Here is a 71,795-nt window from a genome sequence, read left to right as displayed (position 1 = left end):
ATGTTGGATGAAAGGCAGACAGAAGTGTGGTGTGCATTTTGGTCAAGGAGGATCTGTAGCAGAACTGCAGTAAAAGTCATCAGATCCTCACAGACGGTTTTGTTTTTGCACAGGTTATGCAAATGAGGCAACTTTGACTCACTTTCTCGTTATAACATTAATTAACACAGTGCTACCTTGCTCAATATTTGGTAACAGAGCCACTGTCTGCGGATGTAAAAATTTACAAGATTCCAGTTTTTAATGAGGCAGCTGAGCACAGGTGTGCTAATGAAGAAGCAGTCTCATTTGAATAAAATCACCCTGTTTAGAGGAAAATTAATTAGCAATGCCGGAGTAAATGATGACACCTTGGAAGAGAAAACCTGAAATATGCCACAATGCAAATTTCACTTTTATGCTTTTCAGTATGTTCCTTGTTTGTCAGTCTTTCGGCCTATTGTTTCAATTTTAAAATGTTGTTTATTTTTATTTTTTTATTGTTTTCGTTTTTTTTCCAGGAATTTAGCATTTACTTGACGTAAAACTCAAATGATCACCCTGTCCTGAAGAATTATGAAAATAATTCCAGAGACATGCAAATAGCAGCACTTCGGGTGTTCCTTATTACACCAACTTATAGACTATAATTTATACGAGTTAAGACATAGGAGAGACAGCTATAATTTAGCACCACCCTGCTTCACAATTACTTCATTTTTACTTCACTGATTACAATATTTATGTGTTCATTCTCAAAGAAGTGTAATGATAAAGTGGTGATAAATGACACGACGTGGAATTCAGAATACATTGATGGCCGAGCAGATCAGAAAAAGGGAAATGCCAGGATTTTTCTTCTTGGAATGTAGTGGAATTCAGACTTCACCTCAGGTCTGAAATTAAAGAGAGCTCTGCCACATAAAGCAGCAATTAGGGAGTGTTGTGAAACAAGTGTTAGATAGTAAAAACTCTCACACAACATCCTTCAGCTTTACATGCTGAATACCCACTTAGGGCAAATGCTTTCTCACCAACAAATTGTTCCATACCTAAGAATGTTTTTTTTCAGTCCCATAATTGTTTTTTTATTATTATTTATTGAGAAAGATCCAAAATGTCTCCCTTTTTTATCTCATTCATACCACCTATTAACACCAACGATGTATTCCAGACCCAGCGAGACAGCTGTGCTGTGAGATTGTGCCTCCAGCAATAAACAAGTTGGTGTGGTGCACTGCTGTGGGATGAATTAATGACAGAGAACCTCCCCCTGTCTCTTAACCTCATCATGGCTCAAAACATCTCTTGCGCCTGCAGCCAAACAGCCATGAACCCATCAGATACGCTACATGGTGGGAGGCTAGGCATGGACTGGAGCTGGGATGGCAGAAGTGTTTGCTTTTTGTTTCCCTTCTCTTTTTACCACAACCAGAGGCAAACATTACAGAGAATGAAGGGAAATTACAGTTGAGAACTGATGATCAAATTCAATTTCCCCTGCTGTCTCAGTTCTCTCATCACAATTAGCCAATCATACATTCATGTACAGAACATTTGTGAGTGTATTTGCAAATGTGCATTGCTCCTTTCCTGCCTCCTCCAGACTCTGACCTGTTTGAAATTGGGGACCTCTGGAAGTTCCCCCTTTCTCCTGCCAGGCACATATGCTGGTTTAAGGAAGCATTGATCTTGTGAGTGAAGTGCCCCTGAGAGCATGGACAAGTTGCACAATACTGTTATATATAACCAAATTATTTCTCTGTTTTTATTTAATAATGAAAGAACACCTGCAGTTGCGTCCGCGGGCTGACCTGATCAAAAAGAGGAGACCAGGGCTGTCATGAGCCGGAGGGGAAACGAGCAAACAGCCGGGCCATTTTGAACATTAGTGAAATAGAAGAGGGAAAGGAGGAACGCGTGATCGCATTGAAGGGAGCCTGCTGTTGAGTGTTGATTCTCACTGTCTGCGAAGTGCCAATGGGAGAAACGCGTCAGTCTTACAACAGGGTCTGGAGGAGAGGCGTTGGCAGCGGAAAGAAAGCCTCTCATCAGTGTTTATTAATCATCAGTCAGATATGATACTGTAATAGCCACGGTATTTTTACACCAACGAAACCGCACAAAGCGGCTTGGCTACAATCAAGGCTTGACTTAATTAGTCACACGTCTGTGCGTAAAAGCCACGCAAAACTGCTGTCGTTATAAACACAAGGGGAAGTCGTCAATCCATCAAAATCATAAACGTGGGTCATCAGAGTTGTCTATCTTTGCTGCAAGTGCAGGCAGGCAGTTTATAGGCTGTATCAGCGTCTGTGTGTCCTGACATTTCAGTTAGGAATGAGCGTTTACCTCTTCATACCTACATCTCTTCGACTAATGGCAATGAGCAACAATCACCATTTTCTAACTAATTGTTGGTTTTAGCTTCAAGATGCATCTCGGTGCACTGGCATGACCTTCCCTTTACTCTGACAGATCTGAGCCTCACTGGGGAGCACACAGTGAAGTCACTGTCCTGCTCTCACATTCACAACCCATGGTGGGAAATCAACTTTCTTCTCACGCCACACATTTAATGCTACGCTGTTTTGAATGACCTGACTTTCTCCAGATTTAACTGTAATATTTCACCAAAAAATATTATAATCAGAATATTACTGTGAAATCAATGCAGGCTAGGTAATATTACAGCACAATACAGTGAAATTGCAATTGAACTGGACAGCACAGCATTATGAGATATAGCGGCTGTGGTTGAAAGTGGCCCTGACGGCAAAATTGGAGTTGACTGCCAGACAGATATGATTAGTATTAAGCAGTATTAAGTTTTATTTTCTATTTTTTTTCTATTGACAAAATTCTGGTTTATTAAAGCCATAAAGGGTGACTTTCCCTTTATGGCTGTAATACAGTGTAAAAAGTTTTCTTCTGGCCATTATTTGGCTATTGAATGATTGCTCTGCCTCTAACTTTTCTGCCACATTCAGATTGCCTCAGCTTTTAAAGCTTTAAGCTGACGCTTTGTGCTTTCTTCGAGAGGCCTATGGCAGACTGTAGATATGTGTTATGAGAAAGCAATGTCATGCTGTACAGTTAGCATTGCACTGAATACCAGTATCCACAGGAGTTAAAGGGGCATTTTCCTCAGTCAAGGTGAAATACATGCTTTAAAATATATGATACAAGATACATTTTTTTAAAACTCACAAATACAAAAAGCCACTCAATTTGCTGTCGCCTTTTCCCAATGTGCTACAACAGGGTAATTTACAATCACATCATCTGTAGCACTCCCCCTTTTCAGGTTTCACCACATTCTTCCTCACCAAAATGTTTGCCAGTAATTTTAATAGCTTTAATTACATCCATGTGTGTTGCATGCAAGCACATTATTTTTGTTTTAATCTGTTAACTGACAGAGGTGAATTTTGGTAAGTTGAACTTTCCCATCCCTTTTACTTTTTTCCACACATGAAACATTCCTGAATCACACTATTCCCTTGCTTGTTTAAATTAAAAATAAATAAATGCATGCTATAAATGAATGTGTTCAAAAGGAACTTAGCTTCAGAATGAATAGTAAGCCTTCTTTATGTAATATGCATTCCAAAGAAGGTTTCATGTTGAAGTGTGTTAATGTGTAAATATGGGCCCACATTTAGTGATTATTGGGTGGTTATTGTTAATTAATTTATTTTTTCCTTCACATGTTTAAATTTGCACTGACAGTTACTGTTACTGAGTGCAGCACTTCAAGAGTTTGTTAAACAGTTCCCACCCCATTAGTGCTTTTTGCAGTTTTTTTTTTCCTGTATTCATAGACACATTCAGGTAAAGCACAGAGAGATATGAATATACAATGCTTTCTATAACTATTTATACTTTGATACAGATGAGTAAAGAAGATCATATAAAATTGATATTACTTGTGTAACTAAGTATTTTTCCCTGTATTCATTTCCCATTTCAGCATATGATATACTTCATTATCTGTATTGTTAATTTTATACAGTCTTTTTTGCACATTTTTATCAGGAGTGTGTGTATCATTGAGGGGCACTATACAACAAGGAAATTACATCATACAATTTGTATTTTCCTAGACATTGTCATGCTAATATGCAATAAGTTGTTTACGTGTGCGCACACATGCACATACACACACACACACACACACACAGTGTCCTGCAAAATTATTAACACCCTTGTATTAAAACACAATACAAGTGCTGAGCTATATTTTATTTTGCAAAATATTTTACTTAAAGGCTTATTATGCAGTACTTTTTGCCTTGCTGTGGTCCTGTTTACAATCTAGTGTTTACAATCAAAGAAGGCTCCTCCTCTGTCTTCAACCCTACCCACTCACCACTGAGTTTCTGACCAAGTCACATATGCGATATGCAAATTAATGAGAAACTACCGGTAAATTTCTCCCATCACTTATTCAGGTGATGTTACTTGCAGGTCCAATAGAAAACAAGGCAACTCCACATCACTTTTCATCCCCATGGCAAACTGACGCCACTGAGGGAGAGCAATTCGCTCTTGTTCTTGAGCAAGCCCTGTTGGCTTGTCAAAACAGAAGACATTTGGAGGACTTGCAAGAAATTAGTCTGAGTGAATATTTATGAGGAGGACAGAGAAAACAGCTTTGACTCCGCATCAGAAAGCATGTTCAATGAAGGACTTGATCCCACTTTATATCAGTGACCATGTAAATGCATTCTCAAAATATTTTTATTATTATTCAGCACTCTTATATATTAGGTAGACATACTGTTCAATGCTAATCTTTTAGGTGAGAAAATCCCCCTCTTCTACTGGGTTGGAGCTCATGTTACTTTGTTCAGTAATATTTAGAGTAATTCTGAAGGGTTACCTTTCAGAAGAGACCAAGATTATGCCTGTAGTCAAAATGGTTCAAGAATAACAACCATTTTATTTTAGGTACTGTATGTCATTTTCATGCTGGTGTTAAAAAGGGGGTGCTACAGAAGGGGTTAAACATCTTGCTTATTGATCTTAATTAGAAAGTTGTATTGTTAGTTTTTTATTTGCTTCTGAATATCCCTTGACTCGTAAAGGTCAACGCTTTGTCTTTTTTCTTCTGCGTGTTTGCCTTTCCCCATGGTAATGGATGTCACATGGATTTACATTTATTATCGATTTTTTTTTTTAACCCAGTGAAACAAGAAGCTGCGAGAGGACACAATAAAAGATTAACTTGGTGTAGTAGCATGCTAAATGCAGATTTAGAATTTTAGTTGAAGTCATTTTAATGAATAGAGGTAATTGTGATGTATCTTTTTGGGAAAATAGAATCAATTGTTAAACAATATATGTTTCTGACCATTTGTATTCACAAGAAATAATACAATTTCCCCATTTTTGAGAAAACAACACGGCTAATTACTTATATTGAATATTTTTAACCTCATCACAACCTCCATTGCCGATTCAGGAGAAGGCAGACCAGCACACCCTCTCCAAAGCATGTGATGTCATTGAGGCTTTTTTTTTTCATTCATGCCGTGATCAGCAAGTCGGCCTCACACAAGCATGAGTCAGAGGAAGAAACTTTATGTTCAGCTCAATAGGTGATCTGCGAGCATCTGATCAACATGCGGGGGTTGCTGGTACATGATGAGACACTGTAATCCCAGCCAACTCAAATTCTCCCTCCCTTGGTGACACCAGTGCCTGCAGGCTATTGGTAATGGCTGGCATTGGTCTGGATTTATGACCAGACTGTTGAGCCCATTCATGCACTGTAACAGCTCCGTAACGCAATGAGCCACCCAACAGCCTCCATTTTCAGTGTTTTTAGTTGTAAGATTCAGATTTTTTTTTTTGTACTTGTAGTTATGTTACCAAGTTACTTGCCACATGTATAACGATTAGAATGGGAGCAAAGCATGCTTTTGATTATTTAAAATATCAATATTAATTTAACTTTAATTAGAGCCCTTTTCTAAATCACCAAATCAATGAGGTACAATCTTGGGTTTGAATGTCAGTACTCTATAATTTGGCAACTGCTTGCTTTTCTTCAACCAACCCCCAGCCAATCAGCATAGACCAAACAGGTGGCAGCAAAGGAAACAAGCTCTTCCAGTCTATAAAAAAGGGTAACTAGCAACTGATGTCTGCCAGCCAGCAATTATCCCATCATTTGTGTTGTAAATCACTCTGGTTCTTGTCATGGTGTCATCAGACACACAGTAATTATGTGCTGCAAATCTACCAGGTAATTTCTTAAGCAAAGCTGGACAGGTAATGTGGCACAAAACTATAAAGGGATTATTGGTGTCACACTTCTGAAGATCTCAGTGCTAACTAACAAGGAAGTGGACAATGAGAAAACGCCATAAGCAAAACACTTTCCACTGGAACCTGCTTTAAAGAAAGGAAGACAAAGCCTGCAAAAAAGCCTGCATAATTTTGGTATACATGACTTGTTTTAATCCCAAATATACATAAGCATATCCTACCCTAAACTCTCCATATTATTTGTTCATATTCTTATTATTAGACCTTTTGGCAAAAATTAAGATAGCTAAGAGCAGTCAAGAGCAGAGACGTGTTGTAATGAATCTCATCTTGCAGTAAAAAAAAATAACTGGAGTTTTTTTTTTTTTTTAGTTTATAGTGTGCAAAGGTACACAGTGTACATAGGCTACCCCCTATTTACCGTTTTACAAAAGACAACTCAGTCACTGATGATTAAGGCGACTTGTGTGATAAAACCTGTCAATCATCAGTTGGGAGAGCCACATCCTTTACTGGGGCTGTGAGAACTGCATGGATGAAAGGCTTCCATTATGTACAGGTCTGTTTCCCAACATGATTAATGATATGGTCCACCTTTTCTGGAACCAAACCAAGTATCTGGTCCACCTTTTTTTGGCACCAAACCAAATGTCTGACATCTGTTTAAAGAATGACTAAACGTAAAATAAGAAAATGAGTATCAATCAATTAACTGACTTTTACTTGCTGAAACTGCACCCAAAATATACGCTGGACATGACATTAGAATACGTAATGATGAGGACAGATTTTTCAGTCCATTTTAGCTCATCTTGTTCTAATCCAGAATCTATCTCTGTGTCAGGTTTGGTCCATTCTGGTCCATTTCTTATTAAGGCACTTGAGTGTACCATCTCCAATCAGCTCTCCACTTTCCTACCACCATCTATCTCATCTTGAGCCGAATGACATCTTGAGCTGGCTGGTAAGTCATCACATGAAAAGTTGAATATGATAAAGACTGAGATGTCCTACATGCCCACCATGTGTTCCCCCTTATGTGACCTCTCTCAGCCTGCTTGCTCAAAACCACTCTGTCAGCTTCTACTAGTTCCAAGAACCACAGAGTGGTGCTAGATGTCAAACATAACAACACTGGGAACATCATGGTAGTCAGCCAGACATGTTCACTGCATACCATCAGGAGAAACAACCTATTCTTCACCACCTCTGTAACCCAGCTTCTGAGCCAGGGCCTGGTCTTCTCCTATCTTGACTATGGCATCTATGTCCCCGCTGGCCTCCCTGCCTCTGCAATCAGGCCTCTGCTACTATCCAGACACTCCTACAACCCCCTCCTCTTCACTGTCCTCCCCTGACTACCCGTAACCACTCGCATCAACCTTGGGCCTAGCCTATTGGGACAGTCTCTTCACACATTCAGAAGATCAGCAGAGCACACACCAGGCAAGCCCCTCAGCTCTGCAACCTCAGGACCTGTAGCTCCTCCCCCTCTCTGCACTTCACTGCACTTCCCGGCCATGTTTGCTGTCTGTTCTGGCCCCTTGTTGGTGGATTGAGCTCCCCACAGTAGGCGGAACAGCAGAGACATTGGCCATCTTATGCAGACTTAGGGCCATATTTCCTTAGGATTTGTGGGGCTTTTATAGACGCTAACAAGGCGAATAGCATTTTTCCTACATACTAAGGTGCCGCACTGGAGATTTGCGTTGGTAAAATGAGAGGAAAGCAGCATCCCTAAAATGTGCATGTTTGGGTTAATGCATAGGTGCATTCTTAAGACAATTAAAATATGGGAGGAGAGAATGGAAATGTATGCATATAACATGCTACTGCTGATTTATCATGGCTGGTGGCCCATTGCAGCTGTTTTTTTTAAGTTCTGGGGGAAAAAAGTGTTAACTTCTTTCCTGCACAAGATTTGCATTGAGGCAGTTGCCATTCTTGGGAGGAGACATTGTCAGCGTGGTAGAATAGGGGATAGTTGCTATAAATGTAACAGTTTTGTATTTCATTTATTTACTGCGAAAATGTTTAGCCTAGTGCTCCCTAGCACTATGAAATTATTACTTCAAACAGCTTTGACATGTCAGTAGTCATTAGCAGTTTCAATTAGATTCATAACTAATTGAAGTTGGATACATAAGTTGAATACAATTAAAACACAAGTACACACTGTCCAATGTTACATTTATACCACCTAATTGGTATGATTGTAAAAGAGGTGCAGACTAATTGTCATTGAAAATGAACACACCCTATAATGTTTGGGTTTTTTTCTGCACATACTATTGTCAATCAAGGGAACGCATTTCCAATAGTAATCTGCGGCCAGCCACATCATGAGCTTATGTAAACATTAACACACAAGTAACTTTGTAACTTGCTGTGAAGTGAGTTGTGGTACTGTCCAACTCAATGAGGAAAGCTGCTTGTTTGTTCTTTAAAACCCAGGTATGGTTTTGCAAAGCAAATAACCCAACATATAGACCAATCTGATGTGTACTTATTATAAATGACTGTGACCAGGTGGCTGTTTTTTTTTCCATTAATCTCTTGGAGCACCCAGAAGATGAGGCTGTGTCAACACAGAAAGCAAATTAGCTGAATACATTTAACCTTAAACACTGAACTAACTTAAAAACACGCTAATGAGTGAATTTAATTTCTTTAATAAATATTAAACTCCATTTAAAATGTCTAAGATCTCCCCAAAAGGACACTGCATGTAGATGTTTTTCAGCATTATCTATAGTCCCTAATTTCCAAATCTGAAACCCTCTCCATGACCTGCCTGGATACCAACCACATCGTTTTCTCTTTAGATGCCGTTCTGTAAACATACAACACCAAAATAGCATGTTGCTTGTTATAGCTACTCAGAGGCGGCATAATTATAACAGCTGTTACATTTATACAGATGGGGACGTTTTCTTGGTCACCTAGCAAACAATACCTGCTAAAATTCACTCATTAAACCATACTAACTTTTTTAAGAATAGGTGACTGCTTAGAATGAGGTATGATTTGGTTTATTGTAAATAAAAATAATATCTTATATCCAAAAATTACTAGCACACTGAAAAACTGTTTTTTCAGAAAAATATTTCCCACAAAGTTTGTTGACTTGCTCTGTTCTTTTGGCATGCAGTAGATGACTGAATTGCACGTGTACAAACCTGAAATGGCCACTGTAGCAACAGTGTACAAAAACGTATTGACCGTGTTGCATTTGTGATGCGTTACATTTATACCGACTTTCCCTTATTCAATTTTGTCCCATACAACTTTATTCTTGCTGGAACAACACTGCATAACTGCACTTCTGAAATGTGTTTAGTGGTTTCATCGATCAATATTTCCAGCTCCATTTTCTTTTGCATTCCATTTCTGTTTCTTGCAAAGCGCCAGACGCTTCTTAAATAACGACAGTGGATTTAAATGAGCTCACTCTGGCGGCGCTCATTTGCATAACCAGTCTTAGTAATACCACGCTAAAATGAAAACATGCGGCAATGCATAATTTTGCGGCCCGTAATTTGTGGCATGCATAGTAACCCTTGTCACCCTTAAGACACACCTCTTCGGATTGCACCATAGCTCCTACACCACAACTAGTACTTCTATCTAGCCCTAAACAATTGACTTTGGTCTTTTTAAAGAAAAAAGGTTCATTGCAGTTGTTCTCGTAATGTAGTTTAACGCTCATTGGGGTAGTCTTGTTCTTGTTAGCATATTTAGCATAATGCAAGTCGTTGAACAAATCTGCACTTCTTGCACTTACTGATTATACTTTCCCTCTCTAGGGAATTATTTTAGTTTGATTCCTAACCTTTGCACTTGCGTTTGCATTGTACATTGTGCTGGATAAAAGTGTCTGCTGAATGCCAGTAAAGTAAAGTTTTGGAAGACATCAGAGGCCCCCCTGATACCATTTCAATTCTGAGCAATTATTTTGTGCACTTAGAACTCTGCGTGTGAAGACATAGCCTACTGTATGCGTAGTACTTGCGGTGTTAGTGTGAAACTTACTTTGTATTAATTTCCACCTGTATGCCCCAGTTCTATCCACAAAACTTAGTGATATAGCCTCAGTGGTCCCACTTATTAATGATTTTCGAATTTTTTTAAATACTTCAATCACTCCCCCACGATCCAGGCTCCTTTTTAGCGTAGCCAAAATTATGGAAAATTGAAAGAAATAATTATGGGTTTGTTTCCCTTCATTTTGCAAGAACGGCATGTCCACTCGGTGGCTGAAATGCAGAAAGTGGCATTGATTACAGTCTAAACATTGCGTGGCAAAAAGATTTATTATAGCATGTCAACGTCAGCTAACATTTTGCTGCTAGTGTGAGAGATTTGGCAGGGAAACTTTATGGGGTTGCAGGGCTTGTTGTGAGCTGCTGTCAGTTCCAAAAGCGTTGTCCTCTGCTTTGCCACTCCCTTCTGCACTGCTCAGACTGTGTGCACAATGTTTTGTGGTCCATGCTCAAATTGTCCAAAATTGGTAGATGCTTGAATAACTTACATGGAAAACATAAAGTCTTTCTTTTCATGTTTACAATGGTTTTCACATCTGTTTTGTCTATTTTTGAAAATAAACTTTTATTTGATAAATGAGAAACAAGTATTTCATTAGATTAAATGTATGCATTTTCTTTTATAAATCACTCTGGATGAGATTGTGTGCTAAATGTGTAAATGTGATGTAAATGAAATACAAAAAGTACATCAGAAAGCATGTATCAAAGCCAAATCATTATTGATAAGATCAGGAAATGATTTTGCCATGGTAAAACTCCCACACTTAGTCATGTCCTTTGCTGACAAAGAAACATGTCATCCGTTGTATCTTTTTCTTGGAACATAATAATCTTTTTTTTTTTAATGAAGCAGACATACATAGCAATAGTTTCATTTAGTTCTAATCATGTTTTCATAAAAAATGTCCCTGTGGCTAAATCACTTCACACTTAAGCATAATCCCCTTAAATGTTGGGTGTGATCATTTAACCGACATTGTGTTCATAGTCTCTGAGAGTGAGATTACCTAACCATCTACATTAAAGATTCTACAGGGAAGTGTGTGCCAAGTGTCACCACATCAAATATCCATTACTGTTGTTAACATGCACATCTTCAACTTCATTACAAATACAGTACAGTACAATATCTCAGTATCTCTCATGAATAATGCCACATAATTAAAAAGGGTAGTGCACTGAATTTCGATACAGTTCAACAATAGTAAAATATAGATCTACCATGTTCAGTTATGATATAAGACTATGTTAACTGAACAGAGGGCCCGGATACAGCTCTAATGCAGCACCTATCTGTATCCCTGGGTCTGTTTTGTCGACTCATGAGACCCACAAATGAAGCCACCAGGGACGCCAATCAGCGATTAATGGAGTCTAATTATACGCGTCCTTGGATCACGTCAGTAACTGTGCAGTAAAGCCGGCATTGGACATATTTACTGTGTGGAAGACGCACAGTGTGCACTGTATCTCTGCTGAACACAGGTACTGGGCCTAATTACAAAACGGAATCCAACCTTTTTTTTAGTGACTGCAATAGTACAAATCAAAAATAAAGCACGAGCTGGAAGTGTATCTGTAAATAATCCCAATGCGGTGTGTCGGACAGGCTTCCAGAGACCTTGTGCCAATTCCCTATTCATCCCGACAAATCCCCATCCTTTCTGCCCGCTCCCTGCCAACTCCAACATTGACAAGGCATCATCTCCAAAGGGACTTGGGAGTGTGTCAGCCTTAAGCAGGTTTAATTGTGCTGCAGAAAGAGACTGCTCCAATTGATTCCTTCTTTCGTTTCACAATGATGATGAATACATTTTTTTTAAACATATCAACAACTGTTTTATTAATCTTTGGAAATGCCATGATAGCCATTTTCTCCACATGAGTTCACATGTATTGCTCAGCAGCTTTCATTGTTCCCCACAGTGTTGGATGAGTTAAAGTCTGCACCTGTAGTAGCTGTGTGTGCAGACCCATCGAGAGAGAGAGAGAGAGAGAGAGAGAGAGAGAGAGAGAGAGAGAGAGAGAGAGAACTTGATTGATGAGGGCTCTGGAATAGATCCCAGTTGAGCACTGTTAACATTACTAAAAATGACTCTCACTGTCTGAAGGTGTGAGGTAAAAAATAAAAATAAAAAATAGGCTACGTCACCGAACTGTTCCAAACGTTTGCACATGAGCTCACACGTCATGTGGTGTAAATGATGGCAGAAGACTGTGCCACTGACACAATGTCAAACCACAGTGACACTGAGAGCCAAAAGTAGACCTTGAGCCATTATGTGGCTCTCAAACAAAGGGCTCCTTTTGAACTACAACCACTCCTGGGAGAGATTGAGGGGTTGAATGTATAAGGTTACACTCAAGGATTTATCATCTGAGTCGGCTGAAAATGCTAATTGTGTTGTACAAGCGTGCTATCTGTGGAGCACATTTGGAGATCAGTCTTTACGTATTTTAAGAGGATTTGTATTAAACATGAACATTTACGATATAGAAGACTAGCCAGATACAGCAATGGAAAGACTATATGTATATAAAATAAAGAGAAGGCCTGAGGATTCCTTTTACATATTGGACAATAGCCTTTTTTACCCTCAGGGTGCTGTCTGTTTCAGAAGACAGAGATAAAGGTGGTCAGTGGAAGTGTAGCTTCTGACTTTGTACTGTGAAATTCTGTTTACCTATGCTGGCAAGTATGCTTCATAGATTAAGATGTCATTAGCTCAAGCAGCAGTGCTACTCACTCAGTGTGTGTTGATTCAATATCCTAGGCCCCTTTTTATCCAGGATAGTTTTTTTAAAAAATTTATTCCCATTCACCTAGTAGAGAGTAAAAATATAGTTTAGACAAAGGCAATATTTGTGTCATTGTCATGTGGGAAAGCTAGAAGTAATATCCAATGACTGTTAAATTATGAACCGTGCAACTTTTTAACTTCTGTGATTGGGAATTGTCTCTGCAGTGATTAATGTCTGGGCTACTTTATGTGCATTGAAGACTTGTAATTTATGTGTTTTTTTTTTTTGTTTTTTTTTTTTTGGGGGGGGGGGGGGGGTGGGGGGTTGTTGCTTGTCCCACCCATGAAAAGAAAAATCTGAGTGATAGAGATACTGTGAGAAAAATAATGAATTGGAGGAAAAATGTTGTCTGGAGAAAGTAAGTTAGCCGTCAATAATCAGAGCGTTATTAGTAGTTTGGCCCTCACATTCCTGTTTTTCCATTCTGATCCTACACTTACAGTAAGTGTGTTACTGCAAAACAAAAAGAAAAATGTTTCATAGCAAGGGAGGCGCCTGCCAGTTAATCATCTGAACACAAGCCTGACACACTTCACAAATATGCTCTGTGGTAATGTCAGTGAAACATGTGCAATAACAGATAGCATCAAATGCCTGCTGTGAAAACAGGTAATGATTATGAATGGCCTTAATGACATATCACAATGAAGTCCCTCATTTAAATGCCAGTGAGCATATACTGGATATGCTGGATTAGTCATCAAAATTACACACTTACAGAGCTGAGTGTTTGCAGGTATGTACTTGTAATGTTGCAACACATCCTGAACACTAAAATGTTTCCTAATGCATATGCCTTTCAAGAAAAATAATAGGCATAATGATAATAAGCTGAATCATCATAATCATTAGCGTCATAATTTCCTATTTCCATAATGTATCACAGCTCATGCTAAAATAATAAATGTGAAAGACCTGTAAAAGTGCACATGTAATACTATTGTACTAGTATTATAGGTGCTTAATAAAGCCTTGCTATGATCCTGTACTGGATTGAACCAGCATTGGGGAATGCAGCTCTTTAGAAAATTAAACCGGATAAGCGGTTGGAAAACCTTACACGTCAGTCTTCCAGGAATGGAGTTATGAACTCTTCTATTATATATTAGATGTCAATGACATGTAATTGGTTATGACTACTCATAATAGGATAATTGTTTCATACCAGTCATTTCCGCAGACATGCTTAGGTTTTAGTCAGTACATGAATGCATAAATAAGGCATTTTATGGAGGTGGTGCACAGGCTTACAAAACAAATCAGTGATTATTGCAGTGGGGGGTTGGAGACTACAAGCATCTCTAACAAACAAGTAATCATTATTTTGTTCACTGTCGGCAGTAATTACGACCAGGCAAATGTGAATTCAACAGAAAAAACATGTATATCTAATGAAATGCATAATGATAGCAGAGGGCGTACAACTAGCAGGCAGAAAACCATATCCAAAACGAAGTGATAAAATGCCAACGAAATTAAACCGCTCAGGAACATGGGGGTCGTCATTGTTGTGTTTTTTTTTTTTTTCCTTGAGATGTTGAGGTCTTTGAGAGTGCGGAGATGCAAAGCGGAGTGGTTTCTACACCTACGTGCATCCAACCATCTGTTCTTTTGTTTACACCTTTTGGTTTCCATGGCAACCCTGGGAGGCAGGTAGCGGGAGCCGTTTAAGTAGCACGAGTAAACCCATGGGCTGTGGACTGGGTGAAGGCCACAAAGGAAAGGGCTTTTAAAGCAGGAGCTGTTCCCTGCGCGTGAAGAAATATGACTGGGAATGTCCACCTGAAGTATGGAAATGGAGTCACTTCCAATATAAAATTACATGTAAATGCAGTTAGATGTGTGAGTTAGTCTGTAGGGTGGCCAACCCTCACTCGGGCAGGGGTTTGAGTCCTTCCATGGGCCCTTCTGACCTGTCATCGCTTCTCTGTCTGTTTCAATCTGCTTTATCCTTGTCTGAATAAAGCAACAAATACAACAGGAGACGGATTGTCCACTCTCCTTTTATAAATAAATAAATGCAACATGTAAGACATCAGTTTTTACGTACACAAGTATGTAAACAATTTTTTTTTGTTTTCTTTTTTTAAAGACAATTAAGTGCAAACAAAATGATTTATTTCTTGACTGGTTTCTGAGAGCAAGGCTGTAAGCACACTGTTTTAATTCCTCTAAGACAGCATTAAGTAAGCCCTAGCTGCCTGGGTAAAATTTAGTAAAAATCTGAGCAGATCAATATAGAAATACTAATTCTGAAATGCAATTACAGCTTAACGCCCACACATGATAGAGTCTTATTTTACTGATATGAAATCACAGCTCAAATCTACCCTACATCTCCAGGGTACACCCTTCATCCAAAACCAAAAACACGACCAAACTGTAGATAAAAAATACACCTGTGGTGTGTTGACTTATCATCTTTTTTAAGTAATAAAAAGTATATTCCTTTAGATGAGATGCTCCTTTGCAGAACATATCTAAAGGTCTGATTCTAGTGTCTGAACACTATACGATACACTTCCCCCAGTTTACCAGTACCGTGTGTATTTTGCTCATACATTTTCCTTCACAGTTTATATGCATATCAGCTGATAATGAGACTGTCTATTGTAAAAAGGTGATGGGAACTATGTAAATGTAACACCTCACAATAGCTCCGGGCTTGAAGAATTAGCAGGTGTAGATCACAGTGCATAAAGGTGACATGTATTAATTTTCCAGCTGGTATAACTAAGAGCCTACAGCCCTGAGACTCTTATGAGCAATTTACCATCAATCTGTAACCTCAGAAATAAATTCTTCAGGAAAAAAAAAGAAAAAAAAAAGCTGGATTTGGAGTGATAACCACAACATACGGTTGGAAATCTTCACTCAGGGGATAACTTGAGTGAGAAGAATTAAAGTACAGTGCATGATCACACAGGGCAGGACCCAGCAATAAATTAACCGCTGATAATACATCACATATAACCAGCCAAAAGCATAAATCATTTCAGCGTACAGGATTTCATCCAGAAAATGCCTCTAATTGCATGCAGACTGTATTTGTCTAAACACAACTGGCCAGGTGCATCATGTTAATCAAAAAATGACACCATAATTTAATTTTGAGAATCAATTGCAAAACAGATAGAACCTAAAAATCTGTCTTAAACACAAGCGCTTTTAAATCATTACTATGGAGACGACTCCTTTTCAAATGCTTTGTGTTGTACAGTCGAGGCACTAGGATTCTGTGAAGTGTGGCCAATATTGGCTTGTCCCTCTTTCTTTTCTGTTCTCTGAGATGTTTGGAGCAAAACTCTATGTATCCACCCCCCCCCCCCCACCAAAAAAAACACACACACAGAGTACCCCAAGGGCTTAATTTATAGGGGAAATAGGGGGGTTACACCCCACCCCCAATATCACAGGCCAAATAACCCCCTAGTAAGGCTATAACATGATAATGAGAAAAATAATTTCATATAATAAAAACGGAATTTCAGGATTTGATTGGGATATACCAATTAGTAAGACTGGGTGTTTAAGGTCAAAGTCAAAGGTCGCACAGATTCTGTGACCTTACCCATTTTTTGCCATGCTTTGCCATGTTTTCAGTGCTTTCTGTGATTTTTCAGCAGTTTTGTATGGTACTGTCAACCTTAATGATGCCTGTGGTGTTACTAGGCATTTGAACAATAGTCTATTGCCAAATGTTGGGAGAAACAAAGTGTGACAATGTATTCTAGAATGCGATGGGATCAAGATTCTCATCCTTGTCAGTTGTTGCCTTCAGATCCTTGAAGGCCCACATCAACAGTGTTGATGCCCAGGGCTCCTTCCCCTGTTACAGTAACATCAGTGACAACAGGCGCTCATCAAAGACTTAATCTTTGTAATGTAGGCCTACAACATATTGTATCAAAACAAACTTTAAAGTAATAAAAACAGAAACACGGTAACTATGTTTTCATTTAGTAATGCATTTTGAACATGCTCTATTTCTAATACCATTCTTTCTCTCTGCGTCGAACCGAATTAAGCAATTTAAATGCGCCAGCCTACCAATGTGTTTCACTCATATAGGCTGTTCCTAGCAGCCGGTAACTGCCTCTTGATTTTTTTTTTAAACCTGAAGCACTTGTTTCTGCAACAGTCGCACATGTCAATTATTCCCTACTGCTGCGTATGAGATCTATTAATACATTTAATAAATGAGTTACGCATTTTATTATTTTTTTCTTCGTTTTCTGTGACTTTAAACAACTTTGCCATGACTTCTCCACAGCTTGAGCCAATATTTTCCATGACACCCAGCCGTACTGATCAGTAATCTGCAGTATTTCCCCCTTATAATTCACCAGAAATGCCCATTTTACGGTTCTTTCAAAAAGATTCTTCCGAGGAGCATGCCCCGGACCACTCTACAGGGTTGCAGTTCTCGGGTTCTATGCATTTCAACCCCCGCAATGTTCAAACTAAAGTTACATCCTTGCTGTGCCCCCATATCGCAGACCACCTCTCCCCTCCTCATTCATTTAGACAGTGTTTTGACTTGGCTTCCTGTCCTACATTCTCACCTGTGATGGCTGTAATTGCCTTATCCCCTTTCCTACTCTAACGCTAAAGAATGTGTGACAAATGAAGAGGTACAGGAATGGCACCAGAGATTTTTGTTCAAGCAGTTGAGCCTGCAATGGAATGAGGAAATATTTCACTCGGTCTGGATCGATTTACAGACATCTTTAGGCCACGATGCAGACTTCGCAAGTACACAAACATTGCCCTTAGCATGAACAGCTTCCATTCAACAATAATATGTGTCCCAGGGACACATTTATTTGCAAAGGCACAAAAACAATTTTGTGAATACCCGTGGCATTACACTGGAAAATGTTAATTCAGTGTTAAAGTCTACTTTGGACTGATATAAACGCTGCTGGAATGGCTTCTGTGTTTCCAACTGCCTATGGATGGAAATGTTATAAGATTTTTCACAGGTTTTGCATGAGCACCTCATTTTTATTTTTTTTATTTTTCAGTGACAAAACGTGGTTAAAACCTGATATGGTGCTAAGTAGAGGCCAGGGGAACTTTAATCAGGTGTGCCTGTCTCTTGCATCCCATCATCAGGGATTCCTGCAGGTGTTGGAGGAGGAACACCTTATCCCAACATTACAAAAGGATGTGATGACAGGTAAGTCCATTTAGGGCCGGCATCAGCATGTGTGAAGAGGAAATCTGCATTCACATTTAAGCTTGCCTTGTTGTTGCTTTTTTCTCATCGCTGGTATAGCAGTCTATGCTCTGTGTAAAACCAGTAGCTCTGTCTCTCAATCACATAATCCAAAAATGAGCTCTTTCCTTATCTCCATTTTATTTACTTTTTTTTTTTTTTGACGTGGGTAGTATATTTAAAAGTGTGAAACTTAGAGGCTTTCATTTCAACACATGGTAAACTAGCTAAAGAGACTGTAACAGATTGTGTGTGCGTGTGTGTGTCTGTGTGCGTGAGTGTGTGTGTGATAAAGAATTTAATCCAAATTCTGCTTTAAATGTACAATTCTGTCCCAAACTCTCAAGGGAAAAAAGACCCCAAATTGGCGTTTCTAATATTGTTCGTGCAGCGACTTGTGTAGCCAAGGCATCCACAGAATGTGCCATGTTTTCTTTTTTTCCACATAACCTTTGCAGATTAAATTAATAACAGCTACTGTAGGAAAAATAGCTTACAGAGCAGCTGTGTTCAAACCACAGTGATTCAGGAGCCACAATGGTCATCCTCACATTAGCGAAAGGAGCCACATAAGTACTTTCATCCCACACATCACACTTCTGTCCTCTCTCACACACACACATGCGTAGATGTGCATACACACACACACACACACTTCGCCCCACTCACTCCCTCTCTACCTTACTCTCGCACACCTATGCCTTTGGAAAGGTTCTGCTATGCTTCTCATATCTGAGTAAGGTTCCTAAAGTTAGAGAAATAGGATAAGACAATATGATAAGGCATTAGGGTAAGAACCCTGCTGATATTCGGGTACCCAATGTAAAAAATCAGTGTCCTCTTATTCCTCTCAGAATACGGCAAAAGCTAAATCAGCCTGAGTCACAATATGATACATTTGGGGTGCAACCCCCACCTTATGCCCACTCCTCACTGTTTTGACCAGAAGTAACACTGCCCTCTACTGCTCTCTACTGCTCTACCATAACCTGACTTCATAATGCATTTGTCTCACCCATTTCATAAAATTGTGAACTGTGTGTTTTAGAGCAGCACAATCTCAGAAGTAAAATATTCAGTGGAACATGTATATAATGTGAATAAAATGAACATGTAGGAAGTAGACTATGCCTAAAATATTTTCCCATCGAAACAACTTCAATGGAATCTCATAATAATGTCCACAACAAAAAATGTTCAATTAAATATTTCAAGTTTAGGAGTGGTTGTTTATATTTTGAACTTCGTTTTTTTTATGTATTACTGCGGGGTGTTAAAAATGGACTTTATGTGTTAATTATGAACTGACAATTATTTATTAATCCACAAGACGTCATCAACAAAAAATATTGTGCCTCGCCAACGTCGCTTTTGAAGTACTTTAAAATGTGTTTTATTTCACTTTTTAAAACTTTTAAAATTTAATTTGTCGAAATTGTTTCGTGCAATTTGGTAAACCTCAGAAGCCCCGTGCATTTAATATGTTGGCGTGGCCAAGAAATACATTACGTTTTTTTTTCCAATTATTATTACAGTTAATGTTTTTAAGCGCTTTTTTTCACTCATTGCTGCACTAATTTACCTTTGTTTTGACACGCCCATTTATGGCTGGTGAGGGGAAAAAAATCCACAACCCTAAAAGAGTTATGAATGGTCGCTCGACTCAACGCGGTACTTCTTCCCCACAGCAAATCCATCAATGAGATGAAAAAATAAACTGCAAAAAATAATCTCTTTCGTACAACTTCGTACGAAATAGATTCTATCTGTGTGTTGGCTCATGTGCGATAGTTGTTTATTCTTATTGACTGAACGTTATACGTTCGTTTAAATCAAATTAAAACGAGGCATTTATGTGTAGCTAAAAGAAGTATCCTGTTATTGCATTCCACTTTAATTTGGTTTCACATTTTAATTACTTAGTATAGGAAATTATATGCTGCATTCAAAAGCACAGAAAAATAAACTACATATTTTGGAATGATAAAATTCAACACAATGAGTCTTACAAAGACAACAATCTATTTCTAATGTAGTCGATTTTTGTAAAGAAAAAAAAAGCAACACAAGTATATAGTTACACAGAAAATATATTCTACGACCAGGCCAAACAGAAAAATAACGGAGACTCACAAATCACATGTGTATGTACATAAGTTGTGCTTTTTATAACTTACAGATTGTATTTGTAGAGTTCGTTTAACATGGTTTCACTTTCGGAAAGTATGCTTTTAGGCACATTGGGAAAACAATTCTCTTGGTTTTACATTTCTTCTCAGACATATTATTGACTTCGTTTGAAATGTATATTTCATTCTAAGTAAAATAAAAAAGGTATTGCTGTAGAAGACTTGTATCAATGCAACAATATACTGAAACGTTTAAACCTCACGTTATTCGTTCAAAGTTATTAAAGTAATTAGTCATTTAACTTAGTTTGAGCATATATTCTATGAGAAATTCTATAGCCCAAACTACTTAAAAAATAATGCTAAAAATGTACCCTATGCTGTCCAAGCGAAGTGCTATATAACAAAACGGCTCTATCAGTCTGACTATTGTTTCTCGATGTATTGGAATCAGAATAACGTCTTGGGGGTACTTTCCTGCGATAACGCGTGGTTTGCTTCAAAATGTTATTAAATACACTAATGCAATTTTCAAACTAAACTTAAGTTACAGTACCATTAACCTCACACACCCTGATAACTCATTTTCACTTCAAGCCAAAAAATAAAAATAAAAAACATATACAAAAAAACGTAGTTTTCGTCGTTTCATCTTTGTTCTTTTTTATAATTCAAATGCATATAAAATGACTTTTCATGTCATGTCATTAGAAATAGCAAATCAGTATACTTCATGACTTCATGAAATGACCACAGAGGAAAATGTTTTAATAGTCTCAAAGCACATTTTTATCTACACAACATTTTATGCCTTTTCTGATTTTCATTTACCTCTGTCATATGTTTACATTTTGATTGAATTCACTGTATATTGCATAGACTACCATGATAAAGACAGATGTCCTACCCCATCATCACCTACAATTCTTTCATCTTCTACCAATGGCTTACATCTGACCACAATTGTGCTTGTTTAACATGAATTATCAGTTACACAGAAAACATCATTAAACAGAGAATGAACAAAAATAACCACATTTAATTCAAGGACAGTGTAAAGTATAGTGAGGTAAAATAACCTCAGAGTTCATGTTGGCAGCAAGACGACTTCAACTGAACGGACGATGAAAGTCACAGCAAGGCTCTCTGCTTCTTTGTCTCTTTCCAGAACAGTTGCACCTGTGCTGCTACAGAGAACAGCACACTACAGATTCGGTGTTGCCAGCAGATTATTGAGTAACCTGCCTTTTTTCTGAGCTGCCCAACCACATTTTGTATGGAGCCTCTCTTTCTCTCTTTCTCTCCCTCTCTCTCTCATTGTTTAAATGTCAATCAAGCCACAGAGTGTGGTTTTGACCTGCCTGCCTGCATTGTTTGCGCTGAGTGCCTTTGTCTAGCGTGGTGAAGTTAAGTCATACACTGCAGTCTGAACACACATCTACATTTAAATGCTTGTTTTAAAATTCTGCCAAACATTGGCAGACAGTAATTATGATGGTTGTCGATTAGGCGTCATCAGTCCTCTGATATGACATCAATGTCCTCGGGGCTACCTTGCTGAGTGGCTACACGCCAGCGGCTAACATGCTGGCTACCTTTCCTCTTTTGTTGGGACTCAGGTGACTCCTCCTCCAACTTCTGCCTCTTGTGTTTGGTCCTTCTGTTCTGAAACCAGACTTTCACCTGTTGGGAGAGAAGTGTTTTAGCATTCAGGATCCGCACACACAGATATACACATATACATTATACTGTACATCTACACTTTGCCCTTAGTTTGCTTAAGACAGCTTGAGCTTTTTGTTTACATTTTTTCAAGTTGTTGAAAATATACAAATATTGGGAAGAAAAATAAACAAGAAACAATTGCAGTAACCCACTGCTTGGGGTAACAAAGAACATGCATGTGGTTAAAGTGAACCAAAAGGACTTAACTTGCTAAAAAGGGAATTTTAGAAGCTCTTCAGAAGGATTTAAACACTCTTTAAATCACATTTATCTCGAGGCAGTTTCTCTCCGGATCCAATGGCAGTATATTTTTAACATCGTTTTGAAGTCCTTTTGGGCCCAAAAGCATTTATAAAAGCCCTTCATGTCACTGTGCCAGAGACATAATTTGATGTTAGCCAAAACTATTATGTAGCCAAGATGGGTAATTCCAAATTCCATTATATAAGAAAGTAACTCCTCTGTTATTTTATTTTTATGAGCATGGTATATATGCACGCCCCACCAAGGCGTAACTTGGCTGGATGGCATACCTGCCATCCCAATATTTTTTAATTACTGCCATATTTATTTCTTTAATGCACCTCTTGATTGAAGAAAAATTGATTACAGGGGTGGTCGGCTGTTTCATAGGTGAGTCAAATTCACACATAGACCTACAACCTGACAGCACCCGTCTACCCGCCAATTTATTGTGATGGTAATTAAGGATTCTAAGTTAACTCACTGGAATTAGCAGTATGTGTGTGTGATTTGTTTCAGAGACACAAGCCCACATTAAGAACGAACCATTTCTTACATGTGACTCCTGATGCACCTTAAATATTCAGGGATTGAGTAACAGACACAGCTGCAAAGAATATATGGCGCAAAAGATGAAATACATTTTTTAGTCTTAAGGCCCAAGATTATTGCCTAAGACTTTGCAATATATTCTGCAGAAAATAAAAATGAAACGAAATAACAAGAATTAATAATATAATAATTATTATTATTATAGAAATCTTTCATCATTATTATATCATTTTTATATTTCTTATATATGTATATTTTCTTTTTTTCTCACTTTTCTCCCCTGTCTGAAATTGTGATCTTATTCATCGTCACCATGATCTATCTATAAATGAGCAAGTTTCGCAACAGTTTCTGAGAAAATGCTAAATAAGCTAGTGGCTTATTTTCATCCATAGTTTGGATCCATCATGGTTGTTTAGCGTAAGCATGTTTTTCCGTCACTTAACATGTCTGTGGAATCAATAGATGACAGATCATTATGAATCCCCTTTGATGACAGTCACCTGCCTCCGCTTGGATGCTCTTTAGGGCGACTCACTTCCTCTGTTCCATGAAACCTGCTTTTAAGAGCGCCCTGTGCTCCGTGGAGCGGACGCTACGCGGGATGACTCACATCCAGGGCGAGCGCGCATCCCGCTGGGCCCCGGGTTTCTCAGGCCCGTGGAATGCGCCCGCGCCCAGGGGGGACGGGGAGCGTCGGCCGGGCCCACCCCACCTCTCCCTCACCTGCGTCTCCGTCAGGCACAGTCCGTTGGCCAGCTGCTTCCGCTCGGCGCCCACCACGTAGTGGTTCTTCTCGAAGGCCCGCTCCAGCCGCAGGAGCTGGGAGGGCGAGAAGGCGGTCCGGATGCGCTTCGGCTTGCGGGAGAAGGGCCCGTGCAGGAGCAGGTTCTCCGGGCTGCTGTCTTCACCTGGGGAGGGCAGGCGGGAACGGGACAAGGAGAGGCGTGAGAGAGAAGCCGGAGTGTCAGAGATGACAGGTAGGAATGAAGGAATCGCCCTGCGACTGTGTTTGTGTGTGTGCGTGTGTGTTTACGTGTGTGTGTATATATGTGTGCGCGAGTGCGTGTGTGTTTGTGTATGTGTGCATGAGTGTGTGTATGTGTGAGTGTGTGGCAACACTTGTGTTTGTGTGTGCCTGCAAGTGCGTTTGTATATCTGTGTGTGTGTGTGTGTGTGTGTGTGTGCATGCATGTGTATTTATGTATGTGTGCATTTGTGTGTTGTGTGTGGGGGGGGGGGGGGGGGGGAGTGGGGTGGAAAGGGTGTAACTGGGAGCAACAAAACTACACTAAGCACATGGGAGGAGGAAGTTATATGTGACAACAGACATGTCACCTGTGATCTTAGTTTTGGGTGAATTATGCCACTTCTGAATTGGGCACTTCACAAGAAAAAGACCTTGAATTTTTCACTGATCAGCACAGGCAGCTTCAGCAACATTCCATATGGCTGATTCTGCTGGTTTGTGTTTGTACTGGCATGGTTACACAGTTCTTGTTCCGCACATGTTCCACCAATCATATTGCGTTTTGGCTCCATTCTTAAACTTTGGATAACTGACACGCTGATATTGACTTACTGACTGCGCCAAGCCTCACCAGCAGTTAGCCTTCAGGTAATTTTTATGATTAGTTTCAAAAACAGATCATTGACATGCTTCTCACTTTACCACCGGAAAATAGGAAATAGAATTTAATTTTAGAAGCCAAAAAGATGTTGAGATTCGGTACCTTCTCTGATCTGATGTATGCACATACTGAATCCAATACATACGACCACTTTCATTGCCAATTTTCTATTAAATTGACTGCTTCCCCATTAAGAATCTAGATTACATGTCTTACATTGATATCCTTTACTAAATGTGCATGTAGCAGAAGACTAAGTTCCCCAAATTATTTTCCAATATTCCCGAAATAATCTTATTTCATATCTCCATTTCCATTGAAATTATTTGTTCATGTTTGTATTCCTGATAAGTACCCCAAAACAATCCACTTCAAAAACTCTTTCGCACAAATGTGTGGATTAATGTTCCTGATGACAAAAAGGATGTGAAGCACCATTATCTGAGTAGGCATGAAAAAGCTTAGCTTTCATGGAGGTTTCCTTATTCATTCTCAATTCATTCATATTTCTAAGGCTCAGAATTTTTATTCCATTACTAGACTGCACCACAAACAGAATAAAAAATGAATCCCATGCACTGTATTGACATCTCTGGAGTATACTCATGTTGTTTTTAACAGCCAAAAGGTACAAGTGAAACTAACTGGATTTATTGGCCACAGACAGGTGGCAACAAGCCTCTTCAGGATAGTGTTTGGAGGGGGAAAATCCCCTCGTCAATGTGCCACATAGAAAGCTACCCACTATATCGTGTCAATAACTCATAATTGTGAAGGATGTCAGACATTTTAATGGTATTTGACAGATCATTCCGTTCCACCTCTTCATTAACAGAGCATGGCGTCTTGTTGAAGTGCCACCTGAGATTATGGTTATAATCCATAATTATAACATTCCAAAGAATTATATATAGAATACAAGGTGTTCCACAGCTGGTTATTATTGACTGTCATTCATGGCACATATATGCAACTTGTTTTTAAAACAGAAATTTTGAAACCTTTTTCAGCATTTTGTTTCAGCTCACATGGATTTCAATGAAGTTGCATGCCTGTTCCCCCTTTTTTAGGAATGGCCTAATTACTTGCAAAGTTTTGTTACAGTATAAACAAATGCTGCTTACTTTGGGAGGACATATAAATCCAACAAAGTCAATGTCATTCATTTTGTTAAACATACAAAATAGAGGTATAACCTTCTATGCTTCACATTTTTATAAATCCAAAGTTAATTTAGTAATTTCTGAATTCAGTTTATCGGTTTTACATAGGAAATAAATAAATAAACAATAATAATAATTATATATATATATATATATATATATATATATATATATACACACACACACACACACACACGACAAGTCAGGTTTGCCAACTGTAGTAAGAATTTCAAAATAATAAAATAAATAAATAAATAAAATAACGATTCAATTCCCAAAGGTGATACTGGGCATGTAAGGCCAACGTTCTAAACCGTGAGCACTAAGGTCTTACACTCATTTGTATAGTAAAGTGGTTTCTTTTTAGCTACGCATTTAGGTCATAACGTCCGGTTTAGTTTGGCGAGCCATCATAAGTAAATAGCATGGAACAAATGCAAAAACAATTGTCGAGAAGAAATTGATATGCAGCTAAGCAAATCGAAATTTGATGTCCTTACATCTGAATTCATTCAGCACAAGGCAATAGTAAAATTTTGGTATTCTTCAGTTGCATTGTTAATATGATGTTACCATCCACAGACAACATCTGGAGTCCCTGGTACGCGGTCCGTTTATTAAAATCGTTAGTAAAAAAATGAGATATTTTACATAAGCAAATAGATCTATAAATTGCCTGACCACCACTCAAGTGCATTATGCTGACGTTAAAAGGAACATGAGGCACAAAAGTTACCTCAGTCACGTGTAAGCAAAGCTGGGCGAAACGGTGGGGTGGAGGTAAGGGCTGAGGCCCAACTGGACGATATGAGACATGAGCGACAATACATTCGGATCGAATGCCTCTCGGACCCAAATAAGGGGTAGCAAGGCAAATACTGGGTCTGCAGCTCGATTTGAATAGGCTTCGGCGAGCATTGAATATCAAAATTGGTCTAAGATGCTTGTCACAGCTGAGGGTTTGTAAACAGCTCAGCTTACACGGGACTTGAGCAAAGGTGAGAAAACCATTTATGGCACGGGGAACCATGAAAACTGTTTGCTATAAGGATTTGGCCTCTGTTGCAACTGTGAGAGAATCTGATAATTTCAGCATAATGTGGAACACATTGGATGAAAACAAAAAGAATAACTGATTAACGATATCATTCATTTGTGGTTACTCTGGTTATCTGCACTATTGCACTCGGAAGTTACTTTGGGCTGAAGCATCTGCAAAATCGATGCATGTGACCGCAATTTTAAAGTAATTAGACCACAAAGCCTATGTACAGACTCTCATCTTGTTATTTCACAGACTTATTCATTTTCCTTCAGTATTTTTGCATTTATTTTTAATCTGGGGGGAAATGAATTGCCATTGCAGCAACCATTACCATCGACGAAAATCATCCGTTAAATAATTAATTAATTGTTACAATAAATTGTTGTTCCTTTTCCAGAGTTTTATGCTTTTTGAAAATGTAGCACAGGAGAAATAAACTGCAAAACTGAACCACAGCAGACAGACTACAGCAGCAGCACCTCTTATGCACTTCAGTTCTCAGCCCAAACCAGTGCATCAGGTCCTCAGCCACCTGCATCAATATTACAGAATTTTCTTTTCAACTCTTCAATCATATCATGAAGCTTTGCTGAATTTGTCTCATTTCTGTTTAAGGAGCCAAAGACATAGCCAATGCTCTAAATGTGCATTCTAATGATTGTAATCTTTATAGAACATCTTATATCTTTATAAAACCAAACAAACTTTCCATTTACACCTCATGGCATTTCTTCCCCTTTTCCAGATCTGACACAAATCAAAGGAAGCATCCAGAGAGGACTGAACTGTTCAATCTGACAGCACAACAAGATGAACAAAGATTTGGAAAGCTACGGTCCGCTGACAGTGGATTTCTTCAAAGGCATCAAACACTTGTCTATTTTTTACACAGACAAGCCATTTGAAAAGGCCCATTTCAATAAGGCATTAAGTTGAATGCTTATGAAAAGAAACCACTTGTACTCACGTGTGATTTAAGCAGGTACTTGTATTGCTAGATTAAAATATTAATGCGGCTTTACTAACCGTTTAAGCTTTGATTTCTAGGACATTTTACATTTTGTGCTACTGAGTTATATTTTTGGTATTTACCTTTCTAACTTTTGTATACACACACACACACACACACTGTTTTTACACTACTGTTGTCATTAGCTCACATATTCGTGAACGGTTGACAGAATCGACATGAAAACGCTTCCCAGTCGTGATTTCAAGAAGCCACAAAACAGAAGGGGCTCTGGCTTATGAAGAATGCACTTTGTCTCTCAGGCAAAGACTGCATATTTTCTGTCACGGGACTGTCATTGACAACTGTCTTCAGCTGGTGTGCTAAAAGTCCTCTGAACATCAGGGATCAATGCAATGCAAATACTTCTGAGAAGAAACGAGAGATACGTGGTTCTGCTTAAGAAAAGGAATGCAAACAGCACACACTATGAGGTCAAGGATCAAGAACAAATAATCCCGCAAACGTTCCTCTATCAACAAATGCAAAGAATAAAGCCAAAATGAGTCTACGTATATAACAAAATTTGACTGGTCACAAATTTAACCAGCAATTTCTTTTCGTGATATCTGTATCTCACCATGGAGGAAATTATCGTTATTTCACTCAAAGATCTAAATTGCGGGGTGCACTGCGATAATGTACAACATCAACAAACCATTCCTGTTCCCGCTTCCCCAGTTATTTCTTATTACGAACAGCCGCTTGTATGGATTTGCATTTTGTAGTTTCTGTTATTGTTATTATCCTGCTCCTCCAATCTGTCGTCATGCATATTTTCCTTGGCTGCGGTGTGAAAACGGATGTGCTTTCGGTCTGGCATCATCTGCTGTGTTGCGTCACCTCCAATTCTCCCCGAGGACGACTTGCGCAGTGGAGCACTTTCCTAGTCCCAAATCTTACAGAGGCTCAGCCCTCCCGAAGAGCTGGGGGAACCCTCCAGGGGTTTGGACTGGAGCAGGCACTAGCCAATCTTCAGCGAGCGCACCCCCAACATGGCTGAAAGAGAACCAGATGGCACCCGGATCGGCAGTGCCACCATTCCCCTGGCATGGGCAAGCTCAGGCTTGTCAGAGTGTGTGTGTGTGTGTGTGTGTTGGGGTAGGGGGTGGGGGGGGGGGAGGGGGGGAATTCTCAGTTGCTATAGGAGGAGTGAGGCATGGTGGGAAGGGGAATGCCAGTCCATGCTCTTGTAAGCCATGGATTCACTGGTCTGCTCGTTAAAGTCGGAGGTGCCTCTCCCAGCACCCCTGAGACACAACCAGACTCTCCCCAATGTACGAGGTGTATGCACAGGCTAGGCCTCTGACCAGTTTAAACACTACGCCTTTTGGCCTAACAGTTTGCGGACAGTATCAAAAGCAATGCTTTATGAATGGAGGGTACTGGTCGCAAAAACAAAATGCACTTAAACTTGACTCTGCGAGACTCCATTGCCCGAGGTGGTTTTGTGCTCAGATCTGAGGAAAGTTCAAAGAGGAAGCTGAATATCAATGTAGTACATCTCGTACATAATTTTGACTTATCTGCATTCCATAACTAACATGTGCTAGTTAGGCCCCTTGTTATTAACACAACTCAAAAAATGGCATGGAATTGTAATGGAAAATAAGAAAGTATAAAATGTCTTGTGTGCATTAATAGCACCACTCCGACTCGCTGACATCAAATGAGTCTTGACAAAAGGTGAAATGTCAGCTCAAAGGAAACCCCCAGACCGGCACGCAGATGAGTGACTGAGGTCAAAAGCTCCGCCGAGGCTGCTTCCTGACGACAACAGTCTCATGCGCTCAGAAAGGCACTGTATTAAAGAGGAAAAACGTACGCACGAATCGGACCCGTCTGTCCGAGATCCTGTTTACTTTGCGTTGCATGACAGATCTGAAGACGCGCGGGCCCTTCAAAGAGTCCAGGAAGCAGGGCCGAGCTAAAAAACCCTCACGCGCATTTCTCTCGACAATAAGTGACACCTTCGACAAGTAATCCTCTCCCACTCAATCCCCTTGGCCATATTTAGGCTTGTCTAAACAGTAGTTTTCAAGGTTATTGGACACCATTAGTGAGTGAATCTGTTCTGTCAGTAAACAAAGAGGGCTTTATCTAAGTCCCGGATCTGAGTAACAGTAACAACAACCTCTGACTTCCACCAATTACCTGGCGTATGCCCCGGAGGACCGCGACGCGGCACAGCGTGGTCCTGCCCCAGGCACACCTGATACGACTCAGCTCAGAGGCACGGCCAACGAACCCCTCGCCAAAGAGCAGAGGGAGTGGGAACTTCTTGAGCCCTTCGGTTTAACAAATTGCTTTGTTATCAGGATCCCTTGCCATGGGCACCGGCTATTACGAGCAGCTCACTGAATAAACTCATTTGTGTTTCGGGGGTCAAAATAAAGGCCTGGAGGTGGAGGGGGATTTTTACGTTTTTGCATTCAGATGAAAGTTTAAAGTTTAAGAAAGAATGGAGGGAGCATGGTTGATGATATTCACTAGTTCTTTCGTAGTATCTATAGGTATTTGTTCAAAATAAATACACTACAAACCCTATGTAACATGCAGCTTAAAATATTATCAATCATAGAACCTCATTTTGGTAACAGATGTAACAATTCAAGAATTACTGTACTCGTTTGCACAGGGGGGAGAAAAAAAAAACATTATGTCATCAATTTTCTGACATTGCTTAAAAACGTTCCAGAGAGAAATCGCTTACTGTCTTTACTGCCAGTTGTTAAAATTATGAAACTGTGCCCAAATAAAGGAATAAAATTATATTTCCAGCAGTCTATTGCCAAAAAGACTGTCACTAACTGCTTTGTGAAACACAACTGCTTTGTTCCTTTTTTCTTTTTTGAATACATTTTTTAGATTATTATTATTATTATTATTATTATTATTATTATTATTAAGTATTAAAATATTAATACGGTATTCTGCAGAACACGGCACATCCAGTCTTTAAATTGGAACATCATTGAACTTGAATCTGAGATTAACAGGTATGTTCAGCGCTGACTTGAGCCTTACATTTAGACGGACAAGAAAACAAGTATAAAACTAATTGCACGCAGTTTACGTATCCTGAGCATTTCATACTTTTGTCATGCATCTGAATAACAAAGATTTTTCGTCCTGTTGTTCAGTCATTAACGTCAAATAACAAGGTAAAGACAAGTGCGATGTTTCAAATACGTTTCTGTACAGATTGATCTCTCTCTCTCTCTCTCTCTCTATATATATATATATATATATATATATATATGTGTGTGTGTGTGTAATGGATTTAAACAGCTTAATATTATTTTTTAGACATTATAGTTGAAGAGTAGACTGCAGGTCAGACTGTTAAAATACGTTTTGTATTTCCCAGCCGGTCAGTGAAAGTAACTTTTGCATTTACATGTTAACCTTTGCAGTGGATTGTTTTTTGTGCTTTATTTTTTAAATTCCAGTTCATGTGTAATTTGTAAATTAATTCGATTCGTATAACCGAATAATAACATCAAACCATTTGCAAAAATATATAGGCCTACAAACTTTTTGCAGTCTACCTAAAGAAAAATTCTTTAAACTCAGGACACCGAAATTCAGTCATTCATAATCATAATACACACTAATACACGCACGAAACATAAACGTGTTCTGTTGTTCGCAGAGATATTCTGTCATGATACTATGATGCTCGGTGAAAATATACTTTTGTTTGGGGTTCACAAGCAGAGATGCACCCACGCAAATCGGACTTAATAACACCGGCATGTAACAGTGACTCATTATGAATAATAATAATAATAATAATAATAATAATAATAATAATAATAATAATAAACTAGAAGAAGAAAGAAGAAGAAGAAGAACAACAACAACAAGCGAGGACGAGATTAATTATTATTAGTTGTTGTTGTATTATTGTTCTTCTTGTTGCTGCTGTTGTCGTTGTTGTTGATCATCATTTTGAATTGTAGTTGCTCTAATGACCTAATGATTTTATATCAATTATATATCAATTATAGATGTTATAGCCGGTAGTTCTTAGCCAACGTGAATACGCTCGCATGATACAATCATGGTTTAACTGGCTAAAGTTTAAATTACTTTCTCTTTTATAAAGACAGAAAGGTTTTTAAAAAGAGTTACAAAAGTCACAAAGCCTTACAAAAATTGTGTAATTGGGCCTGCATATAATAGCTTCTGTAAAGGTTATCATCACTTTTGGCCATTATTTTTTCAAGATAAAACATGGCCCTCACAGTCCAGTCATCAAATTCTATTCGAATGCCAGCAAATCAAGAAAATGGTTTTGAAAAGTATTAGAAATTACAACAAAACAAGCCGAAGAAATTATATATTACATTTATTTTCTTGCGACCACTTACCGGTGAGAGTTCTGTATGTTATAATGACACCTTTTTGATGCTAAACGGATCATTGCCTGGACATATCTGCAAATTAAACTGAGCCGACACCAAAGTTGCCAGTTTTAAGATATATAGCGTGTTAACGTAAACAAATAACGTAAGGTATTTTTAACCCCTCATTTTAACCATGGAAGTAGGCCTGGGCCCCTGACATGCAGAGTAAATATCCAGTGCTTTTATGGCCTGGCTAATTGTAGCAGCTATTTTAATAGTAGGTTAGACCAGCCGATTAAAAAAAAAAAAAAAAAAACGTTGTGAGGTTGATCAAATAAGCCTAGGTCTAACATATGAGAGCCTGCCTTATATAGCCTATAACACAATATACAGCCTATAGCCTATGTTTTGTTTTGATATTCAGCAATTCACATATTACACTTGAGTTTCTTAAATTACTCAATCGAACAGCATTATCATATCATCTCATGTTTAGCATGTATTATTCACAGAATGCAGTGCGATTTGTTTCATATAATTTGTGATTGATGTTTACAATGAAAAAGCTCATACGCTTATGGCTACTTAAACTAATGCAGAGAAAACCATACAGACCTATGCCATCCTTTGGGTACTTTTTCATCCACCATACATCTTATTTTGTAAATATAAGTTTCTTATTGAATCTGTTTCGTAATACGATAGCCTCGCTATGACAGCCTATTTTAGTTTGAGTTGTCGGCATTATATTATCTTTGTCACCCTCACAACGGTTACCGCCATTATCATTAATTATCTGTCATCTCCATCATCATATTCTGACATTTCAACATTTATGTCAATGATGGCCTACATACAACATGAAAAATGGATATATACTTGCCTTGGAACCTGTGACCAAGATATCGGTTTCGAAGAACCCACGGGTAGAAGTTCAAAGTCTCTCTCTGGTGCGGATTAAAAAAATGCTGAGAGGGCAACTGGAGAGGATGCAGAGACAAAGTTGAATTGGTTGAGTGTGTACCCGGGTCTGGGAACATCATATCCGGGCTACTGTACAAGGTCCTGCCGGAGTTCTGAAAGCAAGTCGAAAATGGAGAAGGATGAATTGATTCCGTGAATCGCAATGCTGTGGGTCTGACAGGTTCGTCCCCTGCAGTCGAGGAATTAGCTTCCTTGCCAACCAATGATTCGATGGTGAAGCATTTCTTACTGTGTTGGTACATGATCTCCAACGTTATTTTTTGTCCAGTCCTATTATAAGATGTTTAAATGTTACTGTGTATAATTTAACCACAGGTAAATTAGAATGATGTACGATGAAAACGGCTCTGTCACTAAAATCCGAGCAGCGAAAACCTATTCTTAATAGTCCCCGAGCAATCCATAACTTGATGCCGATCCTTTCGTCTGAACGCCGTTGATTGAACAATTTCCCGACGCAGTGCCGTTTAGACTCCCCGAGGTATAGGCTACAGCGTCAGAATTCGCAGTAACTATTTCTGGAACCACGTACAAATTTTGAAGGAAGAACGTGCAAGTTTGTAAGTATCACTTTTCAAATGAAATAGTAAACTAGCTAATCTTTTACGACGTTAAGTTATAACCGTAGATATCAGATATGTTACTTTCTATGACAGCGCTGGTGTAGTCGCATCTCCAGAACACATTTTTGAACGCTAATAAGATCGAGGATCACTGAGCTTTTGATAAAAGATCTGTCACTCACTGAGCTCAGTAGGCTACCTGCTTTTGGCTTTCGATTCACAGAGGTGTGGTGAGCATGCGCAGTCACAACCATATCGCACCAATTATAGCCACCTTGGTACAAAATAATAATGTCGCGGTTATATTCCGTGATAATTGCGTCGATTAGGTCACATGCAAAGACTAGAAAGCAAAACCATACTGCAAATCTTGCAACAACTAACATTTTGAGCCTACAACTTGAAAGACTAAAAAATAAAAAATAAAACACAATAATAACAATACTAACCTAAGTAATAATAATAATAATAATGCTTATTGTTATTATTATTATTATTATGGAATTAGACTGCTATTATCAGTAGCAGTACAGAAGCTTTGATATACATCATCATAATGATTATTACCATGCTATAATCTGTTGTTATATTTAACTTGGGTATTTTATTTTTGTTGAAAAGTGCACAGCACAAAAGCAACAGCAACAATAACAATTTAATTATACGGGGACATAACAATGACTCAATAGAAACAACATTATTATTATTATTATTATTATTATTATTATAAATCCATCATTTTTATTACATGAATTAATAAGCTCTCACCAATTCCATCAACTCACAGACAGATACAAAGATTCTTTTTTTTTTTAAAGAAATTCAGTGTTTCATACTTTGACAACCCAAATTATTGATGTAAATCACAATGCTTGTAAGATTCATTTTAAAAAATTATTTTAAATATGATGATTTCAGTGACTCTGATGATGACAGAGCCATATGAATTATATCTTTGTTCGCTCATTACATAACGTACGCCACATTATATGAAGATCTAGTGCTTCCATGGCTCCCTTGGTTGGTTTTGTCATTTAAAGGACCTATGGTGCAAATGTGATAATGACGTTGTAATATAAAACATAATTGGTAACATTGTGATTTGCTTCCCTGCTCTTTAAATCAAAGAACATATATGATACTCTTGCAAGACACAGAGAGAATCATCATTCTCTAACCTAAATTCCCTAATAAAATCAACATATTAATTTCACAAGTCCCAGAAAAAATACATCAACGGTGAAATGTCTTACAGAAAAAGTATCATCCAAAAATGTTAAACTCTTCCTCTTAGACATTTGGACCTTTCAGAACAAAACTATATGTTCTCCTCAAATTAACTGAGACTCTTTTTGCAGCGGGGATGGCAACCAGGGTTAGGCACATGCTCATTTGACTCCAATCAAAGCAAAGTACCAGGAAATTTGTCACACAGTTCCGTGTGCCTGGGTGCCATGGCTTCCCTCCTTTGTCTCTCGCAACCTTAAATCTTGTGGGGGTAGATCAGAGTCCCAGACACCCCAGGACAGATGTCACCCCTTTCACATTGAACAATCCTGGCTCAAGGCAGTCACAAAAGCCCCCCTGCTCGCCCCTTTCAGGGTAAGCTTGGCGGAAGCCCATGTGAACCGCACAGGCCAGAGACCCTTTCGGGTCCCGGAGTAGCCCCGTGTCCCCGCCCCTCTGGTGCCTGCCCGCCCAATCCCTCGACGCACAATTAATAGCTTTCACTTGCAGCTTTTTGCCCCTTTGCTTTTGATTCAAACGGCCATTAACATCTATTAATTTCGCCTCTGGCAATTAATTATAGATTGTGCAGCGCTGAAAGGAGGCATTAACCAGTTGGAGTTTTTGTAGGCACTCAAGGTGTGAAGCTGAGTTAAAAAGCAATTATTGTCCCCCTGCCTAGACCCAGCTAACTGATGTTAAGCCCTCTCACAAAAGGGGGACACCTTAATAAGGCAGCGTTGGCTATTTTACCGGTCGTACAAAAGCGCAGACAAGGAGATTAAGAGGAAAGAGACTGCCATCCAAAGAGTACAGCAAATCTAACACACTACAAGACTCCTGGAGAATGGAGGACATCACATGGAGATTCCAGCAATTATTCATTTTTTCCCAAAGACTCAAAGTTAGAGGAAAAGATCTGACACAGGCAAAATGAGCAAAATTGAACTTCACTGGAATGGTGGGCACAAAAGGAGTGTCCTCAAAGGGCACATTCTGTAACTCAGAGTCTTTGGTGAAAACTATACAAAAGCCTGTAATGCTTTAAAGGGAGCATTTGAATGTCTTTTGCTAAAGAACCCCTGTAAAGGGTTACTAAATTAGTTTAATGAGGTATTATTTTTCGGGGATAATACAGTTACCTGACTTTGATGGAGTAGCTGAAGCTATGGACCTATGATGTCTTTTATTACACCTTAAAAGTCAAATGTAATGTATGTTCACACATTTTATGGCCTATATAAAGTATTACAAATGAAATTCCAGATTACAATCAGAAAATAGCGGTATGCTAAAAAGTAACAAGGGGCTATAATAATCAATTCACAGAAGCTTAAAAGATAACATTTTCATACTATACTTGGTTGTATCTGCAGTCCAGAACCAATTATATTTGCCTTAGTTACTCAGGATATTCTTCTACAGTATTAGAAAAAGAACTAGAGATGCAAAATATATGTTACAGCTTAATATAATTTCTATATAACTGTATGTCTCACTTCCAACCTCAAAATCAGATGAATAATTCTTCCTATACGAATAGTGCCCTCTAGTGGGTAACTTCTTTAAAAACGACGAGTACAAATGCACAGTATTTACCTACTAAGTCTTTTGCACAAAGTTTATAGAAATAAACACTATGCTATTATCTATGTAATAAATATAATTGAATGGTTACTGTTATGGCTATAGCTATGGTCGTAAATTCAATAAGATAATAATTGCTTTTCTATGTGTCTCTGGATAAGTGAATGAAATGTAATGTCATGTCACGCGTACGCTTTGTCTATGCTTCTACGCTAAGAGGTAAACGCCTTTTAAAGCCAATTATATGCTGAAATTGAACCCACCGTAAAATTAATTGTTAATGTGTACTTTTTATATTACTAACCCTGCTTTAAAAAAACAATGCACTCCACTTCAAATGTATCTATATATACACCATGAAATAAGTGATGTATTAAGAACCCTACGGGACAAGTAAATTCAGCAAATATATCACTTTTAAAGTACGTCAGTTATGTGACCTATTACTCATTTTGCGGTCATACATGTTGCATATGTGGAAACACTTCACTTTAGCAGAATTACTTGTTGCACAGCAGGGACATTTCAAGGTTAAATTCCACATTTTGTAAATTATATATGCAGCTGACTGTTTGTCAGAGCAACTGCGACAGCAAAACATTGCCTAAGGAAAAAGAGAAACAGTAACATCCAATGAAAAGCTTGCATTTAATTGCTTGTAAAGGGGTGCATTTTTTTCTTTCCTTTTAATTTGTGAATTATATAAAGCCTGCTGAGATGCGGTGATCTTTATGGTATCTGGATCACCTGACACTGCAAACTCGATGTACTGGTTTAAGCAAATAAATGGAAGTGAAACAGATCAACAAATATGCACCATTAAACCTCAGTAAAATAGATTACTGCAGAATAAATTGAATTAAACAGTGAGTTCTAGCTCTTTCCTCAACTCAGAAAAGCCGCATGTTGTAGTGACACTAAAAGAGTAGGCCTAGCATGCATGAAAATGTACAGAAACATCAAATGCTTTATCAGAATTTTTTTAATTGTTCATATTTGCATCCCAGCCAGCACAACAGATTTCAATTATTATCAGAGATTAATCGTTAATCTTTTCAATAACACTGCGAAAAAAACATGAGTCGAAATATTCCTTGCAGAAACCTCTATTAAGATATATAAATAATGTTAATGTAAATAAACAAATGTAGATGGCACTTGGAACGAAGGAATCCCCGGAGCAGATGATAACTAAAAACGTGATGTAGCAGCGGAAATTCCACTGAGAAATAAGCACCCTCTTCCAGATGACGGAAGCCAGACGTAAAATGAGCAGAGGACATTTGAGTTTAACGGTAGATGATTCATTTTGATGGCCTTGCTGTCCAGCTGCGACTATACAATGCAAACAATCTGCGAGAAATAATGCTGTAAGGAGCAGAATTATTATTTTGAAATGAGAATGAATTTTAGGACGTTGACATTAGTTTATATCACGTTTAAAACATTCTGAAGATGAGATGTGAATTAACAAAAGTTCAAAGACACTGGTCAATCCAAAGATCTACAAATAATTTGCGAACAGTAAACAGGAGTTTTGTTACCTGTAGCCTATACAAACAACTCGAATCTCAAATGCTTTTCATGATTTCCATCACTTCTGCAATTCTCGCTATACAAAACCTTTCCTGTCGCCACCCTCTAGAGCCCATAAATGTCAATTACTGGAAAGAATGTCTACGCACACCTGGCTGCCAGGAACCCAATACTGCGTTGCCACGAAGACTGCCTACGGGGAGGGTTCTGAACCATAGGGGCTAGAGAATGCCTTCGCATCGGCCGTGGGGAGCTGGGTAAATTGATGCCTTTATACATTGGCGACATATAGCTACCTGTGACAAGCGCTCTCATCGGACATTTCAAGATTAAATTCTGGCACTTTGCCTAAATAGGAAACATATTCTTAATTCATTCAGACAACTACAGAAAAGTTGTACCTCGATACATTTAATACAAAAGTAGGCCTATTTGATGGCAAAGCACATCTGTAAAAAACTAGTTTTGTATTAATCAGACTGTACACGGATCACTATTAAAGTGACTACAACTTCGATGTGTCAGACTGTACGACCTATAAATTAATCCATATTTGGTTTTAATGTGACTTTGGAGAATAAGACAAGTGCGTCTGTTGGCAGCTGATCATGGGACATTCTGCCAGAGATAGCCTAACATGGAGGTCTCAGAAATCCAGGTGAATGAGGATAATCAGAACAGCAAACTTCAGAAAAAAAATCAATAACAAATAATGATTGAATTATCCTCTAAATTATCACACATTCACAATTAGTTGTTTTATCCTGTTTTAATATTAAGTGAAGGCCTGCTTATGTTGCAGACGTCACCGTTAAAATCCTGTTTCTATAAAACTGCTGGTTGGTCTGCCATATTATAGTATTTTACCCGTTCATATAACTTTAAATACATTCAATTGAAAAAAAAACATTAAAAATAGATTGACAATTTTCAGAACTGCGCAGAACTTCAGTCAGACGTAAAATAATGTTAACTGCACAACGGCAAGTCGTTAAGGGATTATTAAATATGCAAACCTATCATAAATCTAGAAATAGATTAAATAGTTTTCGAATTTAAGAGTCCATCGTGCAAAATAATTGCTCATTATGAATATATTCCGAAATGGTAACAATAATTTCGAAGGAAATTATTCTTAGCAGCTATTATAGGCTTCCGTTTGCGATGTGCATCTGTAGCTATGTGAAGTTGTTCTACGTATGCATTTGCGGATGAAGGCTACTTTTATATTATTTGGACGAAAATGTAAAAATGGTAAGAATCGTTTTCTAAAATTAAGGATTGGGAGATATCTGAAAAACAAATATCTAAAAACATCAGCATCCGTATTATTAGGCATGTGTTAAAGTATTTCCCTACAAAATATTCAAATTATAAGTTGAGAACAGCAATATACCAATGTGTGTTGCATTTTTTTTATAATAACAAAGGCAACAGTTTCTTTGAATGTAGCGCAGTAATGTGCTCTTTAAGAGACATAAATGAATTAAGTGCAGAGGCAATATAGGCCTATGATCAGCACTTGAAATAAAACACGGCTAAAACGGCTATAATTGATCATAGGCTATATTAGCTGAATAACATAACCCGTAGTAGACAGATAGTCTATAGCCTACGCGCAGTAGGCCTATGTCTCGAAATAAGACATTTTAAACAAGTAATTTTGAAGAACAAATCGATAATTTTGCAAACCTGAACGGAGGCAAGTATATATTTCGAAATCGCCAGTTGGTTATGACTAATAAACAGGCTTGGTGTGTGACCTACAGAATATGCCCTGGTGTGATTTTATATATTAAAACAAGTTAAAATACAGATTAGGTTGAATAGATTCACACAATAAATAAATAATCTTGTAGATAAATGCTCAGAATGTACATCTGTGGCCTGATGCATGTCAATTCATTTTTTGAGTTCTGAATGTGATCAGACTATCGATTCATAGAAGGCAGCCTACCAGTTAGTAGGCTATAGGTTATGCGTTGTAGGCTATATTATCGTGACGACTAAATAGGCTATGTGACGAGAAATTGTATCACGGAACATGTAGGTTCACCCACTACGTTAAACATCATAATACAGTCGCATATCTTGTATTAAATGAAGACCGAAACACTCAAATGGTAATCTGTATGACGTTTTATTATTGAATTAAAGGTTTTATTCATGAGTAAACAATGGCGGAAAATTCAATTTTATTGTAAAGACACAGCAATGACTCAATCTTGCTCCACACGGTGGAACATCGCAGATTACAATCTCAGCACTGTAAAATGTCCAGTGTTAATTCAACACTAACAGAGTTCATGAGTTAGATAGGGACCACATGCACTCTGTAAAAACATCGATAAAACAATGAACATTTCACTTTACAAGTATCTAAAAAATAATAATAAAAAAATAAAAACGTTTCTTGTGTAACAAGAATTTAAATTACAGTACATTCATTTGAGCCTTGCACGCAACTATAAAACACGTCGAACATGTTTTTCTTCAAGGTGACCATGAATCTTCCTCGTCCACTGAGATGGGCTAAACTCGTCCTCCCTTGGAGAGCTACGCTGTTTGAGTCCGTTGCTGTCCTGAGAGCTAGCTACAGCCATATCTTCTTGGGTCTTGCGCCACCTCGTTCTCCTATTCTGGAACCAAACCTTCACCTGAGTCTCGGAGAGTCGCAGAGCGGAGGCGAGGAGCACTTTCTCCGTCCCTGTCATGTAGCGCTGTTTGCTGAATACCTCCTCCAGCTTCATCAACTGCTCATCGGTGAAGATAGTACGGATTCTTCTGCAGGTTCTGCGCACATAACTCCTTCTTGACATCAGCTTGTCACACGGCCCAGCAAAACCTTTAAAATGAAAAAGCAATATTAAAGGCTGCGTCGATACAATTAAATAGGATTACGAAGACCAAATAGTCAAAAGATGGACTGAGCAAATGTAAAATTTATATTTTTGGAAACTATATCTTACCATTATGGTTTTGGATGTCGTTTGGGTGGTAACTTGTGTAATTGTGAATATATGGGGAGCCCGGGGTGGAATATCCCGATGGAAGCCATAATTGAGGGGCAAGCGGTGCTGGATGCGTTAGCCCCTGATGCAGTTCCGTCTTGAGCTGGCCGGGTTCCCGGGAACTTGTAGAGAGGATAGCCTCAATGCTGAAAGAGCATTTCTGTCTTGTCTCCGGGGCTTTCGTGGGCAGTCCTGACGCATCGTCCCTTTCGCCACAAAAATATTGTGTTGGGGAGGCATAAGATTGCCCGCAGAAAAATGCTGCATCCATGCTGATCATTACACTTTCTTTCAGTGAGTAGAGTTGTTTCTGCGAGTGTGTGAGTGTCACAGGCTAAAGTGACCAAGGCTTTATACACCGCCTCGTCGGATTGGATGAAGTGGGCCCCAGGGTGTTGTCACAATGAAGGCGAAAAAATCTCTTTGAAGAGATTAGGGTTAACCGCCTTGATGATGGCTGCTGGTGCAGGCTGGGAGTGCTAATGGATCATCTACGACCCGATAAATTCGAATTTAAGACTTCTGAAGATTTACTGTCAATGCACTGATGAAGTGCCAATATCGCCAATCAAACTAAGAGCAAAGCCAAAAGAGGTCAACGACTGCTTTTATTGACCTATATTTTAGATAATGTGAGCTATTTAATCAGCATTATCGGCAGTTTCGACAAACGCCTACGATGCAGCGAGATTTAGCCTAAATGTCATTATATTTTTTCCGATATTAGGCTAAGTCGGAAGAGTTGTCGAAAAAAAAGAAAAAGAGACGACTTCTATGTTATAGCCTAACGCATTAAAAATAATAATACTTTAATCATTTAAAAATGTGATTTAAGGGAGGATCTGTCTAACGAGAGGTGGGGTTTGGACTTCAACGTTAAACAAGGACTCCTACCAGAAATATACAGAAGACTTAAATGTTAGAAAATGCAACATAACTTTAGATCTAATTTAACATATGCTCGTGCATATGGATTAGACCCTATCAGTTTAGATCATACGGTCCTAAATTTCAAAAGAAGGGAAATTAATTCAAGATCAAAACCGGAAAGGTTCAATGTCTAACTGAAATAATACATTTGTGCAAACAGAAGTAAATCCACCAGCAGGCAAGTAGGCCTACTGCGTTGCCACATTTCAGTTTCACATCTCTAAAGGAAATTAGTTGAACTATTGATGACTGTCACCAGATAGCCAACTCACAAATTGCACCACTGAACTCTGCACATTAGTCCTGTTGGTCGTTTTAGTTGTGATTTATGTAGCCTGTTGGTACAGTTCATTAGTTATTAACCCTAATTACGATTCATGTTATTATGTACGGTGGCTAAACGTGGGCAATGCGCAGTTGATTGGGCTATTTTGGCTTGCAATGACAAATAGGGCTAAGCATATCGGTCGCCTGGGATGGGTATAGTAGCCTATACAACTAAGCATCTCAAGCGCAACAGTACGGAAAATGTTATACGAGTTTACACTGATTTCAGATAGCGCTGACAGGCGACTGAAATTTGGCATTGGTTTAAGGTTCCGTGGCAAAGGATAACTACAACTTGTAAGTAACTTTCGTAAATAACATTGGCAAAAGCATTTGAACGAACTACAGACTAGCCCATCTAATTTATTACGTTTTAGTTTCGACATGAAGTTCTCTCAGAGATTGTAATCTCCACGTTGAATAGAATGGTAATTACCATTGTTGTTACCATGCACGTATGTGCGAGGCACCACCACATTGAGTTCAAAGAGTCCCGAAAAGCCTCGTTTGCAACTTTTCACAAGATCATCAAGATTAAAGAGACAATCGACTACTGTATGAATTTGAGTATCTGGAATTTATCACCTTGACCTGTAGTTCCACCTTGATCTTAGATTCTTGAATTAGATTCTTGAATTAGGCATAGGATATACCCTTAAGAGCCAATATAAATTTTTCAAGTTTACTTAGAAAATGTCTTCAGTAGTCTTCCAAAGAACATTAAGATCGAATTTTTATTGAGCATTGACGAATGCGAACGTTCTTGTTCTGTACTGTTAACCTACTTTACACACAATAATAGTGCTCCTGGGAGTGTTCCTAAATCTAGCTGAGGGGGCCGCACCGTCGCTCTGTATTAAAGTATCTGTAAAAAGGGAATATTTTCAAAGGACATTTCATACTTTTGTATTCAGAAGGAAAACTCATAGCATGTGCGCATGTTTATTTTCTGTCATGCCACTTTTGTAGTTGACCCAAGTGAGAATGTTCATGCGTTAATGCCAACACACCACTTTCCATGATCACATAAGGGTCGTTTACAATAAGTCGCCCAGGTCAAATAACCATTATCGTGCCATCTAGTGCACGATGAGGGCAATGCGCCGACGTTCGTCAACCATATTACGGATGATTTATCACTGCAGCTACTTCGGTCGGACCTGTTGGCATATTTCAAGAAAGGTATTCTATACGTACTGACCAGTGACAATAGTTCTGGATCTTAATGTCAGATTCGCGTAAAATAGGTGCCACCGAACGAATTCCAAGTTATGAGTTATTGTGCTATAGTAGTCAGACAATTTAATTCTGGACAGCATAAAATGACAGGTGCTAATAAATATTTGAAAACTTGCATTTAATAAAAAAATAACTGCAAAGCGAAAGCGAAAAGACCACACGTCAGGTCTCTGAATCTGAGCTTTATATAAATACTGTGAAAACACACATATAGTACCTTTTACTCACCATTGTCTTAAGAAAGTCAACAGGTTAAACACAGGTTGTGTTTACAGACTACGAACACAATAAAAGAGATGCGTATTTATAACTGTATCATGTAAAAATGCTCCTGCTGCTCTTCTGTTTCAATCATGCCACAAAAAAAGCAAAATAAAGCGTTCAACGGCCACAAAATGAAACAGAACCGGAAGTCCTGTATCAACCGAGGACAGCAATAACATGAAGGCCCTCCCAGTCAAGCATCCATCTTCCCATTCTGAAAAGGTATTGTTTCCAGTGCTTTTCAAGGAAAGAACATTCTTGTAATACATGATTTACAGACCTCACAAGGAAACAATAATACTGACTGATGTACACAGAAATAATTACTTAAATTTGCGCAGTACTTTTTAATATTTCCTTATTCTATGTTGCCTTATTGTACCATGGCAAATTTACTCCAAATGTGTCAACGCTCAGATGCAATATAAATTACTTTAAAAAAAAAAAAAAAAAAAAAACTTAAAATAAAAATAAAAAAATAAAATAAATGACAGCAAGTGCAGCCTGTAATTAGTTTCTAAAACAAGGCTCAGTTTTATGACCTTTTCTGAAAAGCAGCTGAAACTTAGTCCGTGAGACAGTGCTTTTTTGTGACAGCGGTTCAGGCAGCTAAGATAAAGTAATGGGGAATACTAGTTCATCATAAATTATGCTTCTACCACAGTGGCCATATATTGGCCATATATGCCCGGCTGTTTCCCTGTGTCCCGTACATTACGCGTGTGGTCGCGCGATTAAGAGGTATTTCTTTTTCCCTGCAGGGCTTTGTGCATTGTGGGATAGCAGGCACCCTGGCACAGCCAGAAGGTGAACCCAGGGTCTGGCCACCCACCCCTCTTCGACCCACCGCCTGTCACCTGTCATCCTCTCTGTCTGTCTGGTCCATGTGACAGGCACTAATTTAGCAGGCACCAAGGAGTCTGGTTCTGGTCACACTCTAGTTTAACACTGACGATGGTGCATGGAGCGCCGCTAATGGTCAGATCCTGCCGTGACTCCACTTTGTAGCGAAGGTTTGTCAACCCGCCCTCAGCGTCCACCTTGAACTGCTCCTATTTTGCCAAGGAGAAGGAAGAAAAAAAAAAAGTAGGACACATTGTATTGGGTTACATCAATATTACTGTAACTGATGAATCCAATCCATTTCAGGAGGCAAAAATAACAGCTATTTTTCAAAGGTTTTTTTAAACTTTTTTTTTAGCAGATATATAAAGGCAAGCACAGTAGATGAAGATCCAAATAATTGAGGCCATGCACAAGTTAACACTATTTCCAGGTGCTGTGTTCAGTACACATTCAGAAAATTCCAGCTGATTGGCAGTAATGTTAACAGGCGAAGACCAGGTAGATAAAGAGATAGAAGACAAATATATTGCATTATCTTGCAACAGAAACCATCGTAAAACAACAGGAAGAACTCAGAGCACCTAGAGAGAAGTCAGTTTCCCTAACTACAGTGAAACGGCAAATACAATCTGCTGGTCTAAAAGGATGCGAATCTGTGAAAAAGTCCTTGCTATGTGTTGTAAACAGGAAGAAAAGACTCCAATGAGCCAAGCACCATCAACACTGGACATCTTTGTGAAAGATTGTGAAAAGGCAGATGCACATCCTTTTAGATCACAGTTGCCATTTCAGTGCAGCAAGGGGAACTGGTTTCTCTCCAGCTGCATTGAGTTCTTCCAGTAGTTGTGGTGCAATTTTGCAATTTATCGAGGGGAATAACCTTGCCACACATTATGTTTACTCGGCCCCACACATCTAAGCCTAACGCCACGTTATTTACCATATTTCTTGCAGCTTAATGCCCATTTCACTACAGGCCAATGGTATTAGACTCACCTCTTCAGGCTGCACCTCTCCCCATCCCTCCCTACCCCCCTGTAAATGACTGTAAGCTTAGGGTTGTAACTAGGCAGCTGTTTCGTAGGTGACTTAGGTGCATTAACTGTCTTAACTACTGCTTGTATTTTTTCCATAGACTGCGTTGTTGCCGCTCTCGTTGTGTTAGTGTTAATCAGTTTAACCTTCAGGGTCCAAGTTGAACTATGCGGTTGTTCCCTGCACTTGGACCGGTACTTCTCTCTAGGGGTTTCGTCATGCTTGTTCCTGGTTATGGTTATACACTTTGTTGTACGTCGCTCTGGATAAGAGCGTCTGCCAAATGCCTGTAATGTAATGTAATGTAATGTATTAGGCAACCAGTGGTTTTAATAAAACCTTAAGGTAGATAAGATTTCAGTCCATTTAACTACCCCCACCTTCCATTTGCAAAATCATTGGACAGACTTCCAATGATTTGCTTAATTGTAATTAAAGCCAAAGGAGGCTATTTTGAGGAAAGTCATGTCTAAGATTATTTTTAAGTAAAACTTATCTTTTGGTGTTATTGTACGTAGTAACTGAAAAAAAAAATGTTTACTCTGGTTTGGTAAAAAAATTAAATACATTTAAACCACAGGTGGCCTCATACTTTTGGTCTCTACTGTATATATACTAGATATATTCTTCTTGTCAGGGAAGTAACTTCACCTGCTTCTGTGAAGCTATTCTCTTCTGGTCTCTTTTCCTCCAGGCAGGATCATGGATGTGTCGGAAGGTTTTGTAACCTGTGGTAATTCCAACAGGCCGGAAAAGCTAGAGGGAGAAAATGTGGCGGTCAACAGAAGTGCTAGGACAACTTGAAATCCTCTGAAATTTTAAAACCTCTGATGATCGCTGCTTGCATAGCCACAGTGCAAGAGTGGCTTGCGCTTCAGTCTCAGTGACACGCTCAGCATACTGTACACAGTTAATTAAAATAATCCTGAAAATACCTCTAATCCTGCCTTTCTCAGTCTCCGGTAGAACTCGTCATCCTCTCTTCCCCAACCCCAGAAACGATTGGACATACCATTGCACTGCAGCCATGGGAAAGGGGGGGAAGAATTTAGAAGTACATTTTTTTAAATTCAATCCACAGTTCAAAGTAGTCACCATTTGAGAGAGAGGTGGCAAGGCCCTACCATCTGATAGTGCCGTTTGGTAAGGAGCAGTATTCCTCCCACGTAGGTCTTATAGTGGTAGAGCGGGTGCAGCTCAGGGGAGGCTATATGAAAGGGCCCCTGGTCTGGGAATCCATAGTCCAGTGCTTCGTTTAGAGGCAGCAGGTCCACGTCGTGCATAGCGATGTAATCTGTGTCGTTTCCACTTTCCTCAAAACCCACGTTTATGAGAGAGGCTCGGTTGAACCTGCAGGAAGAGGAGGCCATTCTCAAACATTCTTTTGAGTTCAACTGTGCACTGCTTAAGCTTAAGAATCTTCACATTACAATAGCGTAAGTTTGTTTATCAGACTTTCTCCGTCTAGTTATATGCGTGTAATTATCCATTACGTCATCAATGTATGCATTACGTCATTTATCATACTTTACATCATCAATTTATGCATTACACCATTTATTGAACTTTAAATGCCAAGATTCAGTCCATAGCTGAAAGTACGTACCCTGTGACCCTCAGTTCCAAAGCCAAGCACATTCTTTTAATGCGCCGCACGGCTGCCAATGGCAGCCATACTCTTGTCATCCCATCGCACAGATTAGTCAAGATGAAAATTACAGTATATTCTCTACTGTAATAGATTAAACAACTGTGAGAAGTGTAGTTGTGAAGATTGTTCTGGCTCCGACTCACCGAAAGTGATCCACTTGGTTAATAACAAATATTTTGTGCCGAATTTTCTTCTTGTTCAGAAAGGCGTGCATATAAGGAACAAAGACCAGCAGCTCTTCAAAGCGCTCCCGGAAAGGGATGAGGAGGGCCATCTTATGTGGACCCCATGAGGGGCTGTCGGCTACGAGCGCCTCTCTGTCCAGTGAACAGGGCTGATGAGGCAGGTGGCTGTCCTCCACTGTAGCCCGGTTCATGTCCCCAGAGCAGCTGAGCTGCAGCCACAGCAGTGGCACCAAGACGAGCACCAGGCACAGGCCAAAGAGCTTCAATATGCTGCATTTCCAGGACAGAAATCTGAAAAAGACATAAGCTTTTTAAACATCCTTCCATGTCTGAAACTGGCTGAATATTTACTGGAGCCTGTGCATGTAAACAGAAACCATCGAGTGAAAAACCATAACCATAGTGAACTCCATGCTGCATTGTCTGGACCAGAATATATGCAGGTTAATTCAGACCAGAACAGAAAAATCAAGCAGCAAGCCCCATACGTCGAAATAAAAATCACAGCACAGGTAAGATTAAACAGGAAACAAATTCTCCAAAACAGAGCCCAGTTGAACTGGTTAGTACCACCCCTCCCCAACACATTCAAACACGTTTCCTGGAAAACCCATGCATGTCACGCAAGAAGTAGAAGATAAACATCTATACTCAGAGCTTTCTAGGTAGTGAGGCAGGAGCAAGTCTAAATGTGAAACACAAATGGCTGCTATTATTTGATTAACCACCAGTGACCACCAACATCAAGTTTATAATCAACACAACAGACTGTAGCTGGTAGCTGAGCTCTCTCACAACAAAGTGACACAGAATGTTTGTGACCTGCCTTCTTTCTCAACGTGTATGAACAGAGTGGAGTTTTGACTTCAGTTATAACAGGCTTAGCCTACATGTCATTTCGACTGTATGGAACACACCAAGACCATGTGTCTGGGCAAAGTATATTTAGGACAAGGGTTAAGTCAAGGGCTAGGGGTGGTGACATGGTGGAAAGGCAAGGGTGATGTTTACACAACTCAAGCTGTGCTGCCTGTGCGTACATTCTTGTAGCATGAGGCCTACTGTACATGATTAGTTTTGCGAACAGGCTTCAGGCTCACTGTGCAACGAAAGACCTGGTATAGCCTAACTAAAATTACAGCATTACTATAATGTAAATATTGCTGTGAATCGGTCTACCTTTCCTGTAAACTTTCTCTGGCCGAGCTTGTATAACTAATAAATGTGGAAACATCCAGTTTAATAAAACACAATGCATGCACTAAGTGTATCTGACGTAGTATTCACTTGATGCACCATCCTAAAACAAATATAGAAGAACCACACTCCTACCATACTCAAACTATTTTCTTGACGACGACCTTTTAGATTTTCAAGTCTGAAAAATTGTGCCAAAAATGACACAGAGCGTGACTCCTGACAACATCTCGCCGTTGTACACAGACATCACTTCACACGCGCTAATTACTATTAATAAGTTAGTAATACCAAGCGAGTTAGAAATATCACAAGAGTCGTAATTGACCAACTAAATTATGGGATAATTCAATGCAAATACGCACACACATTAAGACAAATATACCTAGCTAATATTGAATATGATGAATATGTAGCCAACGTTAATTTAGAGCAGTTTAACGTAACTGATACTGCGGCATATTACTATTATACTTCAGATTTGTCAACTAAACCGCTAATTAGCAAAAATTAGTCGTGTATCTTACCTTCTGTCCTCTTTAAAGTACAGGACCGGTTTCCTTCGGGAAGAATACATCATCTTCCCAACTGCCTTCAGTGAACTTCAGCACACTAGCCAAGTAACAAGCTCTTTAAAAATAAGGAATGGGATTTTGACGCTATTCTAATGTCTAAGAAAACGTTGTTTTAGCTGTGATTTTACATCTAGATTTCTCCATCTCAATATTCATGTTCTGTTCCTTTTAAAATGCACATTTACCCATTCCTTCTACTGTCCTTATCTGGAAAACAAAAACCTTTTGGCTTTTAACGTTATCTTGACACAAACATAGCTGGTTTACTAGCTGGCTACCTAACGCAGCTAGCTAGTGATTAATTTCATTTTGGATAGCTAGCATGCTACATTTCCGTTTCAGCTAGATTGTGATACCAGGCTCTCTGTTGTTAGCTTGCAAACTCATACAAATGGCTAACGACAGTTTTTTAGAGCTTCTGTAATTCAGTAAAAAATAAAACGTTTTTCTCCGAATGACATTTCATAAAAACCGCTAACGTGTACAAGCAAACAGCTCCCCTCCTCACTCCGCTTAAAAAATCTACACGCTGGCTATTTTCAATCTGGTTCGTTACAAATGTTGTTCCCAGTAGAAACTTTCCGCAACGCACGAGTTCCTATACCGAGTAGGACTATATTATGTGTTGCACTGCTTATACTGAGAGGACCTGTGAATGTGGAAAATGTGAAAAAGTTTATCTAAAACAACCCTTGACACACTATTGATAAATGATTAATAAAAACAGTATTTTTAGTTCTGTAGTTCTGCCCATTTACACCAGGAATTAAAAAGGATCAGTGGAGTATCAGTCTCTGGTTATTGTTAAATTAACACCCCTCCTTTAGAATCTGACAACCATACTTTTCACAATTGCAAGGTGTATTACGTTACACACTTCAAATTATGTAGGTCTTTTTATCCTAAGCATATTTTCTTATTCTCATGCAGCAGCGCTGAGAAGATCACATGGCACTATTTCTTAATATGTATATTAAAACACAACGGCTTAGGGGGGAACAATTTATTTTCAGGTCTACTTACAAAGAATAACTTCAACAGAATGTTTAATTTTCTGAACCCAAATTTAAACACTCAAAAGCCCAAGATATTCAGAAACTCAAAGCCTTCACCCATTTTAACCCACTGTCCTTAAAAAATTTAGTTTCAAAATATAAAAGAATCACCAGACAGAGCCCTCTTAGTAATACAAATGCAAAAAAGGAAATGGCACTAAATTAATAAATCAGTCTACAACAGATGAAAATTATCCATAAAACATTAGTGGTTTGGGGTAAGCGGGTAGCAACATGTACAGACACTTGGAAGGGATTGGTTCTCAGAATTCATTCAGGAAAAACTGCAAGCAAATGGCAAATACAGAAATTATATATATATATATATATATAGCAAATTTATGAAACCCTCAAGAACGCAGTATGCACAAATCCGACTGCCATTATAGTACATACATTCAAACTCAACTTCTTTTAAAAACATTTTTACAGTGTAAAAAACTGCTGTTTTGAAGGCAAAGCTAAATCCGTTTTTTTCATATAATATTCTCCACTTTCAAGCTGACCATGGGCATATGGATATTCTGATGTAAGCATTGGTGAAAGCTATCTAAAGAGAATGGCAGGAAAATCTTCATCTGTTAGGAAGTATACCCACAATCCAGTTTTGCCATGGAATAGAATGGAACGAGCCAGACTTAAAAACGACGCGATCGAAACGTTGTAAGTTAGCTAGCTAGTTAACGTTACACCAATAGAACCATGTCCCCTCATTGAACAGTACATTTGTTTAAGCTTTAATTCTTGAAAAATAATATGCAAATGTTTAATTTCAATTTCCATTTGCGATGTTCTTACCCTTAACCTAACACATCCTGCTTCCAAAATTTAGCTCACACAGACACTAGCACTGAATCCAATCAACTAATTTGTAGGCTCAGTAAACTGACATTAACAAAATCTTTTGTAGGTCTTCATAATTTCAAGGACTTTATACACTATTTATGGAATAAGAAGCAAACGTAAAAAACACAGCAACTACTACAAATGGCACAACTTTCAGTCTGGCTGGTAGAAGTCCAAATTCAAACACTGGTAATAACCTTTATTTATTAATAGTGCTTTCAACGCTGCTTAATTTAGCCCAAAAACTAGATGCCTTCCTCATTTATAATTTTTCAGGAAATATGGGATATCAAGCAGCTTCAGACACTTCACTAAATTTGTTACTGGTAAAGACTTTCAAGTACTTATCAAACCATAGGTCAGTAGAAGGGCCAAGTTTCAAATCACAGCACAACGCATGCCAAAGTACGCAGGAACAATATGAACCTATGAAGCAATTTTGGAAAATGAATCTACAATTATTTAAACTACAAAAATACCCTTTTGCCACATATAGTATTCAAATTCTAGAGCAAGTGTAATACTCTTCACATTTTAAACAAGTTGAATGTGTCTTTCGCTGCACTGTGCTAACAAAGAGCCATTTTCCAAATGGTGGCAGCAAAATGTTTTATCAGTGGGGTTTCAAAACACTGTTTATTTATATAAGCATTTGAGCTAATGACAGCCATTTTAATCCTTTCCATATTGAACTGCAGCACATTCTTTTCCAGTGGTTTATTTGATTCATAAAGAAAACAAAGATATCCTTGAGAAGTGCAATCGACCTTTACATGATTTAAACTGCGGAAGGGCACCATACCCGATTAGACAATACCAACAAAAAGCAAAGACACAACCAATTCATCGCAGATAAAACCATGCTAATCCGACAGTAAAATGTGGTACCAGTATCCTATTAAGGTAAAGAGAGGTGTAAAATTGTCTCTAAAATTTAAATTGATGCAGCATAGTCTGATGTAATTATAAATTGAGGACATTAAACTGTACAAAAAGGTAAAAATAAACTCTGAAAGAGAACTATTTCTTCCTCAGGGAGAAAGGGGCTAATGCAATGTTAAAATAAGTTTCAACGGTAATTTCACCACTCCAGATCTTTGGGATTGTGACACGTGCCGAGTAACGTTTACTTTTACTGCATGAACTGAAAATGCATAAATAACAAATAAGAGTGCACTCTAGACTAGTTTCTTGGCCTCAAAAAAGCTCTTGAGGTGCCTCATCTGCCAGAAGCCAATGGCCACGAGGATGAGTGTCTGGACGATGGACCACCACAGGACTCTCTGGTTGGTGCTCTCGCTGGTCTGCCTAAAACGTTCTTCACGGTACTGAAAAACAAGGAAGGTCAGCAGTTCATACATATGTATAGTTTTTCCTCCAATGGGTAAAAATAAATGAAAAATAAAATCATGAATACAAATGTTAAATAACAGTCTGACGCACGTAAGCAAGATCCAACACTGAAACTGCAACTAGTGAAGAGAAAAATAATCACCCTCTGGTAGTTCTGCTCCTTCTGAATCTGGTCAACCTGTTCAACAAGCTGTCGCACCCTGAGCTGAAGCTCGGTCAGTTTGTCTTTGGCCGCGATCTCAGCATAATTATTGGTGTGCTCCCCAACCTGAATATCCAGGTGAACCCTCTGAAGAAAATAATTTCCATTAAACAGGAGTCACACTAAGAATAAATATACAGCAAAGTCACCAAGAAAACTGAGACAAAAGAATACAGAACAAAGTATTTGGCAGATCAGTTGCCAAAGAGCTAATCATTAAAGACAGATTACATGAAACACAGTGTTCAAAGATTTAACAACACATGGGACAGTTATTCTGGATCTTACAGTGTGCATGTATTAAGACACTTAAAGGCAGCTAAAGGTTAAAGACATTTTTCTCACCAGCATTCCACCTGCAAAGAGCGCAAACTTGGAGGAGTTGGAGTGCAGGCAAATCTGGTGTTCACCAGGGGTGTGAGAGGTGAATGTGAATCGGCCTTCTGACCCATACTGACGAGACAGAATCACCTAGAAATGATGGATGAAAATCAATATTGGTTAGAAAAAAAAAGAAAGTTCCTTGGGGGGAACAATGACACTGAGCAAAACGTCATACATATTTATTTACTGAGACTGTAAGACAGGGGTGTCCAATCTTGTTTGAAAAGGGGCAGTGTGGGTGCTGGTTTTTGTTTTAGCCCAGCACCACGACACTGGTTTCAACTAATTAACTAACCGTGGTGTGATATCAATCAAGACCTTGATAAGCAGAATCAGATGACTTGGTGCAGGGCTAAAACAAAATTCTTATCCTTTTTTGTATAGGACTGGACACCCCTGGGGTAAGAGAAGCGATTTAACCTGATCCAGCATACCTTCTCATCAGGGTCTTTCACTTCCACAAACATCCCAAGTCCTTGTGTTGCAGGCAAGTACTCTTCCTTCTGTTTGTCATACAACTGTGTGCGATAGTTCCCTGGATTTAAGAAAGAATGTGGTATGAAACGATCAATAAGAAAGGTGACCACAATCCCACTGTGTCAGTCAAGCTGTTGTCAATGTGACCCATTTTACTCATTACTGTACGTAACCAAAATATAAGATAAAGAAATATAAGAAATAAATAAACTGAAAAACAGGAGGTACAAGTATTATTTGCAAATGTATTTAAATCCCATAAATTATTAAAATAACTACATGGCTGTAAAGCTTTGCCAAGATGAGTGGTGCTGCTCGTGTTCTTACAACAGGAAGTGCTTGCGGACTGTCAACTGTGCAAGCAAGAAAAAAACCAGGGTAAGGTCTCGCCTGCAGCAGTCCGATTCCACATCCCTGCACAAGTTGGCGGGCCTTGATCACAAATCCAACATTTACACAGCTACATGGCTACACAGCTACATAGCGGACAGTATCATGTCTCAGTGAACGGCTAGGCAAGTTGATTCTTCATCGTTAACGTTAATGAATAAGGATAGTTCGGCCTTGTCCGCAGTTTAGAAGCTGACGTTAGCTAAACTACCAACACTAGCCAATAGTTAGCTAGCAACTTTTGTGACTAGTTATCTACTTAAGTACTCGATTTTTTCCCGCCAGCTAGCTATCACATTCAATTGCTAACTTTCCATATTCGATTACTTGAGTAAAAGCTTTGAGCTGACAGTTTACATGTTCGCAGGATTAAAGCCATCACGACAACGTTGCCACGCTACTGTCGGCAATATTGCGTATACTGACTAGCCCTGCTGCTAGCCTACAATATAGCTCTACTACTGTACTGGTAAAATTGCCTGAGAAAGTAACTGCGTTAACTAACCTTAGCGAACTACCAGAAACGAGCCAGACTTATAAAAACGACGCGATCGAAACGTTGTAAGTTAGCTAGCCAGTTAACGTTACACCAATACTTTTTCAAAACGTATTGTTAGCTAGCTGACTATCTTCTCGACGAATGACCTGGCTAACTGGCAGCTAACAGTAAGCAAAATGCAATGGATATAGAAGCCATTACCTATGATCATGGTTTCATCCGGAATTTCCTCTATAAAGCATTTCTTTTCTGTCTCCCCTATGTGAAAATATAACGCGCTGGTCAAATTGTATAGAACGTTGAACAACAAAACAGAAAACACGCTAAACTGCATTTTGACGGCCACCATCTTAACGTTAACTTGCTACCGGTGATAGGGAAAAAGACAGGTTGCGAGTGCTGAGTGTGCGCAAAGAAACCAATGCCACGTAACCTATCGCTCAGCATCACCCAATCAATGTTGGAGTTTCAACAGTGGGCGTTTCCTCTTCGCCATGTTCAAGACGGTTTGCAAGCACTGCGGGTTTGTGGATGCTGTAGTTTAATGCAAGTTATTTCTATGGGAAACCCTGTCATTTGTCAGGAGAAATAAACGGGTCGAGATTTCACAAATATTTCAGTCATGACCAAGGGGTAGATAGGGGCTCTTTTAGCCTAGAGTAGAACAAGTACTCAGCTAATTCTGACAGTGATCTTGGTTAATCAAATGTTAAAATGACAACACTTTGTTTACATATATGACGTGTCTGTGTAGGTTAGTGCATTTGACAATGCAACAAATGAAAATGGCCACAGTTCATCTTTGAGGTGTGAATGCGATTTAAAGTGAGCAACCTTGTCTGTGGTGTTATACTGTTAAGACAAAAATTAACTCAGTTCTTTTCCACTGTTCACTCAGTAAGCCTCCACAAACAAGCAATAAAGACAATAAACAATCTGAATTGAAATCACCAATATCGCACAACCCAATATTGTAAATTTTTATTATTTACTGAAAAGCAGTAAGTACCACAGGTTTGCATTCATTACCTGGTACAAAACTGAACTGAACGCACTGTTGAATAGACAGCCTTGTGCAGCCACATTCTCTGGCTACACAGGAAAATTGTGCAAATATTTGGTACTTTTCTATTGCAAATTAAAGGGGCTAGATTTAATTCTTGTGTTTACAGCAGATTCAGGGAGGCCTTGTAAAAAAAAAAAAGTGTAGAGTACTAGCAGCCATGTTTGATGACGGAAACACTGTTTGCATTTGATGAATGCCACCTCCATGTAATGTCTTAAGAGTAGTACTGTTCTGCAGTTAGGTTCATACAAAAGTGTAATTTGCCTTAAATGAAAAAAAAAAAAAAATCTATGTTCATTTAATGATGCAGTTTCAAAGGGTGTGTCTACAAACTAACTGCTATACCAGTTGTGAGTTTGGCCTCATCCGTCTTACTGTTATACGTACATACTGTAATTTACTCATAGACAACTGTATGAGGATGTTAATAAAGCACCCACTTTCTTGATAGCATTCATAACTGACTACATTAACAGTGGTAGACTACTCTGTAGTCTGACAGATGGAAGTAACTGCATTACCCCAACACTGCAACCCAACTGAAATCTGCATGGGTAAGGCTAATAGCAACACAATACGCCATAAACCTGATAAACGTTTACCATAAACGTGTTGCATTGTATCACACAAGTTCTAATATAAACCATAGATGGATCCCACATTTAACATGTCAATTTCTATTTCTTTCATATGTGAAACAACACTTCATATAGTTCCATCACAATGGACTTCACGAAAACAAGTTCTTAAGTTTTGCTGCTTTCTCACCGTTTCCATGGGGACCCCACCATATGTTTTTCTTTAATCTCTTTGCACAGTTCAGCCCTACAGTTCTTAATTCAAAAGAAACTTGAGGCATGGCTAACATTCAAAAACAGCTTTAAGGCTGGGTCTACACACTGTCCCAGGGTTCAGTTCAAACAAAGATATCTCCTTTAAAGCACAAGCTGGTCTGGGGAAAAAAGAAAGCAACAAAACCAACAACCTTCTATACATTTGTAAACAAGTGCAATCAGAGTGCATGGGAACAAAACAAAATCAAAAAGGGAAGTAAAACCATCATGATTCTTTACATAATTCCATTGGAAGACAAAATGTTAAAATTTAATTCCAATTTTTTCAGGGGGGAAGAGGGGTTTGAATGATTTCCAGTTTAAAACTCAAATATTCTAAACTTTCTCAAAAGACAAGTATGTAAAAAGAAAAGTATAAGAAACGAAACATTTAAAATTCAGCTTTCACCTTGTCAATTATGTCACCTGGATGCTTTGTAGTCATGGGCCACTTATACAGCGTGAAAAATATGGGAAAATACCATAAGTAACCCTCTTACTCCAGAACAGCAGTATAAACATTGTGATTTTATACAATCTTTAAAAAATTCACATTGCTTTCTTCAACTGGTGTCAGTTTTCTCCCATCTAATAGAACCTCTTGTTTCTTTCTTGCCTCTTTTGGAAGACTACAGCTCCCACCACAGCACAGACCACAATCCCCAGAAGGGCACACAGCAGAAGCAGGAAGACCTTCCAACCAGTGAGAGGAGTGCTGCGGAAATTACCCGTTGGATCATCAATGTTGTCTGAAGGAGAGAAGCAGAATCACAAAATCACAAAAGAGATCACAAAATCAGCAACATAGTATAGTTACATTCAAGTATAATCTCCTTGATTTTTACTTTATATTACGTTACTGCTATTTGGCAGATCTCATACGGCGCGACTTGCAGATGAGCGTGGTTTGGAACTCTGAACTGATCATAACTTTGAAACAGGAGTACTAATAAACCAATTAAGAATTTGCCTTGATAGGATTGTTTACTTACACTACGCTTATTATTGTTATATTTTTATATTTTTTTAATTATTTCGCCATAGATCTTAACGATAAATGAAACCAGCAGTAAGCAGGATATAATTTCAACATCAAGTAATTATTTTAAACAAAATCCATGTCATCCATAATAAAGAAATTAAAAAGCTGAATTGGAACATGCTACCTCCTGGTTTATATCCTGTTCACTTGACTGGTCAGCTCTGAGGTTTGCATCTCTGAAGTTCTACTAAATATAGGGTGTTGTGTGTAGCAGTCCGTTCATCCGCTAACGGTGAATTAATCTTTAGTGCAGTAGTTAGTGCAGCAGCCACTCCGAGTTCGAGCTTTGCCAGATCCCTGCCATTACATGTGCAGATTGTAAATCGGCAGCAAACTTATCTAGCATGCCAATGATAGGAGCAAGCGGTTGCCTAGAACGTGACTATGACAGTGCGCTACCTTTGGGAGACTTGAGCAGGCTGACGCTGGGCTCAATCTTAGTCCAGTCCAGATTGTCCTCCTCAGGGGTATGTTCCACCATCAGCTGGTACATCTTCATGGAGATGATATCATGATTATCTAGGAGGGGGGCACCACACTGGCATTTTATATGCGTCCGATACCAATAAGCCCTTACACACAGACACATGTGCCTGCAATAGAGTCATTCCACGGGACTAGGCTGTCGGACCTGTTCCTCAGAGTCTCTACATTTTTTATGTAAATATTTTTTAAAACTGAAGCTCAACTTCCAGATACACAATAGTTACTCAAAAATAAATGATCCATAAAGGCAACCTTTTTAGAGGCATCATTTTCAGATGTCTGTATCTCTGGAAAAATAAGGATAAGAATCTAATTCTTTTTTGTAATGTTACAAGGGCAATCAAAACAAGTTATTCATACCTTAAAAATGCAAAAGACGTCTAACCAAGAAGTCATCTCATCAAAAGTCATCTACCCAAAATTATGGTTATACATGTATACTGGTTATACTTCATCAACAGAAGAAAATTACATGTGGGCATATTTTTCTCAGCCTTATTCTTTCATAATTTCATTGAGATATGTGCACAGCTAATTTGTGAAAATGGGTATCACCCTTACATAACTTGTTCGTGTTATAATGATACATTAAGTTTTACAATGTTATAATGCCTACTTCAATGTAATATAGTCTCTGGCCACCAGAGCTAGCTGTTCTGGTTCAGTGTTTCAACAGAAAACCCACACTGTTATAAACTACTGGTTCTGCTATAAAATAAAATAAAATAAAAATAAAATAAACCTTTATAATATATAATTGTTTTGTGGATGGAACAGAAGCTCAATGTGCAAGATTATATTTCCTATGGCTTATAGTTGTGAAATGTCACCCCCCTTTCCTATGTCCAAAGAGCTTATTAGATCAAGATATGTTTTATTCATTTTAAATACACAAAGATGGCATGAAGAAAGTATGAGGAAAACTGGAAACATACACCTGTAAAATGCTGAAATCCTGGTTGAATTTTGATGGAGACCCAAAAGGCAGAATATACAGATGTGCCTTCAGTGTGTGCCTTAAAGCAACTAAGGGCTAGATCCTTATTAGCACTTTGAAAGTAAATATAAACATGTATACTGTTCAAACACAACCCTAAAATAGATTCTTAAAATTGAGGAAATTGCAGATCATTTTTGGCATTTTCTGCACTTAATTGCTACTTGTCACTTTGAATTTTCAGAATATGCCCCTTGACTTGCCCCAGCTTTGGTCCTGCCAAAACCCCTCCAACATACCAGAAAGGTCCCCCGTGGCAGAAGAGGCCCCAAAGTAGTACCCTGTAGGCAGGCGAACACCACCAATATCAATGCATTCCTTCCATTCATTCTTGTCATCGACATCGACCATAACCTATTAAAAACAGTGTTGCAGCGAATGAACAACAGCCAAATAATGGACCAAAGCTTTAACCAAGCAACAGATAAATTTAAATTTCCCTACTCAAAACATGTCACCAACATGAAGATGGGGGTCAATAGCAGACCACTGAGAATGAAAATATGCACATGTTCCATTTACCGTAAGTCTGCCCTTGGAGTAGCGAATGGCCAGGTACGTGTCGTGGTCTTTGTTCCTGATCTCTGCCGAGCAGCCCCCCAGTTCCGTCACGCGGCCATCCTTGCTGTGATCGTATGACAAGGTGCCGTTGTTTATCATGGCCGAGATGTAAGGGAAGGAGCGCTGAGGAACAGGGAGACGAGGTCAGCTATAAAGACTTCATGGCGTTTTCATGTGCTGTCAGGCCTACTGCCCACCCACTCTAGCACCCACTCTAGTCTGTATCTAGGGCTGGGCATCAAGATTTTTACTCATAGACACAGAAAATTGATTTCTGTTGATGCCAATACACAAATGCAGTCAATTTTAGATTATTTGAATGAATGGTACAACATGAACTGACCAGCTTTTTTCTATAGCCGCGTTTCCACCGCAGGAACTTTACTCCGGAACTAGGAACCTTTTGAGGAACTCGGTGCATTTCCACCGCAGGAAATTTAGTTCCGGGGGCTTTATTTTACCCCCAAAAAAGCTTGGGGGGTAGTACTTTCCAAAAGTACCGGAACTTTTGGGGTGGGGCGCAAGCGCTGAAAATTTCTGATTGGTCGACTACTTGCAGTGTTATTTGTTTTATTTCAACCGCCATGTTTAAAAAACGTCTTGGAATTATAGCGTGTGCTCTTCTGTTCTTTTCTTGCTTTAGTATTAGTTTTATAAAATGCTAAGCATTCGTGCTGGGACAGCATATTACGTACCAAAACATTCAAACGGATTAATTCGGTTGCTGAATATTTTCTTTGTTAGCCCGTTGTAATTAACTCAAAACGTTTGATACAGTTATGTGAGGTATGCGGTAGTTCTGCGTAATTCACATTGATGATACAGTAAAAGCAAACTGGAAATCACCTTCCGCACTTTTTGTCAGGGTAAAATAACAGGTTAATTATAGTAATCGTCCCTTTAGCTTTTTCAGACTGAGGTAATTTTACTCTGCCATTCTTCAATTCCACAAAAAGACCAGGAAGACTATGGACTAATTTATGGTGCATGGTTCGCATCTGGAGGGCACACTTCGTTGCTCGGCTAGCAGTAACTTCGAAGGAAAGCAAATGGTGGCTGTACAATTTTCACGCAAGTCCGAGTTTTCGTTCTATTCTTGTCATTTTGCGATTAGCCTATATGGAATTGACAATGACAAAATAATCAAACAGCAAATTGTTTACAACGTGTGCATGTTTTCTGCTGTTGTTGCCAGTTATATTGGAATTGTGAATGCATTCTGTCGCTTCGGATGTCAAGACATGAAAGTGAATGTTCGCATAAAAACATGATGAATGTGTTTGAGAAGATATATAAAACAGTTACAATCTGACTATTGGCCTGTTATATCCTATTTGTTGCATAACAACGGTCCAAGTTCAACTACCAACGACAGTTTTGCTTGACAATGGTAAAATATGCCCAAACGGCTGCAGAAGAATATTTCAATTCCAGGTGATTAAATCAATAAAAATCAATAAATACAAAAGTAACCATATATAGTCATTGTTGGTAACCCGTTGTATATAAGTGAAATAAACCCCTCCGGGCTGTCCCAGTTATTAGAAAATAATGTAGGCTACTTCGGTGGTAGTATGGGGTTACAGAAGAAATCATAGGACAGATGGACCGACGACAACGTCGCTTTTTCATACGTCAGTGGGCTAATTTGCCTAATCTTCGCGGGACTTTAGACCGTGGTGGAAACGCAGACAACAATGGGCTGAAGGAACCTTTTAGTTCCTTGAAAAGTAGTTCCTGGGACTAAAACGTTCCGGGTACTTTTGGTGGAAACGCGGCTTATGTTTGAAAAATAAAAAATAATCCAATCCTGGCTACATTATTCAAAATATTGTGATGCCTAAAACTGATAATGCTACCATAAACTCAACAGTGCCACACAAAGAGCGAAACATACAGAAGACAGAAATGAACCACATAAAACAGCTAATTCCCCAAAATGTGGCACATTTTGAACAATGCACATCTTAACATTCTTGGTTGAAGACAATGATATGACAAATTCCTATTTTTAATGTGTGTAATATTAAGTCAATGTCAAAATTACTCTAGCTGAGCATTACTGCTTAATACAGAATACACTCTTGGTTTGTTGTTTTGAGATTTTGAGAGCTCACCAGCACCAATTTAGAAAATATGTAGCCTAACCCACCCATTCAGTGAGAATTAAATAACCATTACTGGCACGCTGGATTGTCAACACCACAAGTTTTGCTTTACTTGCTGACAATCTCATAATTGGCACTGGGAGCTCTGAAACGCAGAAATCCACGTATCTTCAAAACTCTCATTCCTGTCTTGATACATTTAAAGCAACTTACTTTCAGTTTTTTCCACGATAAATCCATCGCTGCTGAACTTTGATTGGAACCAGATGTTATAGTCGGATTAAACTAAAATGGAGTTTTTTGACCATGCACACCAGCAGCTGGTTTGGCACTGAAGGAAGCTGCTCATGTTGAAAAGGACATCACACTTATGCTGATATATGGTGATGGATCTTTGATGTTATGAGGTTGCTTTTTCAATCTACTGATTCAGGGGTTCTTGTTAAGGTCAATACAATCAGCAAGTACAGTACAAAGACATTTTGCCTAATAAGCTGGTATCCCCCCCACCAGGAAGCTCAAACTTTCCAGTAAAAGGATCTTTCAGCAGGACGACAATCCCAAGCATACCTCATAATCAAGTGAGAAATACTTAACAGACCACAAAATGACTGTTTTGCAATGTTTTCAGACTCCAGACTTCACACCCTTCAAAAATTTGAGGTTGAAGAGGGCAGACTACAAGTGTTGACCAAACAACAGGCTGATGCAAGCAAAGCATGCCACATAAAGCATCACTAGCTACAGTGCACAAAGCCAAACTTAAAACATCGAGTTCAGGCATGTAATCTGGACAAGTGATCCCCATGACATGTGTGATGCTACACACCCTAACCTGCTGACTCATGAAGGAAGGCTCCATACTGAAACTTTACAAAACAGTCTGAATGCTATTGAGATTGCACAGATAGGTCAAACAGGTAAGGAAATTCAAGGCAGTACTTAGAATCAATGGATTATGCCGTTTTGTTGGGTGGGGGGTTCAAAACGGCCTTCAAATTTCAACAGTGCTGGCGGTAGTGCGCATCACTTCCAAGAGTAATAAAGGGTGTCAGCTGGCTGGCTTATCCAATTAAGGCATTGTTTCATTACATGGACGGGCTCCACTATAATATTAAATTCATACTGTCCCAGTGCCAACTGTTGCCAGAAGCCACACAAGGTGACACGATTGGTCGTTGTGTCACCCAGGGAGGGAGGGAAACAGTTGGCCAGGATGACTGCATCTCGCCACTCACCTGCAATTTATGGCAGTCAGTCATTTACTCATAGTCTCCTTGCTCAAGCTGTACATGAGGCTTCTTCCTCCACCTCATGTCAGTACCAGCTCTACTTGTGGAATGCAATGTAAAAAAAAAAAAAGCAGTAGTATGTTTTGGAGGAGAAAATGTGTTTGACTGCAGTCACCCAGAATTGACAGAGGAGGTTGCAGCAATGAGCAATGACAGGAGTAGGACGCTCTGTCCATAAGCCTGGACAGAGGTCAAGCCACCACAGGTCTGAAGATAATGAGCAACTGAAAATGAACGCATGTACAGGACAAAGCCCTTCACACAAGAACAGGATCAAAATAAGAAAAATTCAGCCAGTGAACTCACGTCAGAAGACTCATCATTAGGGTATGTGTCTATAAATATGGCCAGCCCATGGAAGTTAGCATTGCTTCCAAACACAGGCCCTGCAGAGAAAGAATCATCGGTGAGTCGCGTAGCAGAAGAACTTACGTCCATTCCATGGAGATCATTACGGAAGGTATCCACAAATACGGCCAGGCCAACAAAGTGGTCTTGGTTTCCAAAGATAGGCCCTGAGTGGAGGTAGAGATTGCGTCACAGAGATCAGAATTCACACAAAAACGTCAACCAGTTTAACAAGTGACAGATATCGACATTTTACAAAAATGTATTTTTTTGTAATGGTTAATCATCTATGGATGAAATGCAAAATTCAGTATGCAATACAGTGTGCAACTGAAATTATGTATTAAGTGTGCATTTTATAAATGTTAAGTTTGACAAATTACCAGGATGCAGTTTCTCTCTTGTGTACCAAATGGCAATGCCATCTCCATGGAGATTCTTCTTCCCTGACCCATGTACTTTGAACTGAACGTGCATCTCCCAGTCTTTGAGAAAACAAGGCTACAAAGACAGGCAGGAATGTTTTTACATTTACACGTGTGAGCAATATACTCTTTCCGGTCAGAAATTACCCAAGACATTTTGCACAAATTCCATGAACTGTACTGCAGTGGTCAATCAATCAAGTTTATTTTTCATATAGTGCTCTTCACACAGGTCTCCGAAAACATTGAAGAGTTAAAATAAAAAAACAACTACACTAAAGCAAGTCACAATCAACTGATCTTAGCTGAAAGAGTTCCACAATTTAGAAGCTTAGTAATTGAAGGTCCTCAGTCCACACAACTTGAAGTAATAAATGGATAATGACAGTACTCTCCAGATTCTGAGCACAGGGTTCAAACTGTGATTCTGCTAACCATTATGCAAATGCATCAGCAATTCAGAGTTTTGTTTCCATTTAAGGCCTATTATGTATAAATACACCTTATAATCGATAAGCAAATTTAACAGACAGCCAGTGCAGTGCTCTTAGAACAGGCGTGATCTGTTCAACGAGAGAGCTGCGTTTTGGACGAGCTGTAGCCTACGAAGTTTAAAGTCTAGTAATCCAGTAAACAAATAACAGTACACGATCCTCCTGGATTTTATGCTTTGCTCATTTGTAGCTGGTTGATGCGGTTTGCTAATCTGTTACTCACCACTGTATTCCAGATTGAACCCTGTTTGCTGCGGTCATCAGGTGTCAGACGAATATACTGGCTGGTCACCAATGTGCTACCCCAAAAGTCCCACTGGCTTGAAGAACCAGTTCCCACACCTGCAAAGCATGATACAGAAGTTGGTATATTTTGGAATTGGAGGGGGCTTAATACCATTTTAAATCTGAAAATTAAGTGGCCACTTAAGTAACCGCACATGCTTTCCAAACTAAATAAACTAACACATCTAAGATGCTATAGCTTTATCAACATAGCCAGCTAAAATTACTCCGTATATGCACCAGGGGATATTCAGTACGCGAACAAGTTGCATATACTAGCCACGTTTCGTAATGACTGAATAGGAAAGCACAATGAGTAAATAACGAATCACCCAAAATCAAGGTTGAATGCATTTGTTTCAGTTCAGTTACAATTGACTAGACAGCAGCCTTATAACACCTTAGTTAACTAGCATTATGCCGATATACCATTGAATTCTTAACAAAATGGTTGGTGTCATTCAAGCGCCAAAACGTTGAAGTATACTGAAGAACCATCAGACAGTCTACATTAGCACAAATGTACTGAACAGAAAGTTCGCTTCCCAACTGAGGAGGATTCGCTAAATCGACTTACCCTGATATGGCTTCATGAGCGAATGTTCCCGCTTTAAATGCTCATTGCTGCCATCCGTGATATCGGCATAGACTAAGGAGACAGAACAGAGTACTAATAGCAAGTAAATACTAGCACCTGTTCTGAGGTTATACATCTTGACAAGTACACCCTGCTGAAACAAAGTAGACACAACTCTTTCACACCCTCCCATCGCCATTTTCTGTTTAATTTAGTCAGCAACACTTCCTGCTTCCTTCTTCCGGTCGAGAAACATTACATTTTCTATAAAGAGTTCCTGTAGAACAGAATGTATTAACATGCACGAATTCATATATCTATACGCTGCGCTTATTTAATGAATTATTTTTTTAGTTGTTAAAATTTCTAAAGTATCTGTTAATAAATATTAAATTGTAAAAAATATGTGTCTGAATATGCTAGTTCTTACTCAGTGGCAAGGGTTGTTGTACGAAATATATTTGTTGTTGCAAATAGTCTAAAAGACCAATCAGAAATGAGCACATAACTCCGCAACTACGTGACAGCGATACGGTATTAGTATAGCATTAAAAAAAAAAAAAAAACAATGGCAAAAATTTGCATTAACATAGCTCTCGATAATATTGAAAAACGGAGCGCGTAAATTGACATTAAATGATTAAGTAATATAAATTTAAATAATAGAAAAAAATTGAATGATAAATGAAAACAATGAATGACTACGCATGCACACACGCACAAACACGCTCACATGTCAGTTTGGGGTCATGGCAGAGATTCAGTATATAAAATAATTCATCAACTTAATAGCTTTCCCTCTTAATTAGTCTTACATATACAAATACAGACAGCTTTTTGAAAGTCAACATTAAGGGTACGGTCTTATGAAATCTACATTTATGTATTAAAAAATTGGCTAAATATATTGTTCATTAATTTATTTATCTTTTTCTTTTTCTGTGCTTCATTTTCAGCAACTGAGATCCTAATATATTATGTGAAATTGTTCCATTGTTAAGAACCACAAAAAGTAAAGGCAACTTCTCTAGCCTTCCCTTGTGGCTTATGTTGGGTAGATATAGAAGACTATCAATAGTGGGCTGACATCCATTTAAACATTACTTGAAAAAAAAAAAAATTCCACCCAACAACATGGGGCTGCATTTAAACATTACTTTGTTGAATCTTACTGCTTGCTTACAAATGAAGTAAAATCATTTATGTAATACAACTTAGTCTCCACAAGATGGCACTACAATGCTAGAGACCAGGGCACTTGTTTCTAAAATACCGTAAGAGCATTAATTTTACTTGGCAAACATACTGCAGCTCTATGTAAATCAAAGCGAAAAGAATGGACAAATGAAAAAAAAAAAATGTCGTAAACTTATATACACGTGTAAAATTTTAATGCTACTGTGAAGTTAATAAACATTGAGGCAGTGGTTCCTCTGAAAAAAGGGAACATTTAAATGGGTTGTCCGGGTATGTAAAAATATTAAAATATTAAGACACAAATACTACCCCACATCACATGTACACATATGTGCAGTTGTGCAAATGTGAATGCACACACAAACATGTGTGCACTTTATACAAACAGCAATTGATTACATGTGTTTTTAGCACCTCACATTAAAGAGTGCCCTCGGTCAATAAGTCATAAATGGCTTTTGAATGAAAGAGGTGTGAGGCCCAAATTGTTCTGTTTTTCTGTACCTCATGGTTTGCTCAGGTAAAGGGTCTGAGAACAGTGATTGGCTGTAGGCAGCGGGGTGGAGTTTTTGTGATGACTTCATAACAAAGGGTAATGGCCCTTTTCATCAAATCACCTTTGCTTATCATGCCTGCAAAATAAGCGGGTGAGTTCCTCTCCTTACAGACTATTTTCCTTTTGTAGAGCCAACCAGTTAATCACACTACAACACTGACAGAATGCTGTTGGAACAAGGAGTTTTATTGATGTGAATTTTAATTCACAAACAAAGAGCCAGACTTCTAGCATTGTGATACTCCCATACATAGCCATGAATATATTTAATTAACTTAATTTTGGCTTAATTTTAACTTAATAGTCAAGCAGAGATTTATTAAATTGCCCTGTTCGACACACATGCAGTGATTTTCAGCACAGGCATTTTTCCTGGTGTTGTTCACTGGCTACTGTCTCAACAGCTGTCTACAACAGCGACAGCGTTATATCAAATCTATTTGATCCAAATGTGATTAGGAAAAGCTTTTAGGTTCACAAATTTGTCCCTGTACTAAAATGCCCTATAATTATGCATTATAAACATTTTGTGTTCAAATGACTAATGATTCTAGCAGCAGTTCTAGGAAAAGCAGAGAAGTCTGGCTGTACTCATATTTTAATAAGCTGCTGCTGTGACATCAGGTGCATTTGAAATGAAAGCCACAGTTTAACAGGGTTTCACTGGCAGTAGATGGACAGCTCTCTTGATGTATTGCATTTTGATCTTCAGAAAACATTCCTGCTACCCAGTCTTTTCACCCACACATCTGCAAGCCGCATCCACTATTCAATTTAGATACATAAAAGGCAATTAAAAAGTGTTCACGCTGTTTTGTTTTCTGACTGAAACATTCCGGTTATTCTACACAAGAAACATAAAGTGGCAAAATAGACATACACTTTGTCATTCACTGCTCAACACCAGTAGTGCTATATAGATTCATGGTATCCAAGCTAAATTTTTTAATTTAAAATTTTTATATGTTCTTACATTTAACTCAAATTCATGAAAGCTGAATGTCAGTTATCTGTATAATATATACTAGTATATACTGTATATAAGTATACTTACATATATAGTATATAAGTATATGAAGTATATACTCTACTTTTCATTATGCTGGCTGCCACCTGACTCTCCACTGTGAACCATGGCATGCTTTGGGGAAACTCAACCAGTACCTGAAAGGTGCTGACACTTCATACAGAAATACAGAAATCTCAGACTGGCAAATGACCATCAGCCTTGGTCACATTTAACTCCTGTGACTCGATTGACAAGGCAACACAAAATTTCATGTTGCATGAAAAAGCAGTTCTAGGCTCTGTTGGAAAAGAGTGCAACAATGCGCATTCAGCCATAAAAGTTATCGTAAATCTTGAAGATGTAAAGCAAAGCTATTTTCCAGCGAAACTAATTGGCCTCTTTCTGAGATTCCATATATTTGATGCATTTATACTCAGAGTGGTTGACCTGTCATAATGATTTATGACATAATGATTTGTGCTGACTGAAATGTCCAGCTGTCACATCAAAGTTTTATTTATTTATTAATTTTTGCACAAAATTTGGGATTTTGTGTGGGAAAAGCTCAATCATATGTGACATCAAAATCATACTATGACATTGGGATAACAAAAGTGTAATCATGATATGACTACTGGTTCACACATAGACCCTACACTTTGCATGTATATAACATATGACATGACATGACATGGCATGACATGACATGACATGACATGACATGACATGACATGACATGGCATGGCATGACATGACATGACATGACATGACATGACATAACATAACATAACATAAAATAAAATAACATAGCATACAGTACTAGATAGTATCAGGTACTGTATCAAGCCTGGTCCTGAAAACACCCAGAGTTTCTGCCTTCTAGAGGGACCCAGCTTCCTTCCTCCTACCTACACAGGGTTTGTGTGAGAGGGAAACGTGAAAGTGGAAATTTGGACATGTGGTTTTGCCCAAAGCAAACATTTCTCCTGGATACTCAAAAAAATATGAAGGATGATGGAAGTCTAGGATCTAGATATGCCATCATTGCTTCACAAAACAATGCATTCCAAATGGCCATTTATGTATTTTGCTAGAAGTTTTGGCCCTTGAAAATGTAAATGAAAAGGTGTGTAACATTAGAGTCAAAGCTGTGTTTTGATTTCAGCTCAAGCTCTCATCGAATTCATTCTTCTGCTCTGATGTATGGCAAACCAGCCACAGTTTGGAACCAGCCACAGTTTCATCAGGCTGGTATTTAATATATCAGTGTTTTCTTGCCCAATCTACAAAGTCTGACAGTTACGGCTTTGTCTTCTTATAACCTCTCCAAACTTGTCAACTGTTCTTGAAAAGAAACAGAACAGTTGGCAATGGCCAGTCATATTACAGCTGCAGTGCTTACACAAATTGACCTTTCAAACAGACATTACAACATAGATGGCTATTACATTGTCTTGCTGGGCCATTCAAATGGATAATGATAATGCCTTCCACATCATGACATTATTGATCTCCAGAAAGAATCCAGTACTCTTCATTAGTATAGATTTATTCATGGCTGTGCACCAGTCATCCACCTCACTGAAGTCACTAACCCCAATCCATCCTAAAAACTGGAATTTGGGGCCAGGTCAGCTGCTTTGCCATGTGACAAATGTTGTTGCAGTGTTTTATATAACTGTTGATAACTTCAATGAGGCAGATATTAAGACAAACCTTAGTTTTGTGAAGTCTTTGATGAAGTCATTTTCTCTCCATGTCCAAAGGTGACAGAATGTGAAAGATAATAAGAGATGAGGGTGTATGAGGAGCAGGAGGGTGGGCACAGGCATCAGTTTTGACCCTCATTGACTTTTCATGAGTAAACTGGGGTGACTATAACAGCACCAGTCCACAGGCCACTCTTTCTAGCCTTCATCTGGGAAATATCGGTCCCTAGGAAGACTGCAGGTCTATTTATAAAGAAAGATCATACAGGGAGAAAGATAGATTTATGAAGGTGATTTAATCATGGAATCAGATAAATGTCAGTTCCCAAAAACATTCCCTAAAGAATTAAAGAAAAATATTTTATGCTAGAGTGAAGTAATATTTTCCAGTTGCTTTGCTGCAAAAACAGTCTATGTCCTTGGACCAAGTTTTAACAAATAAAATGCAAACTGTGAAGCATAACCACAAAGTCTAGCCTGCTGATCTTTCGGTTAGTTTCACTTACAGAAAATGGCCTCCAAAATAACTGCAAAGAATAAAATAAAAAAATTAGTGCCAAACAGAAGCGGGGGATTATAGATATAAAATGTGTAAACTTCACTTATATGTTAAGGACACATCAAAAGGAACATGTGTTTGGATTTTTCTTCAAACTATGTCATGAGTACAGCAAAATTCTAAACACTGAACTGAACAACAAACTAAAAGCAAAAAATAAATAAATAAAGAAACAAAAAAATTCTGAAAATAAAATTGAGGGCAGAAACGGTCGGGCAGAGCACAGGGGAGCGTGAGGTGGGAGGGAGAGGACAGCGACACAGAGCCGTGTTTGCGGCTCCCTCTCGCCCGCCGAGGCACAGTAATGGCTTTGTGACTGTCTCCAGCGGATGCACCTGGTTCTCATTCATGTTTCAGCCCTCCGTCACTACGCCAACAGTGTGGGTGCACCAGTACGGCACCCCCATTACCTCTAATCCTGCCCCTGCAGTGACTTGGATCCATCGTGGAACTCAATACGTCAAAGCAAAACAGAAAGGTATGATTCTGTTTTGATATGTAAGCGATGCTGTCAGGGAATCGGCACCAAGAGAGAAATGCCGGGATTATATAGCTGAAATTGCCATGGCTGGCTGTGCTCTCTCCCCCCCCGCCAATCCCCAATACACTCACCAGAGTGCTGTTTCCCTTTGCCAGATGGCCTCACACCTGGACATCACTATTGTAACGTTATTACTCACGTGTAGGGTAATGTCAGGCGTGGGGTAGCTTAAGGTGGCACTGTGTGCATTTGTAAGGGTTAGTTGCATTATTATGTGCTATAAAAATGTACCCAGAAGAATTATCAAATAACCAAATGAATAAGAAAATATCAGAAAATGCTGTGGGAGGAAATAGTAAAATAGCAACAATGGGTTAGATGAAAAGGGTTAGCAAAATAAAACAGGCAATGCTTGGCTGAGGAAAGGTTGAAACAGTTTACACTTTTTAGTATTATTACTACAACTGAAAGGTTGTGCTTAAATGCTTTTTCAGGCAGTTTCAAAGATGCAGCGCAGCTCTTAAAACTTCTGAGGACGTCCAAATTTTAATTATAATTTTCGAGTGCATGTTGTTTTCACCCTTCTAGCCAAATCTGGCCTCCTGTTTATGGGCATTATTAAAAATTGCACACAGCATGCATTCATCCAAAGTACACTTCACATTTTTGCTTTTAAATAATTTTGTGCTTTAACATTTTAATCACAGAAAGAGGGTGGGAGGGGGAGGGGGTTATGTCTGACCTCCACAGGCAGAAAAACGCAAGCGCTTTTACCCAGCACTACAATCAGAGCAAAATTTGTTCTTTCAGCCCCTTAACATTATTACTTAGGTGGATTCAAAGGAATGCCTGATGACTGTGATGAACCAAAAAAAAAAAAGAAAAAGAAAAAAAAAACCCTACAGCTCTGACAATCAGGGAAATCGTCAATGTCTCCCAAGGTAAAATGCAGGTCAAGATCCAACAAAATTATGGCCCATCAATCTCCGAAAATGTGAAATCCTGACAACTGCAGACACTTGCACCAATCAGGAGAAACGCCTGTCTTACCTCATTCTCCCTAGTGTCAGGGAGGCAGGCTCACGTGGCTTCAGTCAGAATCATGAATATACAGTACGTCTTTAAGGGCTAATCTATCCTGTGAAGGAAAGCAAAGGGCTCCAGGTCAAATTAAATGCACAGAGAAGGAGCCAAGCAGGGAGGAAATGGTTTGCCGTCGTGCGGCTTGGCCAAT

The 71,795-nt window shown here is 38.8% G+C and overlaps 5 protein-coding genes across 6 annotated transcripts; all 5 read right to left on the bottom strand.

Moving 5' to 3' along the window:
• Positions 1-20,396: 20,396 nt before the first annotated feature.
• Positions 20,397-33,956, bottom strand: emx3 (empty spiracles homeobox 3). The gene is made up of 3 exons (XM_035408476.1): positions 33,057-33,956; positions 23,700-23,884; positions 20,397-22,136 (listed from the first exon to the last, which is right to left on the bottom strand). The coding sequence occupies exons 1-3, from the start codon at positions 33,397-33,399 to the stop codon at positions 21,969-21,971; spliced, it is 696 nt and encodes a 231-aa protein (XP_035264367.1). The 5' UTR covers positions 33,400-33,956; the 3' UTR covers positions 20,397-21,968.
• A 6,238-nt stretch (positions 33,957-40,194) lies between these two features.
• On the bottom strand, positions 40,195-43,562 carry LOC118222564 (homeobox protein not2-like). Its single transcript, XM_035408243.1, has 2 exons — positions 41,040-43,562; positions 40,195-40,915 (listed from the first exon to the last, which is right to left on the bottom strand). Exons 1-2 carry the CDS (start codon positions 41,359-41,361, stop codon positions 40,536-40,538), a joined length of 702 nt encoding a protein of 233 aa, XP_035264134.1. The 5' UTR covers positions 41,362-43,562; the 3' UTR covers positions 40,195-40,535.
• A 182-nt stretch (positions 43,563-43,744) lies between these two features.
• Positions 43,745-49,894, bottom strand: b4galt7 (xylosylprotein beta 1,4-galactosyltransferase, polypeptide 7 (galactosyltransferase I)). The gene is made up of 6 exons (XM_035408242.1): positions 49,283-49,894; positions 47,517-47,849; positions 46,847-47,072; positions 46,658-46,741; positions 46,374-46,478; positions 43,745-44,893 (listed from the first exon to the last, which is right to left on the bottom strand). Exons 1-6 carry the CDS (start codon positions 49,333-49,335, stop codon positions 44,738-44,740), a joined length of 957 nt encoding a protein of 318 aa, XP_035264133.1. The 5' UTR covers positions 49,336-49,894; the 3' UTR covers positions 43,745-44,737.
• Positions 49,895-50,318: 424 nt separating this feature from the next.
• On the bottom strand, positions 50,319-54,940 carry tmed9 (transmembrane p24 trafficking protein 9). Its single transcript, XM_035408244.1, has 5 exons — positions 54,738-54,940; positions 53,605-53,705; positions 53,132-53,257; positions 52,727-52,873; positions 50,319-52,559 (listed from the first exon to the last, which is right to left on the bottom strand). The coding sequence occupies exons 1-5, from the start codon at positions 54,883-54,885 to the stop codon at positions 52,410-52,412; spliced, it is 672 nt and encodes a 223-aa protein (XP_035264135.1). The 5' UTR covers positions 54,886-54,940; the 3' UTR covers positions 50,319-52,409.
• Positions 54,941-55,477: 537 nt separating this feature from the next.
• On the bottom strand, positions 55,478-65,279 carry lman2 (lectin, mannose-binding 2). Of its 2 annotated transcripts, none has more exons than XM_035408239.1 (8): positions 65,051-65,278; positions 64,412-64,530; positions 63,653-63,770; positions 63,354-63,436; positions 59,483-59,644; positions 59,200-59,314; positions 57,877-57,996; positions 55,478-57,184 (listed from the first exon to the last, which is right to left on the bottom strand). In XM_035408239.1, exons 1-8 carry the CDS (start codon positions 65,247-65,249, stop codon positions 57,024-57,026), a joined length of 1,077 nt encoding a protein of 358 aa, XP_035264130.1. In that variant the 5' UTR covers positions 65,250-65,278; the 3' UTR covers positions 55,478-57,023. The 2 variants fall into 2 exon arrangements, with proteins under 2 accessions (XP_035264130.1, XP_035264131.1); XM_035408240.1 differs by lacking the exon at positions 63,354-63,436 and adding an exon at positions 63,228-63,307 and having other exon boundaries at positions 56,879-57,184; positions 65,051-65,279.
• Between the last annotated feature and the right edge of the window lie 6,516 nt (positions 65,280-71,795).

The sequence above is a fragment of the Anguilla anguilla genome, chromosome 3 (assembly GCF_013347855.1).
Source record: "Anguilla anguilla isolate fAngAng1 chromosome 3, fAngAng1.pri, whole genome shotgun sequence".
Classification (NCBI taxonomy): domain Eukaryota; kingdom Metazoa; phylum Chordata; class Actinopteri; order Anguilliformes; family Anguillidae; genus Anguilla; species Anguilla anguilla.
The sequence above is the reverse complement of the archived record's forward strand: the minus strand, read 5'-3'. Positions and strand labels throughout refer to the sequence as shown.

What these genes read in the sequence shown, in the direction of transcription:
- emx3 (XM_035408476.1), bottom strand. Translation starts at nt 33,399, where the DNA reads ATGTACCAACACAGTAAGAAATGCTTCACCATCGAATCATTGGTTGGC. An exon ending in TCTTGGTCACAGGTTCCAAG is followed by an intron (nt 23,885 to 33,056) that starts GCAAGTATATAT and finishes TGCCCTCCCCAG; the next exon opens with GTGAAGACAGCAGCCCGGAG. An exon ending in TGTGCCTGACGGAGACGCAG is followed by an intron (nt 22,137 to 23,699) that starts GTGAGGGAGAGG and finishes CTCTCCCAACAG; the next exon opens with GTGAAAGTCTGGTTTCAGAA.
- LOC118222564 (XM_035408243.1), bottom strand. Translation starts at nt 41,361, where the DNA reads ATGATCAGCATGGATGCAGCATTTTTCTGCGGGCAATCTTATGCCTCC. An exon ending in CGACATCCAAAACCATAATG is followed by an intron (nt 40,916 to 41,039) that starts GTAAGATATAGT and finishes TTCATTTTAAAG; the next exon opens with GTTTTGCTGGGCCGTGTGAC.
- b4galt7 (XM_035408242.1), bottom strand. Translation starts at nt 49,335, where the DNA reads ATGATGTATTCTTCCCGAAGGAAACCGGTCCTGTACTTTAAAGAGGAC. An exon ending in TACTTTAAAGAGGACAGAAG is followed by an intron (nt 47,850 to 49,282) that starts GTAAGATACACG and finishes TGTCTTTTTCAG; the next exon opens with ATTTCTGTCCTGGAAATGCA. An exon ending in AACCAAGTGGATCACTTTCG is followed by an intron (nt 47,073 to 47,516) that starts GTGAGTCGGAGC and finishes CTCTTCCTGCAG; the next exon opens with GTTCAACCGAGCCTCTCTCA.
- tmed9 (XM_035408244.1), bottom strand. Translation starts at nt 54,885, where the DNA reads ATGGTGGCCGTCAAAATGCAGTTTAGCGTGTTTTCTGTTTTGTTGTTC. An exon ending in GGATGAAACCATGATCATAG is followed by an intron (nt 53,706 to 54,737) that starts GTAATGGCTTCT and finishes TCTTAAATCCAG; the next exon opens with GGAACTATCGCACACAGTTG. An exon ending in AGGAGCAGAACTACCAGAGG is followed by an intron (nt 52,560 to 52,726) that starts GTGATTATTTTT and finishes CTTGTTTTTCAG; the next exon opens with TACCGTGAAGAACGTTTTAG.
- lman2 (XM_035408239.1), bottom strand. Translation starts at nt 65,249, where the DNA reads ATGGCGATGGGAGGGTGTGAAAGAGTTGTGTCTACTTTGTTTCAGCAG. An exon ending in ATGATCTCCATGGAATGGAC is followed by an intron (nt 59,645 to 63,353) that starts GTAAGTTCTTCT and finishes CCTGTTCCTCAG; the next exon opens with CGCTCCTTCCCTTACATCTC. An exon ending in CCTGCTCAAGTCTCCCAAAG is followed by an intron (nt 57,185 to 57,876) that starts GTAGCGCACTGT and finishes TCTCTCCTTCAG; the next exon opens with ACAACATTGATGATCCAACG.